The sequence below is a fragment of the Oncorhynchus keta genome, chromosome 14 (genome assembly GCF_023373465.1).
Source record: "Oncorhynchus keta strain PuntledgeMale-10-30-2019 chromosome 14, Oket_V2, whole genome shotgun sequence".
NCBI lineage: Eukaryota > Metazoa > Chordata > Actinopteri > Salmoniformes > Salmonidae > Oncorhynchus > Oncorhynchus keta.
The window spans coordinates 39,865,021-39,937,109 of record NC_068434.1 but is presented as its reverse complement, the minus strand read 5'-3'; the positions used below and the strand labels follow the sequence as shown (position 1 = coordinate 39,937,109).

Genomic DNA, 72,089 nt, shown 5'->3' with positions numbered 1-72,089 from the left:
GATTTTGCCTGTGCTTAGCTCCATTCCATTTATTTTTTATCCTGAAAAACTCCCCAGTCCTTAACGTTACAAGCATACCGATAACATGATGCAGCCACCACTATGATTGAAGATATGGAGAGTGGTACTCAGTAATGTGTTGTATTCAACTTCTGCTTTTATTTTATTTTACCCATCTACCAATGGGTGCCCTTTGCAAGGCATTGAAAAACTCCCTGGTCTTTGTGGTTGAATCTGTATTTGAAATGTACTGCTCGACTGAGGGACCTTACAGAGAATTGTATGTGTGGGGTACAAAGATGAGGCAGTCATTAAAAAAATCATTTTAACACTATTATTGCACACAGTAAGTCCATGCAACTTATGTGACTTGTTAAGCAATTTTTTTTAATACTTATTGACTCAAGACATTTCAGCTTTTCATATTTTATTTTGACATTATTGGGTATTGTGTGTAGGCCAGTGACAAAACATCTCAATTCAATCTATTTTAAATTCATGCTGTAACACAACAAAATGTGGAAAAGGTCAAGGGGTGCGAATAGTTTCTGAAGGCACTATTTTATTCTATTAGTTTGCACTCTGATTTTTTATTTAGATACCCATTTGGGTGGCATGCACTGGGCGAGTGAGCCTCTTTTTACATAGTTCTATCAGCTGTCACATTCTGTGAAAGCATCTTTTAACGTAATTTTATCCCTGAATAGTGTCGGACAAATTATCCTCTCATCTGCATTAGAATGCAATGTGACATTGCGTGTCTGATCATAAGCCAAAACCTGCTGTCATTGTGCCTTCAAGCATGTCAGCTGGCTTCATTAGCCAAACAACATGCATTTTCAGCGTACCTGTGGAGCCAGTTTAACATGGACAGTGAAAAGTGTATGTAGACGTTTTAATCACTCTGCAAGGACTTCTGCAATGTGGTATTGTCTGCCCTGTGCCGCAGCCGATTCAGTGTTAAAAGGAACTTTTTCCTTTTGCTCCAGGCTGGGCAGTCCCTCAGTGCAAAGGTTTACGACAGAGAATCCTGAAGTAGACGCTAAGCCTCCGGCTGACATGTACACATATAAGATGAACTACCCCTGCCTTGGACAGTGTGTCATCATCAACAACAAGAACTTTGACAAGCACACAGGTAGGCCTAAGTTTGTACTATGTATTTTTGTCCATTTCACTTGTTCAGGTTATGATGGTATGTCCGATTTTTGTTATATACACTTCATTGGTTATTTCCCTTTAAAGGAATGAGCTTTCGCAATGGAACAGACATGGATGCAGGACATGCGATCAAAGTGTTCTCGAGTTTGGGGTACAAAGTGAAGGTTGCTAATGACCAGACTGTGCAACAGATACAACAGCTGCTTTGCAAAGGTAAGCTCAGCTTTTGTGATGTGAGTGTCTGAGTTAGATTGGCTTTGTTTGTGGAGTCATTTAAGAAGTTTCTCTCTGAGTGTCTACAAATAAGTTGCACTAGTGTTGGTAGTAGTGATGTGACATCTGGCAAAATTTGATCAACTGAAGGAAATCTCTTTTTAATGTTAAGTTCGATTGACTTCAAGAGCCACTGTGTGTGTGCGTGTGTGTGACATTTTCAGTGTCTCAAGACGACCACAGCCAGTCGGCCTCCTTTGTGTGTGTGATGCTGAGCCATGGAGACGAGGGTGTGTTCTATGGCACAGATGGCAACGTAGAACTCAAGAAGCTCACTGGCCTCTTTAGGGGCGACCGCTGCAAAACGCTGGTGGGCAAGCCTAAACTCTTCTTCATCCAGGTACCGTAAGGTTTTAGCTGCCTGTTCAAACTTTCTGTACTGAAGTGATGAACATGTATTTGCATGACTGATATTCAGTGGTACATTGCTAAGAGTAGCTTATCTTCCCCTGGCCCTTAACCCCTGATCCTTTCTGTGGATCTGGTGAGTAGGCGTGCCGTGGCAATGACCTGGATGGTGGCATAGAGACAGACTCCGTTGCTGATGACTCTCCAGAGAGGATTCCTGTTGAGGCAGACTTTCTCTACGCTTATTCTACAGCTCCAGGTAATAAACCCCGTTTTATTAATGCCCCACTTTGACATACTTTAAAGGCCTATGGCAGTCAAAAATGTGATTTTTAAAAAATATTTATTTCCACACTGAGGTTGTAATAACTGAAATTGTGGAAATTATAATGCCTTTTTAGTGTAAGAGCTGTTTGAAAAGTTTTGGTGGATAGAGTTGCCAGCCTAGTGACATCACCATTTTAATTGAAAACAATCGCAGTAAGTTACTTAATTGTTACCAAGAAATGATTTGGTATTGAGATAAAAACGTCTGCAGTCGTGCATACTACATATGTTACATTTACATGGTACATAGTACTGATATGTTATAACTTTTACACACAAACTGCAAACGGGTATGACAGTAGACTATAAGCCTACTACTATAGCCATGTATACTTGTATGGTAATTGCACTGTACCATGTACAAAAACGACCATGTATGTGCTTTAGAGAGATTAATGATTGGTTTGTGACGTCCATGCCTCTCCATAGGCTACTACTCCTGGAGGAACACCCAGAAGGGCTCCTGGTTCGTGCAGGCCCTCTGTGAGATGTTACAAAGGTACGGCAAACAGCTGGAGATCATGCAGATCATGACACGTGTCAACCACATGGTGGCACTTGACTTCGAGTCTATGTCCAACATGCCTGGCTTTACTGCCAAAAAGCAGATCCCTTGCATTGTGTCTATGTTGACCAAAGATCTCTACTTTCCACATTGATTTGATATTGTTGTCTAGACATTACTATGACTTGATTGTGTATCCTGTGGGACCTTTTTAGCTATGTGCACAATGTTTACTGGACTTCTAAGTAGTGCTGCGCAATTACACAACATTTCTAAACTACCTATGTCGTTTCAATATTTTGAATTCCCTTTATGCACATTTTCTCTAGAGATAAACCAGATCATGCCGAACTGCAAATTAGAAGGGAGTTGTAGTTTCCAACAGGACAAAATTATACGTGGTTTAATGCAGAAAACGTGGTAATTAACTACCATGACCAGAATCCTACTTGAGACAGAAAAACACTTGATTGAGAAGGGTAGAGAGCAGTTGCTCTCTATGCCTTATTTACTTTGAAGAACTACTAAAATTGTGATTTTGTCAGACAGCATAGGCAGAAACTCTATAGAGAGGATGACTAATATTTTTTTTAAATTGTCATCAAATAAAAAAACTTAAAAGTAATCAAAATAAAACAAATGTAATATACACAACTCAAATATTTGTTTAAAGTAATGTGAATAAAGTATGGTTAATAAGTGATAAGCAGTTATGGGCAGTCACTACCATTATGGGACTTTTAATGATTGTTTTATTTTGTGTTACCGCATTCAACCCACATAATGCATTTAATGTATTATCGAAATCGAAAACTGGGATTATTGTTTAAGAATTTAAATGAAACCGAACCGACTTCAAAAAGCACTAATCGCTCAGCACTACTTCTAAGTGGATACAAATTTAAATACTTGTATTCTGTTTGGGTTAAGTCTTAAAGAGAAAGCGAAAGGTTTGATTCGATATATCTTGGACTCGGAGGCCTAAAAGGCATGATGTTGGACCAAAGAGAATGGATTTTTAATGGCAGGCATTAAGCAACGATTATGCAATATGAATACTTGCTATTGATTTGTTGTATATGTTCTGAATTATCGCGTATAAAGGGAAACACGCTTTCAGATAGCAATAATGTAGTAAATCAATCACTCAGGCTTTAAAAGTATTGAAAAATGTGCCATGTCCTTTTAGAAATGATAACTGTCTTACCTGTGGGATGGTTTGTTTTTTTCATTTGCACATTGTACATTCAAATAGCTTGCTACATGAAATATAAACTTGAATAAACTAGCTTTTATCCTTGATTCAATTGTTATCCTATTATTTTCCAAGAAACCAAACATTTCTGTGAATGGGATTTTAATTAATATATACAGTACCAGTCAAAAGTTTGGACACACCTACTCATTCCAGGGTTTTTCTTTATTTGTACTATTTTCAACAATGTAGAATAATAGTGAGAACATCAACACTATGAAATAACACATATGATAGTCACCTGGAATGCATTTCAATTAACAGGTGTGTTGTTAAAAGTTAATTTGTGGACTTTCTTTCCTTAATGCATTTGAGCCAATCAGTTGTGTTGTGACAAGGTAGGGGTGGTATACAGAAGATAGCCCTATTTGGTAAAATACCAAGTCCAAAGAGAAACGACAGTCCATCATTACTTTAAAGACATGAAGGTCAGTCATGGTCAAATTGAAGCAAAGAAACCACTACTTATTTAACCAGAAGTTGACTGAGAACACATTTACAGCAACAACCTGGAGAATAGTTACAGGGGAGAGGAATGAGCCAATTGTAAGCTGGGGATGATTAGGTGACCATGATGGTATGAGGGACAGATTAGGAATTTAGCCAGGACACCAGGGTTAACACCCCTACTCTTACAATAAGTTCAATGGGCTCGTTAGTAACCAGAGAGTCAGGACACACGTTTAACATCCCATCTGAAAGACGGCACCCTACACAGGGGAATGTCCCCAATAACTGACCTGGGGCATTGGGAAAGGGTGCCCAATGCCCCAAGTCTCCCATCCAGGGACCGAACATACTTAGCTTCATAAGCAAGCCAGCAATGGGATGCGGGATGATATGCTGCTGGCTGTAAAGGACACCCATAAGAAGAAGATTCTTGCTTGGGTCAAGAAACATGAGCAATGGACATTAGACCGGTGGAAATCTGTCCTTTGGTCTGATGAGTCCGAATTTGAGATTTTTAGTTCCTTTTCGAGACGCAGAGTAGGTGAGCGGAAGGCCTTTCAAAGCTTTGCACACTCTTGGCATTCTCTCAACCAGCTTCATGAAGAATGCTTATCCAACAGCCAACACGCGCTCAGCATAGGTGGGAACTCCTTCAAGACTGTTGGATAAGCATTCCTCATGAAGCTGGTTGAGAGAATGCCAAGAGTGTGCAAAGCTGTCATCAAGGCAAAGGGTGGCTAATTTGAAAAAATCCTAAATATATTTTGATTTGTTCAACACTTTTTTGGTTACTACATGATTCCATGTGTGTTATTTCATAGTTTTGATGTCTTCACTATTATTCTACAATGTAGAAAAGAGTAAAAATATAGAAAAAGCCTTGAATGAGTAGGTGTCCAAACTTTTAACAGGTACTGTAAGTTTTTTTTTTTTTTTTGTGTTAGTCTGGTGGTGCAAGATAATGTCTCCCACAACATTGTGAAATAACTAACGAGAAAATTCTTACAAGACTAATGTGATGTATGGCGGCAGATAGCCTAGCGGTTAGAGTTTTGGGACAGTAACTCAGGGCACATCGACAAGGCTCTGTCGATGTGCCCTTGAACAATGTACTTACCCCTAATTGTGTAATGCTTGTCAGAAGAAGTGGACCAAGGTGCAGCGTGGTAAGTGTTCATGATTCTTTATTACATCCGAACACCAAACAAAAGACCAACGTACGTCACGTTCCGTACACTACGCAGAGCTAACAAAAAAAAAAAAACATCCCACAACCTAAGGTGGCAAAACATTCTGCCTAAGTATGATTCCCAATCAGAGACAACGATAGACAGCTGTCCCTGATTGAGAACCATACCCGGCCAAAATATAGAAACACAAAACATAGAAATAAAGAACATAGGATGCCCATCATAGTCACACCCTGGCCTAACCAAAATAGAGAATAAAAACCTCTCTATGGCCAGGGTGTGACAAATTGCTCCTGTAAGTCACTCTGGACTGTCTTCTAAATGCCTAAAATGTCAAATGAATAAATGTCATGAATGCCTGATTCAGTATTCTGTATGAAAATCTAACATACTATGGGTTATTCAAAACTATGTCATTATCCAATATATGATGGGCAGCATAATGGCCTGCTCGTCTCTGCAGTCTCACATCTTATCTGAGGCATGCAGTGTGTGGCCTCAGATAAGACGTGTGACTGCAGAGAGGAGCAGACTCATGGCTCTTGGATTTCCAGATTATTTCCTGTGGTAGAGGCCAGGGAAACCTCTCTGCTTTGGCTTTCTGACAAGAAACTACAATAGGATTTTACTTTCATTCAGTTGAAATAAAGAGAGGTTACAGTGCATTTAATCATGACACGGGCAACAATTATATTCTTGTCTAATAGATATTGTGAAAGGGGAGCAGGCAAATAGGATTTAACAGAAGATCAGAGTGGGTCTTCTGCCTCCCAGAAATAAATATTCTGCACCTCCAGAAAAGGCACCTGTCCCGCAGAAAAAATATTCTGCCACCCAGACAAAGGCACCTGTCAGAAAGGAACTGGAGCAGATGACTCGGTATGACATTTATCCCCACATTCAGTCGCATATTGCTAAGAGCAGTGTTACGTCATGTTGCCTGTGCTGAGCCAAAACATGTCCTCCAATTATTGCTTGATAATACGAGGAGGAGGATATTTATGCGTGTGCTCCAGGCTCCGGCCTGTTCAAATAAGACATAGAGCATCCCTGTCTTCAGAGGATCTGACTGATGGGGACGTTAGTTAAAGGGGAAGTTTACCGAAATTTACCAAGCGATTCCATTCATTGAAACTATGTAGTTGGAGTTTGCCATTTGATGCCCCTTGTACACTAGCACACGGTGAAACACTGCTTCCCATTAATTTTCAATGGAGGAAAGTGGTGAGGAGCGGAGAGTGCGGGTGACGTGGCACGTTCACTAGCAAGCGGTAAATTGCCGCGTGCCACTTAGGCCGCCCATTGTGACTCGCTTGTGGGTGTGCTGGCAGCATATAGCAGCATGTTCGATTGTGCGTCAAGAATTCAGCATAGCAAGTTTGTATGAAGGTCTGGTTATTTAATGGGTAAATAGTTCAATAGTAATATGCTCTAAAACGCTCTGGTGACAAACTTTGCTAGGGCAGGTACTTTTGTGTAGTTCCAGTCCCTAGAAGTGAGGAAGATAATAGTAACATAATATTCAGTGCAGTGTAATTTGAGTATAATGAAGTCTGTTTCTTTTGAGGTTTTCTGTCCTCTGATTAAGAGAGCTATGAAAGCCTGTCTACAGATGAAGAGATCTCAATGAAGAGCAGTGGTTCTCAGTCCTGGTCCTGGGGACTCAAAGAGGTGCACATTTTTGTTTTTGCCTTAATACTACACTGCTGATTCAAATGATCAACTAAGTGTTATTTATGTATTCATTTGTGATGCTATCCTTGATATGATTCTGTTATTGTCACATGCTACACATTCACATATGTGTGCCAATGCATCTTTCAATCCAATGTTATCATGATTTGTTATAAGGGATATTATACTTTAGTAATCCACAATGACCTGGTGATGTAAAAGTCTAATAATAACATTATTTTCCATATTCCTAGATACCTTGTAACTGGAGATTCCTTCAAAATGATTGCCTACAGTTACCGTGTAGGGCACTGCAAGGTTGGGTGACCAGGGCCATCTGGGACTGCCTCCTGGAGAAATTCAGGCATGTGAAGGCTACCTGTGTCCTGCATAACTTCATGAGGATGGACACGAGGGCCAGGAGGGGAAATGCAGCTTGCCGGCGTGTGCCAGAGGAGAAGTCTGATGCTCTGCAGGATGTTTCAAGGTTGGGGTCCAGCAACGCAGCATGAGAGGCAATCCGTGTGCGGGGGATCTTCACCTCCTACTTCTTCAAAAAGAGTGCTGTTCCCAGGCAACACCATAGACTACACTATGCACAACCAAAGGCTATTTTAAGAGCCATCCACATTGCAATAAGAATATTCTTCCATTTACTTAGCTATGTCAACTGCAGTTATTCAATTCCCAGTTTCCCTCCCTTTGAGTTCTACTTCTCAGGTGAGGGTGCTGTTTAGATAAGGGTGTGATGTCTGTAGAAAAACAAAATAGGCTATTTTAAGTCACCCATATTGAAAAAATGTAGAACAATTAGACACCCTATAACCCACACCTACACATATCAATCTGATTGCTGGATTGTGTTGTGCAGTAAACAGGCTCAGGTGTATAACTGTGACTCCTTCCACCTTCAAAGAACAGGCAAGAGGGCCAACCATGGAGAATAGTAAGACACTTCATTATTTCTATAACTACGCTATATTGTTTGTCCTCGTGTGTCCTTTCATGTTTTTCAGCATAAAGTACTCTGCAGCTACTTAGTGTGGACACCATGTGAGGCCACACACACAGATTCCTGTTGAACACTCATTAACCTCTACAGGATCGGTGTCCCCCCGCAGTACTGTTGAGCTAATGTAGGCTAATGTGATTAGCATGAGGTTGTAAGAAACAAGAAAAATTCCCAGGACATAGTGTTAGGGATTTCCTCCTCTTCTTCCGAAGAGGAGAGGCGAGAAGGATCGGCAGACCAATACGCAGCGTGGCTGAAGTTCATGGTTTTTTAATAAGAAAACTATACATGAACAAACTACAAAAACAATAAATGTGAAAACCCGAAACCAGTCCCGTGTGGTACAAACACTGACACAGGAGACAATCACCCACAAAACCCAACACCAAACAGGCTACCTAAATATGGTTCCCAATCAGAGACAATGACTAACACCTGCCTCTGATTGAGAACCATATCAGGCCAAACACAGAAACATACAAACTAGACACAACATAGAATGCCCACTCAGATCACACCCTGACCAAACAAAACATAGAAACATACAAAGCAAACTATGGTCAGGGTGTGACACATAGATATATCTGATATGGGCAGAAATCTTCAATTCTTGTTAATCTAACTGCACTCTCCAATTTACAGTAGCTATTACAGTGAAATAATACCATGCTATTGTTTGAGGAGAGTGCACAGTTATAAACTTAAATGTATGAATAAACCAATTAGGCACATTTGGGCAGTCTTGATACAAAATTTGTGTTATATTATCCTACATTAATTTCACATTTCCACAAACTTCAAAGTGTTTCCTTTCAAATGGTATCAGAAATATGCATATCCTTACTTCAGGTCCTGAGCTACAGGCGGTTAGATTTGGGTATGTAATTTTAAGTACCTTATTAAGTACATTATTTACTCAATATCAGTCTCTCTCCTTCACATCATCCCTCTCTCCCCTTATCCCTAAATCCTCTAGGTTATTCAGCTGTGTCGGTGAACCCCTCCCGCATCTGAACTGGCTACATAAAGGGCACAGCATGATCTGAGGTGAGAGGTCACTTGGTTAGGTCAACAGGAAGTATTATTAAAGAGATGCTTTACATTGAAATACAGATAGAGATGCAGTAGTCCCAGAGTTTATAATCCAAGGTCAGTGTTGTATTTCACCTCCTGATAATTATGATGACTGACAGTGTTAGCATGTTTAAACCTTGTTTAAAGAAAAAAAACCTATCTCTCTCTCCATCTGTCTCTCATCTGCGGGTATGTTTTGTTGTGAGAGAGGATGCCAACCCCCAGTCCCGTCATCGCCACCTCACCCACTCTTAAGATGACCTTCGGTAGGGATTACGATATAGGAACCAAGTCTAGATTTAACCTTAGCCTGCAGCTTTGGTATGTGCTGAGAGAAGGACAGTGTACCGTCTAGCCATACTCACAAGTTCTTGTATGAGGTGACAACCTCAAGCCTTAACCCTCAGAGGTAGTAATCACACTGGTGGGAAGAGGGGTGTCCTCCTTACCAAACCACATTACCTTAATTTTGGAGGTGTTCAGAACAGGGCTAAGGGCAGAGAAAGCTTGTTGGACACGAAGAAAGCTTTGTTGTAGAGCGTTTAACACAAAATCCAGGGAGGGGCCAGCTGAGTATCATCTGCATATAAATGGACGAGAGAGCTTTCTACTACCTGAGCTATGTTGTTGATGTAAATTGAGAAGAGCGTGAGAACTAGGATCAAGCCTTGGGATACTCCCTTGGTGACAGGAAGTGACTGACAGATGTTCTGACTTTATACAATGCACTTTTTGAGAGAGGTAGTTAACAAACCAGGCCAAAGACCACTCAGAGAGATACCAATACTCCTGAGCCGGCCCACAAGAATGGAATGGTCTACCGTATCAAAAGTTTTGGCCAAGTCAATAAAAATAGCAGCTCAACATTTCACAATAGAATCAAGAGAAATGGTGACATATTTTAGGACCTTTAAAGTTGCAGGGATACAGCCATAAACTGAGCGGAAACCAGATTTCATAGCAGAGAGAATACTATAGACATCAAGAAAGCCAGTCAGTTGATTATTGACAAGTTTTTCCAACACTTTTGATAAACAGGACAAAATAGAAATTGGCCTATAATGGTTAGGATCAGCTTGATCTCCCCCTTTAAATAAAGGACACACCGTGGCTGCCTTCCAAGCAATAGGAACATATCCAGAGAGGAGAGACAGGTTAAAAAGGTCAGAGATAGGCTTGGTGCTGATAGGGGCAGCAACCTTAAAGAAGAAAGGGTCTAAACCATCTGACCCAGATGTTTTTTGGGGGTTAAGTTTCAGGAGCTCCTTTAGCACCTCGGACTCAGTGACCAACTAGAGGGAGAAACTTTGTAGCAGGGCAAGGGAAAAAGAGGGAGGAGCATTGGGGCTAGTCGCATTAGAATGGGTGGGAGATGAGGAAATATTGGACAGGCAAGGAGGCATGGCTGAGTCAAATAGGAATTCTGACTTAATGAAGTGGTAATTAAAGAGCTCAGCCATGTGCTCCTTGTCAGTAACAACCACATCCTCTACATTAAGGGACATGGGCAGCTATGAGGAAGAGGGTTTATTCTCCAGGTCTTTAACACTTTTCCAGAACTTCTAGCAGTTAGACCCATAGAGAGAACTGCTCCTTAAAGTTACTAACTTTGGCCTTCCGGATAGATAGCCTGAGTGCATTTATCTCATTTGCCTGAACGAGAGCCAGTCAGCCTGAGTATGCGTGTGCCGAGCATTTCGCCAAATGCAATTCCTGAGGTGGAGTAACTCTGCAAGATCACGGTCGAACCAGGGGCTGACCCTGTTATTAATTCTCATTTCTTTATGGGGGTGTGTTTGTTAACAATTTTATTTATTTTTATTTAACTAGGCAAGTCAGTTAAGAACAAATTCCTATTTACAATGACGGCCTACTGGGGAACAGTGGGTTAACTGCCTTGTTCAGGGGCAGAACGACAGATTTTTACCTTACCTCAAGGATTCGATACCACTGAAAATATAGAAAAAGAAGGTCCAAGGACCTTCGACAAAGGGGATCAAGCTGATTCTATACCAATTTACAGAGGCCCGGTCATGAAGGAAGGCTTGCTCATGAAAGTTTTTTAGCAAACATCTATGACAAATCAGGACAGGTCATTTCATTGAGCAGCCATTACGAACACAGGCTGTAAAACAGTGATCACTAAGGTCATTACAGAAAGCACCAGACTGATACCTATCAGGATTATTTATGAGCATAACATCGAGGAGAGTAGCCCTTTCTGGGTGTTTGGAGTCATACCTTGTGGGATTGGTAATAATCTGAGAAAGATTTATGGAGTCCCATTGCTTTAGGATTTGGTCAGATGGTCTAAGCATGTCCCAGTTTAGGTCACCTAGCAGGACAAATTCAGACTTAGTGTAAGGGGCCAGGAGAGAGCTTAATGCATTTAGGGTACAGGCCAGTGCTGATGGTGGCCGATAACACCCTGCAACAGTCAACACAGAGCTATTTGAAAGTTTAATGCTTAAAACCATCAAATCGTTTGGGGACCGACTTGGTGGAGACAACCAAGCACTGAAGGGGTTCCTTGGTAAAGATTGCCAATCCACCACCTTTGGAAGATCTGTCTTGCCGAAAAGGTTTATAACCAGAAAGGTTAACATCAGTGTTCAAAACACTCTTTCTTAATAACCTCATCTCAGTAATGACCACCACATCTGGATTGGATTTGTGACCCCACACTTTCAATTGATCAAATTTAGGTGATAAGTTTCTAGTGTTAAGGTGCAGAAACCCAGGCTTTTACGAGAGCAGAAATCAGTGAAGCCGATATCCGAGCACAAGTCAGAATTGGGGATAGCAACAGTAGATGGGCCATGGTCTACATGCACATTTCCAGATATCATCAACAGTAATACAATCAGGGCACGGCAGAGGACAGGTAGAGCTCTGCAGTGTTGATTTATGACATTGGAATGTGCATTAGATGGCAACAAGACCATATTGTACAGCAATTTCATCAGGTAACATGAATACAAAGCCGGCCAGAGGTGGTTAGAATAGGATGAGAGGCCAAGTGTCCATGAAACCAATAGAGAGTCAGAGTCCCGAGTGTGGGAGCAAACATAGTCTGTCCCACGGTCGGGTAAACAAGCAAGTTCATAGTCAACAAAGCCTGCAGGAGTCATGAGGTAAATAGCATAAAGCACATGAAAAAAATATATTTATATTATGTGTTAAGCACATTTTTGCTCTTGAATTTATTTAGGCTTGCCATAATAAAAGGGTTGAATACTTGTATGTTACAACATAAACTAACTGTAATTTGTGAAACATAAAATTTGAGAATAAGAATATGTGTCTGCCATGTAAAGATGTCTAACTGCACTCTGAATTAATTATTTTTGCAGTCACATTACCTAAACCGACACATCACAGGCTGGAAGCAGCATAAATCTGTAACTTTGACTGTTCACAAGTGCTGGGAGTCTTCCACTTCCTGAAAACAAGTGTAGGTGATGGATATTTGGCTCAGATGGCATTTACCACGCAGGATGGGAAAATAATCCTGACTCCTAGACCCAGTGTCTCACTGCGGAGGACCCACTCCAAAATTATGAAGAACTGTCTGGAATGACAATTATACACTGAACATAAAAATAAATGCAACCATTTCAAAGATTTCACCAAGTTACAGTTAATATATAACTGACTAGGTATCTCCCTTTCATTTCCCTTCGTAAGGAAATCAGTCAATTGAAATGAATTAATTTGGCCCTAATCTATGGATTTCACATGACTGGGAACACAGATATGCATCTGTTTGTCACAGATACCTTAAAAGAAAAGGTAGGGGTGTGTATCAGAAAACCAGTCAGTATCTGGTGTGACCGCCATTTGCCATATGCAGCACAAGCTGCAAGCTGTTGATTGCTGATCTGTGGAATGTTGTTCCACTCTTCAATGACTGTGCGAAGTTGCTGGAAATTGGCAGGAACTGGAACATGCTATCTTACACATTGATCCAGAGCATCCTAAACATATCTGGTGAGTATGCAGGCCATGGAACATTTTCAGCTTCCAGGAATTGTGTACAGATCTTTGCGACATGGGGCCGTGCATTATCATGCTGAAACATAAGGTGATGGTGGATGAAGGCCCGAAAATGGGCCTGAGGATCTCATCACAGTATCTCTATGCATTCAAATTGCCATAGATAAAATGCATTTGTTGTTCGTTGTCCATAGCTTATCCCTGCCCATACCATAACCCCACCATGGGGCACTCTGTTCACAACGTTGACATCAGCAAACCACTTGCTCACATAACACCATACACGCTGCCATCTGCCCGGTATAGTTGAAACTAGGATTCATCCGTGAAGAGCACACTTCTCTAGCATGCCAGTGGCCATCGAAGGTGAATTCGAATTTGCCCACTGATGTCGGTTACGACGCCGTACTGCAGTCAGGTGAAAACCCTGGTGAGGACATTGAGCATGCAGATAAGCTTCCCTGAGACTGTTTCTGACAGTTTGTGCAGAAATTCTTTAGTTGTGCAAACTCACAGTTTCATCAGCTGTCGGTGGCTGGTCGCTCTGCTTTGCTTTATCTTGGCCACGTCGCAGTTGTAAATGAGAACTTGTTCTCAACTGGCCTACCTGGTTAAATAAAGGTGAAATAAAATAACATTGAAAAATAATTAATTTAAGCAATTCTATTTTGCTCTTTACTCGTCAGAGGCTCTTCCTGACACATCTGGACATCCCCTGTCTCAATTCAGATGAACAAACCAACATGGATGCCTCAATAAGTGATGATGAAGCTACTCTGGCAATTCAGTTCATGCAGAGCGGTAAAGCCCCTGGGCCTGATGGCTTCCCTATTACATTTTTTTAGCATTCTCCTCTAAATTATCCCCTATCCTCAGCTCAATGTACAATGAAATCCTTTCTAGTCAGAAACTGTCACAGACACTTACCCAGGCGACTAATTCGGTTTTGCTTAAAAAAGACAAGAATCCCCTAGACTGTGGCTCATACCGCCCTATAAGCCTTTTGTGCTGCAATTATAACTTTCTCACTAAGGTCCTCTCATGCCGTTTAGAGTTGGCTTAACCTGGTCCCCATTAATACAATACGTGGAGAGTCTGTCTTTTACTAAGTGTAACTTGCATAGTTTGGTAAGCAGTAATGTCTGTTCTAGTGGCCATTTGTGCAGATAAGCATTTTTATTTAACTTTTATCCCCATTGTTTTTGTTTCTATTACTGTTTGTTTCTGTTTTTAATTCCTATTTAACTTACGTTTATAGATGCCTTGGTGGGAGGGAGGGGATGGATGGATGGGAGGATGAGGGGTTGTACTGTATTTGTTGTTATATCTGAAAATCTATAAACAAAGTACAAAAAAAATAAATTGTTGTTGACATGCTTAGCAATCCTAAGGGTGGAGTGTTTCAGCATGATATAGATAACGTTTAATTGCGTTGGGGGAGGGTATGGTAGAAGTTAGGGATTTATTTGGTTTTGAATTTATTTTCATGGTAGTACAGAATGGTAGTATAGGGGCAGTTCATGATTGATCGTACATGCCAGCACAGTAGGTCGCGGCATGCACAAGAAACCTCTGCCCAAAATGTGGGTATGGGCGGAGTTGAGTGTTTACGTTCTTGAATCCACGTGGTGACGCATACTGTCGTTACGTAAACCGTTCGGCGCAAAAATTCAAATGTTCTCAGGAAGAAAAGTGCATCAGTACAAAGTAAAACACGCTTCATGTTAATTTAGGCAGTTTAACCTTTATATAAAGAAAGATACGTTCACTGTTGCAGAAGCGTTGGATATAATCGAGGTAATGTATGAAATCGAGCTACAGCTTTTTTGTTTTCACCCAGCATTCGTAGCTAGCCAGCGTAAGCTAAAACATGTTCTGTAGGATAGCAAGTTAGCTAACGTTAGCTAGTTCACTCACTGATGTCAGATACTTATAGCAATTTAGCAAACTAATCCAGCGTGTCATGTCCTTAAGCTACATCGTTGGTTAGTTAACGATGGTATCACTGCTAACCGTAACAACAATAACAAACGATACCTTGCTCTATCTAGCTAACATTAGCTAGCTAGGCTGGATTTTGTTTGCAGCCCTGCTAACTAGCTACGGTTACTTGCCAACAACAAAATGTTATTACAGCTTTGATGGTCAAATCAAGCCGCCTTTGCATTGGTAGAGTTAGCTAGGTTCCTACATCGAACTGTGGAATTTAACAGATAATGGCAACGGTAGCTAGTTACAGTATAACTCGTCTGTCTACATGCAACTTTTGGAAGCAAGAGAGGAATAGAGAACTGAAAGTACATCACTGTGTCCGTTTCTCCCCCGGACAGTCACGATGAGCGCATCCTCCACACCCATCTCCCGGGTGCGTCAGTGGGCCTCACCGTCCCTGAAGCACAAGGGCGCCTCTCCTGCCGCCATCAGCACACCGCTCCTCGCATCTTTCCCGGGCAACGATGACGAGCTGGAGCGGCGTCAGAGGCGCAGATCCCGTGTCATTGATCTGCAAGCCGCCGCTGACTCTTCATTTAACGAATCTAGCTCTCATAGGTAGGGCACCCCAAACCCTCTTTTTGCTAGTAATCAAGTTAACTCGATCTTGACAGGTGTCACATTGATTTGTTAGACCTTTGTATAAGATACAATCCGTGTTTGTATTCAGCACCACCGGGACCCCTGCTGCTGTGCCTAAGCTGTCAAATGCACAGATCTCAGAGCATTACTCCACCTGCATCAAACTTTCCACTGAAAATGTAAGTAGAATGTCCATTCACATATTTACTATCTTTAACAGCCACTTCTAAGAGGGGCAGAATCCATCCCAAGGAAATGTTGTTGCTCTCCCTCATGTCTTATTACATCATATCTCCAACCATGCAAGTTATTAGAAACTGGCATCTCAGATGTACAAAGCCTTCTTCTATTTTTGTAGAAAATTACCACCAAGAATGCCTTTGGTCTCCACCTGATTGACTACATGGCTGACATCCTCAAACAGAAAGATTCTGAGCTCACAAATTTCAAGGTATGGCTTTAGACACAAATTATTCCATTGTTGTAGTTTCTGTTTATTTGTCTCTTTGAATTTCCTCTTTACACATTACTTTCTTCAGATTTGTGCTACTGTTGAGGAGATGAAAGTATAATCTGGTAATGGAGAGAGAATAAATGCACTTAAAGCTAAACCACTTAACATAGTCAATGTTTTTATAGGCCTACTCCAAAATAATTAAGCTTATGATAGACTATTCATTTAACTTTACTGGCCTAGTGTCTGTTGGCTATATGAGAGAGTAACCATCTCATACTATTCCTCTCTGTCCTTGCCAAGGTGGCAGCGGGTACCTTGGACGCCAGCACTAAGATTTACGCAGTCAGAGTGGATGCTGTCCATGCTGATGCCTACAGAGTGCTGGGAGGACTGGGTGCTGAGACCAAGCCTGGGGAAGGTGATCGCCTCTTAACTATAACATCTATAAACTGTCCCGTTTTTTTCCAAATGACAAACTATTCCCCCTATAGTGCACTACATTTATCCAGGGTCCATAGGATAGTGCACTATATAGGGAATAGGGTGCAACACTGACTTTCTGTAATTTAATACAAGATCAACAGCTTCTGTTTGAACTTTGTCTGTCTGTGTGTAGAGCATGGAACAGGGGCAGGAGGAGAGATGGAGGAGGGGGCTGAAGGTGAGCTGGCTGCTAAGCAGGTGGTGAAGAAGAAGAGGCCTCCCAAGAAGACTGTGGAGCAGAACCTGAGCAACATCAACAGCTCTGAGTCTGAGATGAAGTGTGAGGTAAGGGATGGTTTCCTGCTCCAGGAGTGGCCTGGGTTAAAGGATCAGGCTATGCCTGTGTGTATTGTGTTCATTATGTATTCAGTTGGAAATCTTCGAGACTGGTAGCCAAACGGTGCTTGAGTCCCAAATGGCACCCTCTTCCCTATATCACATTTGATTGTTCACATACACATACTGTATATTGCTGGTCTAGCGAAATGCTACACCTGCAATATAGGGAAGGATCTGGTCAACAGTGGTGCACTATTTAAGGAATAGGGTGCCCTTTGGGATGCAACCCAGGCTACGCTTGTGTTCATTGTGGATTCACCTGGAAATCTTTGAGACTGATAGCCAGACACTGAATAGAGGTGGAATTGATTAGGAATGCCTTGATTTAATGTGAGGCCTTATTATCATATTTACTGAGCGTATGGATCCAGCCTGGGTTGTGTGAGTTTCTACAAAGCTCATTCATGGTAAACTCACAAATATTATCCCCCTCCTCGTTATCGTCCCTCCAACTCCAGGTGGACCCCATGTTCCAGCGCATGGCGTCGTCCTTCGATGAGAGCAGCACGGCAGGTGTCTTCCTGTCAGTGTTGTTCAGTGAGGACAGTCGCTGTGAGCTCCTCTTTCCCTCCCACATGACCCTGTTGCACTCCAGGCCCGCTTACTCCCAGCCTCCACCGCAGCACGTCCCTGCAACGCCCTTCACAGGTAACACTGACCGTGTCATCACACTTTGAGCCATATGTAGCAAGGGCCTCAGAGTAGAAGTGCTGATTTAGGATCAGGTTTTCCTTTTAAATAATATGATATGAATAAGGGGAGCCTGATATCATCAGCACTTCTAATCTTATATGCATGATAAATTCAGCCCCTGGGCTGTTTTTGTTGTGTACTACCCCCTAATGGACTCGCATAGTATCTCTTGATTTTAGCAGACACATCTGGTTCTACTGATCATTGAGTGATGCTGTTAGCTAAGGTATTGGCAGTTGGTCTACATGTTCCGATAATAGTATCAAGCATGTAAAGATGTTGATTGTGTGATTGACAGGTGGTCTCCAGCGGATCCAGGAGAAGAGCTCTATCTGCCCTTCCCTGGCAGACTTCTCTTTCACCAGCTGGAACCCTGACCAGGTCAGAGCAACATATACACAGCCTGTGTCTCAAATGGCATCCATGTCCCTATATGGTGCACCACTTTTGACCAAGGCCTATAGAGCACTGGTCAAAAGTAGTGCACTATATAGGGAATAGGGTGCCATTTAGGACACACTCGTCTTTATTTTTGTTTGTGAATGATACAGATGGTCAGATTGGATGTATAGTTTGAAACGGTAGCTATACAGCCTCAGAGTATCTGAACCACGGTCTCTATATAAACTCTTGTCCTATACAGACCGTGAACCAGATGCTGGAGAAGATAAAGCAGGGGGATCACGTGTTTGACGTGAACGCAGAGGCAGACGAGGAGGAGTGTCAGGACTTTGGGGATGATTTTGATGGCGACTATGAGGAGGGTCAGGGGGACCATGGTGGCGACGGCTCCAAGGAACACGGTGGCGACGGCTCCAAGGAACACAAGGATCGCTGTGAGGCTGGAGGGCCCGGGAGAGGACGGTGAGGATATTGATTTTTTAAAATGTTTTAATTTTATTTTTTTACAGGGTGTTAACAACCTAGGGGTAATGTACTGAGTGCTTTTATTTTTTTGGTGCTCTGCTTGTATCTCCCTGTAGAGGATCCCACGGATGTTTCATGAGGCACCAAGGGTTATTCCATTTCTAAATGGGTCAGGTAGCTTGAAGTGACTTTGATCTGTCTTGAGTTTTTACCATGATCTCCTGAGTGTTAAAACATTTTTTTTATGACAGTAACACACTCAGACCCAGTAAAGCGTCTGTCAGCAGTTGAAACGATAACAAACAGCTGAGAGATGAGGCTGGAGAAATGTAACCACTCAAATTCATAGAGAGCTATGGATGCAGGGATGACCAGAAACATTTGTTTTAACCATGTTTTGAGGCTATTTTGTTTACAGACATTGGAGTAAAACAAGCGTATATTTAATGTTCTGATGGGCTATGACCGTTGAACTTAGCTCATGAGGCATTTATAAGATACGTTCTTCAAGAGTCAATGGGTATACACTGGGTGTACAAAGCATTATTGAGTTGCAGCCCCCCTCCCTCAGAACAGCCTCAATTCATCGGGGCATGGACTCTATGAGGTGTTGAAAGCGTTCCACAGGGATGCTGGCCCATGTTGACTCCAATGCTTCCCACAGCTGTGTTAAGTTGGCTGGGTGTCCTTGGGGTGGTGGGACCATTCTTGATACACACTGAAAACTGTTGAGCATAAACTGTTTTCAAAGCAGTTTTGCCGTTCTTGACACAAACCAGTGCGCCTGGAACCTACTACTGACCCCGTTCAAAGGCACTGAAATATTTTGTCTTGCCCATTCACCCTCTGAATGGCACACAATCCATGTCTCAAGGCTGAACTTTTTTGTTGTTGACCTGTCTCCTCCCCTTCAGCTACACTGATTTGAAGTGGATTTAACAAGTGACATCAAAAATGGATCATAGCTTTCACCTGGTCAGTCTGTCACTAAAAGGGCAAGTGTTGCTAATGTTTTGTGCACTCAGTGTATATCATTAATTTATAAGAAGGGAAAAAAGTTGCCCCTTTTATATCCAGTTTAGATGTCAGGATGACTCTGGATAGAAACAGATCTACAACTGGCTATGAGCTACTTAACTTAACTTTGATTTGAACTTCAGTCCAGGCATAAAGCTTTAGAATTGAGTTACTTATCAGAGCAGAAGTAAATTTGTCTTACAGAACTGATGATGTGTTAGTAAGTTAATTCGTTATTTTACACAAAAATGGGGGCATTCTTATTAAGTCTAGGCTGAACAAAAATAACTGATGTTTTGTCTTTTTATAATTAATCTCAAATAAATTTGAACATGGTTCTGTGATGTTATGACTGTTCACAGGGATGTGATTCCCATCGGAGAGGGGGACATAGCCACCATGTGTCTGCAGCTGTCCGATCAGCCCAGAGAGTACTCCTACTTCAGCCCCAGGACCATGGCTACCTGGGCAGGCCCTGGCTACTGGCGCTTCAAACCTCTGCACAAAAGTTAGTGGTGGTTGTACACAGAGAGCCATGTTGTTTACCTATGTTTAGGATATTCCCTTAACAGCATTGCCCTCCAAATATATCTTAATTCTTCCCTTCTTGCTCTCTTGTCTCGCTCTGTGTGTTTAGAGGACAACGTGCCTGAGAAGGAGGGTCGCAAGAGAAAGCCAAAGAAGGCCTTTGAAATCGACTTTAATGACGATGTCAACTTTGACACCTACTTCCGCACCACTAGAGTAAGCCCTTGGTTGCCCCTCTAGTTCGCTGATGCAATCTTTCTCAATTTATCCTCATTTTTTGATCCGTACCCAAGAATATCACTCACTAAATGCCAGTTTTCTGAGGCATTGCCATTGTGTAAATTTGTTTTGATGCTAATACGTGGGTCAAGTGTCTTAACAATCCCAGGCTATGTGTGAGGCAGTTTCATGTTAGTCACTGCAACAGAGGAAGTGTGATTGTAGTTGCTGATGGAGTTTTCCCACCATTCATATATGAAATCAAACAGTTCTCTCACTTCTGTCTTATGTTCCTTTCTGTTCTCCCAGGCCGCTACCACTAACACCAAGTCAGCCCTCAGCACAAGAAACAAGAAGAACACTCTGGCTGCAGACTTCCAGTTCCCCCTGAGACCCTGTCCCAACTCAGCCTTAAGCCCGCCAGCACAGTACGGTCTCCCTTCTACTCTCTTTATCCCAACAACCAGCATGGGGAAAAAATGCATAGAAATAAATGTAACCCCACACCAGTTGACCCTGTCCCGCGTGTCTATGGCGATAGAGGGGGACAGTGGTGTGCTTAAAACAATGTGCAGCCGCCACCAGATACAATCAGACCCTCATCACCGTAGCTGACTGGACGTGGTCCTTCTGTAGCACAGTTGGTAGAGCATGGCGCTTGTAACGCCAGGGTAGTGGGTTCGATTCCCGGGACCACCCATACGTAGAATGTATGCACACATGACTGTAAGTCGCTTTGGATAAAAGCGTCTGCTAAATGGCATATATTATTATTATATTAACTGATATGCTGCTACAATGTTGTGCATTGTACTATTAACATTTTTGATTCGCACAACTTCTCTCACTTTCTCTCTGCCCTATTTATTACCCCTTTTACCTATCCCCCTCAATCCTTTTCTCTTTCTCTCACTGTTCTTACACACACACACACACACACACACAAAAAGAGGGGGAAATGACACATTTAGTGTAGAACCTTGGTGGTGAACATTGACTAATTAGAAGTGAGAATTGTGATGCCACTCAGAGCACATCACGTGTGTATGTCAGTTAACTTGTGTGTTCTACGTCAGTTATGTAAAGAGGGTCAGAAGAGGTTGTCTGGAGAGCTGGGGGAAGGCATCGGAGACTACGACTACAACAATGCCAATGACACAGCCAACTTCTGCCCCGGACTGCAGGTCTGAAACCACCCGACTGTCAATCTCACACGGTCTTTTTCAACGTTTCATTTCCCTCGGATACCTTTATTTCACATTTGTAATAAGTAGCCATTATAACAACATTATTTATCCCTCATCAATGCCACATTTTGGACCCTCAATTGTTTAGTAGCTGCTTCAAATAATGGGGTAATCTCTCTCTACATCTCTATCAATCTATATATATCTATATATAAGGGTGGTGAAAGTGATGATGATGGTGAAGGGTTCAGTGGGGGTACAGATGACGCCCAGCCTTCTGTGGATGGTAACCCCGCCTCCTCACAAGACCATGACGACGTGTCCACCTATGGGGAGGATGACCTGGTGCCCGAGCCATACAGGGTAAGACTGGAGGGAAGGGGAAGCCAATGTTTAGCAAGTGTGTTTTTGAAAAGTTTGCATTTGAAGACCGTGGCCAGATAAACAAGACCAAAGCATGTTTTGATGTCTTACCTTGTCCATAGACTGCTTACATGGCATGGGAACCAACATCTCGTTTTCTAAATTGGCTGAATTATCCCTTTAAATGTTAAGCCTAGCTTTACTTTTCATTTCAGGTGAACAAGATTGAGATAAACTACGCCAAGACAGCCAAGAAGATGGACATGAAGAAGCTCAAGAACACCATGTGGAATCTTCTGACTGACAGTCTGGAAAAACCAGCCAAGGTTAATTTGAAGTCTTTCCATGTTTCTTTCCCCCCCAGGTCTCATTGATTGTATTATGTGGTCTGCAAATGTTTATTTTATTTTTTCTCAATGCCTCTTCCCTACAGACCTGGGTTCAAATACTATTTAAAATCGTTCAAATACGTGTTTGCTTAAGTCTGCCTGGAGTGCCAGGTGGGCAGTGTTTGCATTTTACTATTGGTACCATTGTAACAGGCAAGCGCAATCAAGCTCAAATTAAGTATTTGAAATTATTTTGAAAAGTATTTGAACCCAGGACTGCTTCCTTGTGATTAACAGTGTTGTGTTCTCAGCAGGAGGTTGAAAATGTGGAGACTTCAGAAGTGTCTGGGGAGAAGGTCTTCAGCCAGACCACACAGACCCTGCGTCAAAGGTACCCAGACTTAATATCAGCACTGGGCCCATTCTCAAATGGCTCTAGTGTTCTTTCTCAGCTGCCATTGGGGAACAATTTGGAAATTGTGGTGGATTTGCTTATTATTTTTTTCTTAAACTAGTAGCTAGATGGACATGAATAATTGATTTAGACTGCTGCCAACTGAGGGCCTTTGGATGGTCCAAACATTCATTTGCTCAAATGGATGTAGATAGGACATGCGTGCTGATAAATAATGTAATAAACCCCATGTCTTCTCCTTCCTCTCCTGTCACTTAAGCTTGCCCCCCAACATGGCTCAGAACCTGTCTGTGCCCCTGGCGTTTGTCGCCCTGCTGCACTTGGCCAATGAGAAGGTGAGTAGCTACTCCTCTGACTGCCAGCATCATAGCATTCCTAAAATAATTTGGTTCTAGACATGGTTATTATGTTGACATATAACATGTAGTTGTACAAAGCTACAAACAAAATATTTAGAGGTTTTATTAGTTGAGAGGGTTTGTGGAAGGAATCATGGTGTACTTTAATTGATCTTGGCTGTGCTAAATAGGCTGCATTTACACAGGCAGCCCAATTCTGATATTCACTAATTGGTCTTCACGTGACCAATCACATGAGATTTTCATATCAGATCTTTTTCAGAGCTGATCTGATTGGTCAAAAAAATACAATTATTGGGCTGCCTGTGTAAACGCAGCCAAATAAACTTTAAATTAGTCTTTCATTTCAGATAGTCATCGGTATCAACTGTTATCACTTTGTTGTTGAGTGTGACGGAAGAGTTCATCACAGCACTCACTCATTCATTGTTTCATTCAACAGAATTTGGAGCTCATCAAGGTGGACGACATGTCAGATATCATCATCAAGCAAGGTCAATGAAAAGGGATAGACAATGGGACAGAGTTATTGCCTTTTCTCTTCAATCTGCTTAATTTCACTTTTTCTATGTATATGATGAATTATGGGCCATTCATGTCAAGCAAAGGCACCCTCACATTTAGATTTTGAGCCTGTGAAAGATGTTATTTCTCAAATGTATAATAAGTGGCCCTTTTTTTAAATGACTCATCCATTTTATTACCTGAAGTGTTTTAAAAATTTACCTGTACTTTGTTTAATCTGTCCTTTCCCCCCCCCTCTACGTCTATTGTGTGTAGATAATATAAATCCTTCACTCCTGCCTTCCTCACAACGGTGGAATGTACATACATACCAAAACAAATAAAACATTTGTTTTCTAAATTACCTTTTTCCTGTGTACAAACAAAAGCAAACTGCAGGGTAGCCCTTTTTTAGCGAATGGTTATTTATGCTGCACCTTATTCTACAGTAAACAGACGTCATTGGATTGTAGCGAACTCCCGTAAACGGACGTCATTGGATTGTAGCGAACTCCCTGCAGCCTTGTCACAGAGAGGGTGTGTCCCAAATGGCACCCTTTTCCCTACATAGTGCACTACCTTTTACCAGAGCCTTAAGGCAATAAAATGCCATTTGTTACGCAGCCACATGGTTAAAACCGGTTGGTCAGGGTTAGCAGTGCAGATGGGCTGGGTGATACTGCATCAGCATGACTGGTACAGCAGGTGTGACTGGGCTGGGTCCAATCATGCACACATGGCTGGCTGTAGAGGGAGGTTTGCAAGGTTATAGTCTGAGAATATTTTGTATACATGTTACACTGCCTCAAACTCTATTCAACATGATTCTATATGGAATGATGAATGCAGGGCATCGCACACCCCATTCCATACCTTGACTGACACACTACATTTGGAATTTAAAAGCAGATAATGACGAAGTGCACTGCAAAAATGTATGCATGCGACTACTATAAATCACTCTAGATAAGAGCCTCTGCTAAATGACAAATGTAAATGCAATAATTGCTTTCCATAGACCCACTCAGCATTAACGGGGTATCACATAACGTGCTGTATGAGGAGATTTAGCTTGACACTTGTCTGTAATCATCAAAAGCTTACAGCAAACAGCCTACCAGTAGCAGCACAAGACTGTCGACCTAAAAGCTTGTCTGAACCGCCGTCAGTTATAGTAGCCCATCTCAGCATGTGAGATCCATCCTGTTAGACAACATCCATCTTTATCACTGGGATGTTGAGGGGAGTCATGCACCCCAGAAAATCAGAGGGGGCACATATGTGAGTATAACTGGGGGGTGGTCTAGAAGGCTAGGCCCTCCGTCTGTAAATTGTAGAGTTTAGCTTTTTTCAAACACCTGAAACTGTTTTTAACTGCAATCTAAAGCCATAACCATTATGCTTAATTGTATGTAAAAAAAAAGATATATATATATATTTATGTAAATGTGCCTGCATGTCTAAGCATACCTCTTGAGCGGTCTGTATCCTCTTGACTGGTGTTTTATTTTTACTAAATATGCTTATCTGCATCTGCTAAAAATCTGGGTAAAAGATTGAAAGGAATGTGAGTCTTATTTAGTAATTGCTTACTTTTCTGAAATATACCAACCTTGCCATCTAATATAGTTAGACAAGCTAGCTACTCTAACTTGATTGATAACCTGAAATAGCTCCTTGGTAGCTAGGTTCCCAATATCCCAACTATCTAGGCTAGCTAAAGCTAATATACAATTTCAAGGTGGCTCGTAGTATTACAGAGAAACCAGGGTTTGAAGCCGGTTCAGGGAACAGAACTGAAATCTGAAAAATAAAGAAACGTTTAATTCAAGGAACAGAAATGGAACCTTGAAAGAAAGTGATCCATACTGTTCTGGAAAATAGCCTTTATTTTAAAAGCATGGGAAACAGTTAATAATTGTATTTTACATTCCAGGCAAACAAACCGCCTTTGCAAAGCCCTCACTCAAAAATGTATTCCAGTCTCTGCCTGCAAGCTGAAAATCTATGCCTGTATGTGTTTAGGCTACCTGCCCCTCCCTCTGAAGCATAGGCCACTGACATTACATTTACGCTTGATTCAGAAGATAGGGAGAGATTTTTCATTAGCTAGAGAAGAATGGAATAACTTTTTCAATGCTAGTTAGGCACTTAAAGGACTCACAGACTATGAGAAACAAGATTCTCTGGTCTGATGAAGCCAAGATTGAACTATTTGGCCTGAATGCTAAGCGGCACGTCTGGAGGAAACCTGGCACCATCCCTACGGTGAAGCATGGTGCTTGCAGCATCATGCTGTGCGGATGTTTTTCAGCGGCAGGGACTGGGAGACTAGTCAGGATCGAGGGAAAAAATTACGGAGCAAAGGAGGAGTGGCTTCAGGACAAGTCTCTGAGTGAGCCCTTGAGTGGCTGAGCCAGAGCCCGGACTTGAACCCAATCGAAAATCTCTGGAGAGATCTGAAAATAGCGGTGCAGCGTCGCTCCCCATCCAACCTGACAGAGCTTGAGAGGATCTGCAGAGAAGAATGGGAGAAACTCCCCAAATACAGGTGTCCCAAGCTTGTAATGTCATACCCAAGAAGAATCGAGGCCGTAATAGCTTCCAAAGGTGCTTCAACAAAGTACTGAGTAAAATGTTTGAATACTTATGTAAATGTGATGTTTCAGTTTAGTATTTTTATACATTTGCTAAAAAAAATGTAAATCATTTTTTTTCTCTGTCATTATGGGGTATTGTGTGTCGTTTGATTAGGAGGGGAATTATTTAATCCATAAGGCTGTAACGTAACAAAATCTGGAAAAAGTGAAGGCGTCTGAATACTTATCCGAATGCACTGTAATCAGTGGTGTAAAGTACTTAAGCAAAAGTACTTTAAAGTACTACTTAAGTAGTTTTTGGGGGGGTATTTGTATTTTACCTTACTATTCATATTTTTGCCAACTTTTACTTCACTACATTCCAGAAGAAAATAATGTACTTATTACTCCATACATTTTTCCTGACACCCAAAAGTACTAATTTCATTTTGACTGGAAAATGGTCCAATTTACACATTTATCAAGAGAACATCCCCGATCGTCCCTACTGCCTCTGATCTGGCGGACTCACTAAACACAAATGCTTTGTTTGTAAATGATGTCTGAATGTTGGAGTGTGCCCCTGGCTATCCGGCAATAAAAAAATGATGTCATCTGATTTGATTAATATAAGGAATTTGAAATAGTTTATACTTTTACTTTTGATACATAAGTACATTTTAGCAATTATATTTACTTTTGATCCTTACGTATATTTAAAACCAAATACTTTTAGACTTTTACTCAAGTAGTATTTTACTGGGTAACTCACTTTTACTTAAGTCATTTTCTATTAAGGTATCTTTACTTTTACTCAAGTATGGCAATTTAGTACTTTTTCCTCCACTGACTAATTCATTTAATGCATGTCATAACAAGATGCCCAGAGCTTCAAGCTTTCTTCTCAACACTCACTCTCTCCACACCTACAACATTTTTGTTTACGCATGTAAACAACTAGCTTGCCTGCTCTATCCTCACTGACTGGTGAAGTAATTTAATGAACTAAATGTAAAAACTGTTGATTTCACAAGTAAAAAAAATGAACAGAAAGGAAGGATATATATATAAACCAGTACTTTTGGGGGGTTTGGAAACCAGTTCATAACTTTATTTTGCTAGTTGAAACAGTGGAACAAAACCCAAAAATATTTTGGTTCCAAACCCTGAGAGAAACGAGCAAAAATGTATATATATTTTTATTTTTTGAAACAGGACAAATCTGATGGGGCACGTACCCCTGACAGCTGATAGGGGTGAGATGTCAATCCACCTGCTGCTGTATGTTCTACAGTGCATGCACACAGATAAATTGCAGGTAAAAATGAAAATGTTCTTTACTGTAATCTCCAGGCCCCAGCATATGAACACATAACTATTATCAAGAATGCTGATGTGAAAGTGTGTGGGTCAACCAGCATCAACGACATTATCCTGAGTTGGGTCTACTTTTTCTTACTTGCGGCAGGTGTACATTAGAAGGCCGCGTTTTACGCCCTCACGAGGATGCAATTGGAAGCGAAACATTCGAGCAGGGTCAAAGCGAAGCGATTCACTTTGAGGGAGCAAACAACAACCCAGGAAGTAGGTAACGTAATCGGCTGTTGAACGGGGACCACAAACTCAATACAAAAGTTCGACACATTTCATGCATCAGGATCAAATAAGTTATCGGTCGGGTGGCAAAGGACTCCATTTTCCAACAACATGTCTAATGATATGGTAGGTGCTGGAAAAATCGTTATTTTCTGATGTGCTTGAAATATTTGGCGTTGTATAGAAAACAAAACATTACAGCGTTATAACCCGTCTCAGTCGAGTCCACACAGTCTATCCTTCTCACTTGAGAATCTAAATGTATCAGGTTGATAATTTCGTCTCCTGTTTGGGCTTCATATTATGTAATGAAAAGGTTCTGTTTTGCCCTCACTGCAAATTCTTTCTGACCAAGATGTCGTGGCAATGTCGTTTTTGAGGAAATGGACCAAAGTGTTGAAATTGTACATTTCTCTACTGGCGCCTGCGCAACAGTTGTTACTTTTGGGTAGTATAGTTTGATTTGATAAACACACTTCAATGTAGCCAAATCTATTTATTAGACAACAATAAAAATAACAAAGCTTGAAACAATATCTTGGACAATATTACAAGAAAATTAATTAGTTAACACCTCAAAGACAACCTCAGCATGAAGCTTCAACTGTGTAAATTTGAAGGATATGATAGTCAAATATACAAGGCTAACTCAAATACTACACCTTACTCTTTATGGGCTCTACGGGAGAATACTGGAAAACCCCGTATGAACTTACTGTGGAATACTGTACTGTGCTTCCTCCTCAGGAGAGGATGTAATAAAGTCTTGAAGTTTACTGAACAAAAATATAAACACAACATGTAAAGTGTCGGTTTCATGAGATAAAATAAAAGACCTCAGAAATGTTCCATGTGCACAAAAGCTTATTTCTCTTATAATGTGCAGACATTTGTTTACATTGTTGTTAGTGAGCATTTCTCCTTTGCCAAGATAATCCATCCACCTGACAGGTGTGGCATATCAAGAAGTTGATTAAACATAATGATCATTACACAGGTGCAGTTGGTGCTGGGAATAATAGGCCACTATAAAATGTGCCGTGTTAAAACACAATGCCACAGATGTCTCATGTTTTGAGAGAGCGTGCAATTGACATGTTGACTGCAGGAATGTCCACCAGAGCTGTTGCCAGAGAATTGAATGTTCATTTTTCTACCATAAGTCACTTCCAGTGTTGTTTTAGAAAATTTGGCAGTACATCCAACTGGCCTCAAAACCGCAGACCACATGTAACCACGCCAGCCCAGGACCTGCACATCCGGCTTCTTCACCTGTGCCTGTGGGATCGTCTGAGACTAGCCACCTGGACAGCTAATGAAACTGTGGGTTTGCACAACCAAAGAATTTATGCACGAACTGTCAGAAACTGTTTCATCGTCCTCACCAGGGTCTTGACTGCAGTTGGGCATCCTAACCGACTTCAGTGGGCAAATTCTCACCTTTGATGGCCACTGGCACACTGGAGAAGTGTACTCTTCACAGCTGAATGCTGGTTTCATCTGTACCAGGCAGATGGCAGACAGCATGTATGGCGTTGTGTGGGCGAGCGGTTTGTTGATGTCAACGTTGTGAGCAGAGTGTCCCATGTTGGAAGTGGGGTTATGGTATGGGCAGGCATAAGCTATGGACAACGAACACAATTGCATTTTATCAATGGCAATTTGAATGCGCAGAGACACAGTGACCAGATCCTGAGGCCCATTGTCGTGCCATTCAACTGCTGCCATCACCTCATGTTTCAGCATGTTTCATGCACTGGAAGCTGAAAATGTTCCAGTTTTTCCATGGCCTGCATACTCACCAGATATGTCACCCATTGAGCATGTTTGGGGTGCTCTGGATCAACGTGTACAACAGCGTGTTCCGTTTCCCGTCAATATCCAGCATCTTCGCACAGCCATTGAAGAAGAGTGGGACAACATTCCACAGGCCATAATCAACAACCCGATCAACTCTATGCGAAGGAGATGTGTCGGGCAGCATGAGGCAAATGGTGGTCACACCAGATACTGACTGGCTTCCTGCTCCATTACCCTTCTTTAAAGGTATGTGTGACCAACAGATGCATATCTGTATTCCCAGTAATGTGAAATTGACTGAGTTTCTTTATATGAGCTGTAACTCAAGTAAAATATTTGACATTTTTGCATGTTGCATTTATATTTTTGTTCAGTGAACAATTGACTAAAGGGATGATTCCTAAAAGGGAAATTCTTTTGGGTTGTATTTCCATTAAATATAATCCATAGAAGGGTCCTTTGGAGGAAAGATTGTTGACATATTTGACATTTTGTATCTTAAAGCATAATTGAAAAAATAATAAATTGAAGAGGTATATTTGTGACATTTTGGCTTTACCCTTTAAGACTACATAATCTTTCGTCTGTAGGTGCTACAAAGTGAAAATGTGTGTCATGAAGCTTTGCTGCTGACTCTGTAATATTAGTAGTATATTGAAAATATATTCATGGACAAAATATGATTTTGCAAATGTTCTACATATTGTTTAACATACAGGCATATCAAAGTTCCTGAGTGGTATTTCTGCTACTTTTAGGGTTATGGTCCAATTTGTAAGCGTTACCAACATAGTGAATGTATAAATGGATTCAAAATGCTAGCTCTCTGCTGGTTATTTGCAGGGTGTGCAATGGTACAAGTAAAAGAAGAGCTGTGATTGGTTGCATTGCTTACCATGCCAATTTCTCTGTATAAAATGGGCCATAACCTTAAAACTAGCAGAGATCCCACTGGAACTTTGAATATGCCCATAGATCAATTTATTATGTTCAACAATATTTGCATGTATATTTTCCAGTATTCATAAATGAATGTAAGACAATTGTTATTGAAATGAAATACTACTCCTATTACAGAGCAAGCAATAAAGATTCAAATGCCGACCATTTTTGCTATGTAGCACCTATTCATAGCGTTGAAACTGCCACGTCTGTTTGCGATATGACAACAATAAAGATGCTACTTCAAACAACAAACACTGTTTTTTTTCCCCCCGTCGGACATCATTGCACCTATAACAGAACATCAGAGTACACATTTCATATTTTACCATGATGCTGAATGCTCATTCGCTCAAAACAATAACAAATGCGCTTGGGGTGGCGCTGTTGCGCCTATCGCGGATCTCGGCTTTAGAGAATGTCTGGGTAAGTCCAAAATGTCACAAATGTTCCAAATTCAATTGATTATTCCTCAATTAAGCTTCAAGATACAAATGTCAAATATGCAGTACCAGTCAAAAGTTTAGACACACCTACTCATTCAAGGGTATTTCTTTATTTGAACTATTTTCAACATTGTAGAATTATATTGAAGACCTCTATGAAATAACACATGGAATTATGTAGTAACCAAAAAAGGGTTAAAGAAATCAAAATATATTTTAGATTCTTCAAAGTAGCCACTCTTTGCCTTGATGACAGCTTTGCACACTCTTGGCATTCACTCAACCAGCTTCACCTGGAATGCTTTTCCACAAGTCTTGAAGGAGTTCCCACATATGCTGAGCATTTATTGGATGCTTCTCCTTCACTCTGCGGTCCGACTCATCCCAAACCATCTCAATTGGGTTGAGGTCGGGGGATTGTGGAGGCCAGGTCATCTGATGTAGCACTCCATCACTCTCCTTCTTGGTAAAATAGCCTTACACAGCCTGGAGGTGTGTTGGGTCATTGTCCTGTTGAAAAACAAATGATAGTCCCACTAAGTGCAAACCAGATGGGATGGCGTATCGCTGCAGAATGCTGTGGTAGCCATGCTGGTTAATGTGCCTTGAATTCTAAATAAATCAGTGTCACCAGCAAAGCACAATCACACCTCCAGGCTTCACGGTGGGAACCACACATTTGGAGATAATCTGTTCACCTACTCTGTGTCTCACAAAGACACAGCAGTTGGAACCAAAAATCTCATATTTGGACTCATCAGACCAAAGACAGATTATCACCAGTCTAATGTCCATTGCTCGTGTTTCTTGGCCCAAGCAAGTCTCTTATTATTGGTGTCCTTTAGTAGTGGTTTCTTTGCAGCAATTCAACCATGAAGGCCTGATTCACACAGTCTCCTCTGAACAGTTAATTTTGAGTTGTCTCTTACTTGAACTCTTTGAAGCATTTATTTGGGCTGCAATCTGAGATGTAGTTAAATCTAATGACCTTATCCTCTGCAGCAGCGGTAACTTTGGGTCTTCCTTTCCTGTGACGGTCCTCATGAGAGCCAGTTTCATCATAGCTCTTGATTGTTGTTCCATTATAGCCTTATTCTAAAATCTACACACAGTACCCCATAATGACAAAGTGAAAAGTTTTTTTTAAATGTTTGCAAATCGATTTAAAATAAAAAACATATCTTCAGACCCTTTGCTATGAGACTAGAAATTGAGCTAAGGTGCACCTTCTTTCCATTGATCCTCCTTGAGATGTTTCTACAACTTGATTGGATTCCACCTGTGGTCAATTTAATTGAAAAGACACACACACCTGTCTATATAAGTTTCCACAGTTGACAGTGCATGTCAGAGCAAAAACCAAGCCACGAGGATGAAGGAATTGCCCGTAGAGCTCAAGAGTCTGGATTGTGTCGAGGCACAGATCTGGGGAAGGGTACCAAAACATTTCTGCAGCATTGAAGGTCCCCAAGAACACAGTGGCCTCTAGCATTCAGAAATGGAACACGTTTGGAACTACCAAGACTCTTCGGACAGCTGGCCGCCCGGCCAAACTGAGCAATCAGGGAAGAAGGGCCTTGGTCAGGGAGAAGGCCAAGAACCCGAGGGTCACTCTGACAGTGCTCCAGTGTTCCTCTGTGGAGATGGGAGAACTTCCAGAAAGACCACTATCTCTGCAGCACTCCATCAATCAGGCCTTTATGGTAGAGTGGCCAGACGGAAGCCACTCCTCAGTAAAAGGCAAATGACAGCCCACTTGGAGTTTGCCCAAAAGCACCTAAAGGACTCAGACCATGAGAAATACGATTCTCTGGTCTGATGAAACCAAGATTGAACTCTTTGGCCTGAATGTCAAGCGGCATGTCTGGAGGAAACATGGCACCATCCCTACTGTGAAGCATACTGGTGGCAGCATCATGCTGTGGGGATGTTTTTCAGTAGCAGGGACTGGGAGATACCCAAGATGACTCAATGCTGTAATCGCTGCCAAAGCTGCTTCAACAAAGTACTGAGTAAAAGGTCTGAATACGTATGTAAATGTGATATTTCAGTTTTTTTATTTTACAGTGCCTTGCGAAAGTATTCGGCCCCCTTGAACTTTGCGACCTTTTGCCACATTTCAGGCTTCAAACATAAAGATATAAAACTGTATTTTTTTGTGATTAATCAACAACAAGTGGGACACAATCATGAAGTGGAACGACATTTATTGGATATTTTAAACTTTTTTAACAAATCAAAAACGGAAAAATTGGGCGTGCAAAATTATTCAGCCCCCTTAAGTTAATACTTTGTAGCGCCACTTTTTGCTGCGATTACAGCTGTAAGTCGCTTGGGGTATGTCTCTATCAGTTTTGCACATCGAGAGACTGAAATGTTTTCCCATTCCTCCTTGCAAAACAGCTCGAGCTCAGTGAGGTTGGATGGAGAGCATTTGTGAACAGCAGTTTTCAGTTCTTTCCACAGATTCTCGATTGGATTCAGGTCTGGACTTTGACTTGGCCATTCTAACACCTGGATATGTTTATTTTTTAACCATTCCATTGTAGATTTTGCTTTGTTTTGGATCATTGTCTTGTTGGAAGATAAATCTCCGTCCCAGTCTCAGGTCTTTTGCAGACACCATCAGGTTTTCTTCCAGAATTGTCCTGTATTTGGCTCCATCCATCTTCCCATCAATTTTAACCATCTTCCCTGTCCCTGCTGAAGAAAAGCAGGCCCAAACCATGATGCTGCCACCACCATGTTTGACAGTGGGGATGGTGTGTTCAGGGTGATGAGCTGTGTTGCTTTTACGCCAAACATAACGTTTTGCATTGTTGCCAAAAAGTTAAATTTTGGTTACATCTGACCAGAGCACCTTCTTCCACATGTTTGGTGTGTCTCCCAGGTGGCTTGTGGCAAACTTTAAACAACAATTTTTATTGATATCTTTAAGAAATGGCTTTCTTCTTGCCACTCTTCCATAAAGGCCAGATTTGTGCAATATACGACTGATTGTTGTCCTATGGACAGAGTCTCCCACCTCAGCTGTAGATCTCTGCAGTTCATCCTGAGTGATCATGGGTCTTCTCCTTGTATGAGCTGAAAGTTTAGAGGGACGGCCAGGTCTTGGTAGATTTGCAGTGGTCTGATACTCCTTCCATTTCAATATTATCGCTTGCACAGTGCTCCTTGGGATGTTTAAAGCTTGGGAAATCTTTTTGTATCCAAATCCGGCTTTAAACTTCTTCACAACAGTATCTCGGACCTGCCTGGTGTGTTCCTTGTTCTTCATGATGCTCTCTGCGCTTTTAACGGACCTCTGAGACTATCACAGTGCAGGTCCATTTATACGGAGACTTGATTACACACAGGTGGATTGTATTTATCATCATTAGTCATATAGGTCAACATTGGATCATTCAGAGATCCTCACTGAACTTCTGGAGAGTTTGCTTCACTGAAAGTAAAGGGGCTGAATAATTTTGCATGCCCAATTTTTCAGTTTTTGATTTGTTAAAAAAGTTTGAAATATCCAATAAATGTTGTTCCACTTGTTGTTGATTCTTCACAAAAAAAATACAGTTTTATATCATTATGTTTGAAGCCTGAAATGTGGCAAAAGGTCGCAAAGTTCAAGGGGGCCGAATACTTTCGCAAGGCACTGTATATATATATTTGCTAAAATGTCTAAACCTGTTTTTGCTTTTGGGGTATTGTGTGTGTGTGTGTGTGTGCGTGTGTGTGTAGATTCATTTGGGGAGGAACTATTTAATCCATTTTAGAATAAGGCTGTAACCTAACAAAATGTGGGAACAGTCAAACGGTCTAATCTTGGCCGAAGTTTAGGAAGTTGGTAGGTACTTTTACTGTGTTAGTTGCCAGGGCTGTATGGTCGTGAAGGGTACATTGTAGACGGACCACTCGATAGGCTCAACATAAATGTTTTACAGTAGCTCCATAAATCCACAACGTCCCTGAGATGTATTTTAAAACAGAATTTTTGGTGATGGTTGGGAAATTAAAACCTGATAGGCTACAATGTTATTGACCAACATGTTAGGGAAATGACTTGGCATTTAGAAGTACATTTTAGAGCAATCTATGATAGAGGTTCAATGGAACAGAACATTCTTCAGCCCTGTTCAAGCCTATACTCTCACACAAAAATGTATTTATTCTTAGTTCACAGTAGTTATCCCAGATTAACAACTGTTCGTTCAGGTTCATGTACACATGAGCTACTCTCTGAAACAGATTTAATATGATTTGATGGCAACCTCTGACCAGACTGTGATTACTTTAGTGAAGGTTATCTGAGAACGGAAACTGGACCTAGTTTGCTGTCAAACATCATTATTATCTATAGCTTGCCCTGGTCCCAGATCTGTTTGTTGCTGTAATTGTCAAACATGTTTGGCATGATAGCACAGACTGGCACTTATTTACTGACCGAAGATCCATAATTCATCGGAATAATTTCCTCATTTATGTTAGCGAAGGGATTATCTGTTGGATGTACTTTCTCTATCATAGCAGACAGACATACTTTTGAATATATAGTGTATGTGGACACCACTCCAAATCAGTGGATTCGGCTATTTCAGCCACACCGGTTGCTGGCAGGTGTATAAAATTGAGCACACAGCCATGCAATCTCCACATACAAACTGCGAACCAGGCCTAATTGCCCAACATCAGTGTGCAACCTTTATAATGCTCTTGTGATTGAATGGAAGCAAGTCCCCACACCAATGCTCCAACATCTAGTGGAAAGCCTTCCCAGAAGAGTGGAGGCTGTTATAGCAGCAAAGGGGGGACCAACTCCATATTAATGCCCATGATTTTATAATGAGATGTTCAACGAGCTTCAAAGGGGCTTGCTTCTCACGTATATTTGAGTAAGATTCTGTGTAATACTGTACGTAGCCTACTAGTGTCTCTATCATCAGTGAACTTCCTTTGTTCGTCAGTATGTAATGTTTCGCTCTCAATGGGACTTGTCATTTGATAGCAGTCTGCCATTCAGTATGCCTCATGCAGGCAGAGCCCTGTGCCGGGAGAGAGCAGGTTGTGAAGGAGAGAGCGAGGAGACTCACCGAGTGGAAAGAAAGAAAGAAAGAAAGAAAGAAAGAAGAGATTCTTGTGTTTGAGCCAGAGGCCTCCTGGGGCTTGGAAGAAATGTGCAACAACCCCCCTCTCTCACATATAGTGTGTCAAAAAAAGTATTTAGTCAGCCACCAGTTGTGCAAGTTCTCCCACTTAAAAAGATGAGAGGCCTGTAATTTTCATCATAGGTACACAGACAAAATTAGAAGAATATAATCCAGAAAATCACATTGTAGGATTTTTAATGAATTTATTTGCAAATTATGGTGGAAAATACGTATCTGGTCACCTACAAACAAGTGAATGACCTGCAGAGAGCTGGGACCAAAGTAACAAAGCCTACCATCAGTAACACACTATGCCACCATGGACTCAAATCCTGCAGTGCCAGATGTGTCCCCCTGCTTAAGCCAGTACATGTCCAGGCCCGTCTGAAATTTGCTAGAGAGCATTTGGATGATCCAGAAGAAGATTGGGAGAATGTCAGATGAAACCAAAATATAACTTTTTGGTAAATTCAACTCGTCGTGTTTGGAGAACAAAGAATGCTGAGTTGCACCCAAAGAACACCGTACCTACTGTGAAGCATGGGGGTGGAAACATCATGCTTTGGGGCTGTTTTTCTGCAAAGGGACCATGACGACTGATCCGTGTAAAGGAAAGAATGAATGGGGCCATGTATCGTGAGATTTTGAGTGAAAACCTCCTTCCATCAGCAAGGGCATTGGAGAGGAAACGTGGCTGGGTCTTTCAGCATGACAATGATCCCAAACACACCGCCCGGGCAACGAAGGAGTGGCTTCGTAAGAAGCATTTCAAGGTCCTGGAGTGGCCTAGCCAGTCTCCAGATCTCAACCCCATAGAAGATCTTTGGAGGGAGTTGAAAGTCCGTGTTGCCCAGCAACAGCCCCAAAACATCACTGCTCTAGAGGAGATCTGCATGGAGGAATGGGTCAAAATTGTCTTCACATCAGCAACAGTGTGTGTGAACCTTGTGAAGACATACAGAAAACATTTGACCTCTGTCATTGCCAACAAAGGGTATATAACAAAGTATTGAGAAACGTTTGTTATTGAACATACTTATTTTCCACCATAATTTGCAAATAAATTCATTAAAAATCCTACAATGTGATTTTCTGGATTTTTTTTTTCTTCCCCCCCCTCATTTTGTCTGTCATAGTTGAAGTGTACCAATGATGAAAATTACAGGGCTCATCTTTTTAAGTGGGAGAACTTGCACAATTGCTGGCTGACTAAATACTTTATTGCCCCACTGTACGTGTAGTACTGGCATAACACTTCAACGCCTTACAGCATCTTTTACACTTCAAGGTGTCAAAGTTCACACAGCAAGCTGTCTGAAATATGAACGGAAATTACTACTATGCAAATAAAAAAACATGGAGTGATGAACAGTTACAGGGGGCTTTCTTTCATGTACACCTCCTGGCAATAAAATAGGCCTAGTTGAAAGATGCATATGTTCCTGATTCTGACTTGGATCGTTGGGTGTATTCCAAACGGAAGCAAATGGATTTGAATTTGTCCAATAGAAACTCTCATTTTCGTTGCAAAACATTCTCCATTTGGAGTAAACGGTTGCCGTTGCAAAACATTTTGGACCAATGATTACACCTGTTTTTTTTGTGTGCAGGTCTTACGTCATCATTAAAAGGCAGTTATGACCTAAAGTTACAGCACATACAGGTGTAAAACTGCTCCACAGGGTCCCCTGCCTCCTGTTGTAAATTGATTTTTTTATAAAGCTTTTGTAAGAGAATACACATGAACTCACGCAGATATTACCAGTTTCCAAAAACATGTGCAGAAGCGTATTATCCTCATTGACCTCTCTCACTCTCTCTCATGCTCTTTCTCTCGTGTTCTATTACTTTCTTTCTCTAATGTTCTATCACTGTCTGTCTCTGTTTTTCTCCAGGAGAAGGGTGAGGTGGTGGAGCAGGACAAGGTGAAGACCCTGCAATCTCAGGTGGATGGGGTGAAGGACATAATGACCCAGAACGTGGACCGGATCCTGGCCCGGGGTGAGAGGCTGGACGACCTGATGGGCAAGTCAGAGGACCTGCAGGCTGGGGTCAGTCCTACAACACTGTTCTTCCCCTCTTGTGTGCTCCTCTACTGTTTATTTAAATGTTATTTCATAGTTAATCCAAATTAGGTATCCATAATTGGATTTAAAGTTGTCTATGGACTTAGAGTTTTGTGACCCGCAGTTTGGGTTTGTGTAGTGTACTTCAGTTTAAATCCAATTAAATCAAATCAAACTTGCATTTAAAATTCGCAATACACTTTACAGTAAAACAAAATGCATTATACACACACAGTTTGCAAAGCATTGGTTACTGCAAAACAATGCAAATGGTATGATTTTTGTTAGCATATCCCATCCCATCTCTCCCTCAGGCTCAGAACTTCAAGCACACGTCTCAGAAGGTGGCTCGTTCCTACTGGTGGAAGAACATGAAGCTGTGGGTGGTGATAGTGGTCATCGTCCTCGTCATAATCCTCATCATCGTACTGCTCGCCACTGGAGTCATCCCTACGAGCTCGCCTGCTCCCCCTCTTCCCACACCCACAAAAGCGCAATAACCACCCATGGCGGAGACACACATTTACAGTACATCACACACACGCACATACACACTCACATACTTGTTAGCTTACTTACCACCTGAGCAATTTCTTTCAAGAGAAGCCCAACTTCGAAACCAACTTGGCTCATGATCAATAGGTACTGTTGACTCTACAGTTCAACAATGCGTCATCACTTTGAAATGATGCATGTTGGCTTTTATGAATAACCCTCACTTATTTGCACATTTTCTCCCTTTTTCTTAAATACATCACCGTCTCAACTCTTGTACTGCTTCACACCCTCCTTCTAACCAGTCTTTGGCCATTCAAACACCATATGGTTCATTTGAAGAAAAAAAAACTAACTTCCCTGCTGTCTCTGTTAATGCTGGGCCGCAAATATTTTTCAGGGAAGACCAAAGTACTAATTAAGGGGTAGATATTGTCATTGTAGCCTATATAATGTTATTTGTGACACATTTCTAAATTCATGCTGGTATTTATTTGGCATTTATGGTTTCTATTCCTTTGGTGTTTTGAGGGTATGTAATGTGATCCACACACAGTCAGGGGTAAGGAGTTAAGCCTCCAAGAGGTCAAAGGTCAGGACAGATTTGAATGGGTGAACATGGGAGATATGAAAAGATTTGTGCTGTAGAGATGTTTGTCATGGTCATTGTTCCTGATATTTATTTTAAATTGTTTGTATAGTTAGTCTTTTCTCACTTTTTCACCATGTTTGAATGGGTTTTAGCTGAGCTGGTTACTAGATCGGTTGTCACAGTGTTTTTGTTTTAAAAGATGGGAGAACAGATTTTCTTACTTGCAATGTTACAGTTAAAGAAGGCATCGGAGGCCACAGACGAGACACAGGCTGGTGGGAACTGAGAGAGGGAAAGAGAATGGTGGGAGACTCTGGAGAAGGGAAAGGTCTTTACACCTCTATCCATGACCTTCTGATACTCCATCATACATAACCTGCTGGAACTCTTGTCACGACCTATGCTTGTTATCATGTTCCATGCACCCAGGTCTTGGAAACCCTGGCTAACTCCAGTCAAGCTGCTGTGAGAGAGGGATGATTGAACAGCTAACAAGTCCCCTGCTGGTCTAAACTAATGTCTGCAGCTCCTATGACTGCTGTCACGACATGGCTTAGTTACTGCCTTGTTTTAGGAAGACACTATCTTTCAATTGTAATGTAATTCAGTCATTGCTTACCTATTTCTTCCCCTTTTATTTCTATGCCCACTTTAATCTTAATTCCCCCAAAATGTATTAATTCTGGTAATGTAATCTTGACTCCATTAAAATGATAAATTGCAGAGTAGCTTTTGGTACATGTATTCTTGAGCTACTTTTGCCTTTTAACTTATCCCACTGCCCACTCCAATGGTGCAATACCATCTGAGCTTTGGAGAGGTCAAGGGGTTAACTCCCATGCGTGTATATAGTTCATGTTTAGTTTTTTCACCTGTTAGTACATTTGTAAACCATCCAAGTAGTGTAACATTGAGGTTCATTTAAGGCTATATGTCATCTCTTCTGAACATCTTTTGTTTTTCATATTACTGTATTAATGTTATTCTTAATCAACAATACCAATGAAGGAGTATGATATGATATGCTTGGATTAAAAAGTGTCTACATACTTAGAAAATGCCTGACACCTTTTATAATGGGAAATTATTGAAGTACAATTTTGCCTTAATCCCTTAATTAAAAGTATGAGCACATTTAAAAAAAAAAGTTTTTATAATGCTGCCACCATAATGTGCCTTGCTATAGTCCGATCATAAAGGTCAGATATGTGTAGCCGTGGGGCGCCGGGCCAGAGATATAATGATATTTTAGACCAGTAGGATGTATTGGGAATTTGGGCCAGTTACAATTGTTGGAGAATAATTTGTTTTTCATTCATTGATAGAGTTCAATTATGTTGTTTCTGATGAGTTATATAATAAATAGTATTACCTTACGCAGTGATTTAGTTTTGTTCTTTCCTATTGTCTCAAATTATATTTGCTTGATCATAAAGTCACAAGAGGGAGACACATCACACTAACACAAAGAGGTTGGTGTAGTTGCTCAAAGGATCATGGGGTCTTGGTTGTTGGTTGTTTTACTGTGTTCTAACTGCTGGGATCTCTCAATACGCTAATGGGGGTCTTGATTAAGTGTTTACTTTGTGAAGGCGTTCTCTTGAATCAACAGACGGGAACAGTTGAGCCATTACCAGAACAGTCAAGGTTCCCAGAGTTTTAATCTAATATTTGATATCTTTGGAAGCATTAACAGTATTTACTTGGACTGTATATTAGGTTTTACAGTGGGCATAAACAGTGTTAACATCTTGCAATTTGTACTCGCTATGCAAAGACCTCAAGGACATCTCAATCTCCATCCATGTGAGATCTGTGCTGTGAGATAAGCGAAGGGGGTCCAGGTTGTTTGGATCTGATCTCCTTAGGCTGCGTTAATACAGGCAATCCAATTCTGATATTTTTTCCACTAATTGGAAGGGATACTGGATCGGTAGAGGTAGATATGTATAGGCCAGTGGAGGCTGCTGAGGGCAGGATGGCTCATAATAATGGCTGGAACAGCGCAAATGGAATGGCATCAAATATATGGAAACCGTGTGTTTGATGTATTTGATACTATTCCACTGTTTCTGCTCCAGCCATTACCACCAGCCCGCCCTTCCCAATGAAGGTACCACCAACCTCCTGTGGTATAGGGGTTAAGGTATATGTATATGGGTAAGGTGACTAGGAATCAGGATATATGGTAAACAATAAACAGAGTAGAGTAGTTCTGGTTTATCCCAAATAATGAATGTGATTGTGTTTAACAAAGCATGAAAAATGCTAATCTTATATTACCAAGGTACTTCTCACAATTTACATTTACAATCCTTATGACCAACCATGTGTTCCTGAAACAACCGATTCCAATGTAAGAAACTAAAAGAGCCCATTTATACTGGACAGGAAATGGTATCTAGGCATTCTGTCTGGATTCTGATTGGAAGTCATGTGGATGTGAGTCCTCATTCCTCCATATTACATAATGATAAGGAGGGAGGGCCGAGTGGACTGAATATGTTCTTTGTGTTGGTGTGGAACGGACCCAGACGTAACCCATTGTTAACTAGGCCTGAGAGAGTCTGGTTAGTACCACACGACCTGACACAGCCTCACATGGTGGCTGTCATCTGCCCCCATACAGAAATGGATTGGAAATGGGGCAGTTTGGGTAAATGCCGGATGGGCCTGTCCATATTTAACCCAGTGGACCGTTCTAAATTGGGGGTTTTGTGCAGAATGATCATTATTTGCCAAATGTAGGAGCCTCAAGGGAAAAAAATGGGCAATGTGTGAGCCGAATTGTGGTCCCAGTCCATACCTGCCCCCATACACAATTAAGCGCCCCAACACTGGGCACAGCTCTCGTATGCTCTGATAAAGCCAAGGCAGGCAACCAGGGTTATAGCTTACTTCTTATTCATGTTTATCATTAAGTCAATGTTGACAGATGAAGGCGATAAAGAGAAAATCCTGCCTTCCCAGGTAACCCATTTATGATTTCTTTATTACAGTTAAAGGACAGTTAATGAAAATGTATGAAAACATGACGTTAGTGTTGGTTGGTTTAATGTCATATTGGTAAAATGGAGGTCAACAGATATTCCTGCATGACCTTAATTACAAATATACTAAGCTTACAGGTACACAGTGCACTCAGACAAAAAGTGTGGTTTCCGTTCACATGCATGTTTCTGTACTGGTTTCATGTCACAAAACCTTGATGGAAATAGTTGTAATGATGAAATAATGTAAGAATGTGCATTCAGGTCAGTGATCAAATTACTCAGACTGCATTTTCCTACTGAAAACTTGTGAATTCCCTACCAAATGGAATATACATTTTTAAGTTTATTTAACTGCGAGAAAAGTTTTACTTCCTCTCGCATGTATTACTTCACTTTCAATTTCCTGATTGTTATTTTTTTGTGGGGTTTGTGCTCTCTCACCCCACTCCTCCCTTCCTTTCCAAGATGTCCTGCATGAAAGTTTCATATTATGACTGCTATGTCAGTTGTCATAAGTGGAATGTAGGTTTACATCAACTGTAACTCTTATGGTGAACGTTATTTATTATGTATTATAACTGAATAAATACAGACTAAGGCTGTGAGTTAAACTATAATTGAAATGCAGTATTAACAGAACAGGGTGTACAGTAGAAGCACGAGGAATTTGGGATGGAAGTTGGTAGTCCATAACTGGGGCGTCAGGGTAGCCTAGTGGTTAGAGCCGAAAGTAACCGAAAGGTTGCAAGTTCAAATCCCTGAGCTGACAAGGTAAAACATCTGTTGTTCTGCTCTGAACAGGCAGTTATAACCCACTGTTCCTAGGCCGTCATTGAAAATAAGAATTTGTTCTTAACTGGTCAGGTCTGGCCTAGTAAAATAAATAAATAATAAATAACTAATTTTTTTCAGAGCCTGACCGTTGCTGACAGTGAACACAGACAACCCATTGTTTAAGTTTTGGAGCCTGTTAATGTGGGCCAATTTGTCATAATTTGTCATAAAATGCAGTTTTTGTTTTCAATCCCCTCTACTAAAAAGGCAAATCATGGTCATGTAGCCCACTCATTAGACTGTCATAGTAGCAGTGGTGGAAAAAGTACTCAAAAGTCATACTTGAGTAAAAATAAAGATATCTTAATAGAAAATGACTCAAGTAAAAGTGAAAGTCATCCAGTAAAATACTACTTGTGTAAAAGTCTAAAAGTATTTGGTTTTAAGTATAATTATGTATCAAAAGTAAATGGAATTGCTCAAATGTACTTAAGTATCAAAAGTAAAAGTAAAAGTATTAAGAATTTCCAATTCAATATTTTATGCAAACCAGACAGCACAATTTTTTTTATTTTTTTATTTTTTTTATTTAACGGAGAGCCAGGGGCACACTACAACACTCTGACATGAATTCACAAACAAAGCATTTGTGTTTAGTGATTCCGCCCGATCAGAGGCAGTAGGGATGACCAAAAAATGACTTAAGTAATACTTTAAAGTATTTTTACTTAAGTACTTTACACCACTGCATAGTAAGCCTAGGTGAAAGTGAAAGGCAATGGCTGAATATGAATATATAATGAAGGCTCTATAACACTCGTCAAAAGCCTGTACAATCTGTAGATTTTCAAATGATAGGGAAGGTGTACGGTTTTTCCCTTTCACTTATGTGGTATGATCACGCATCTAATATTACCGATCAACATTTAAATTCAGTGACATTACTGCCGCGACGTCACCGGGTCTGTTCTGCTGACTTCCAGAAAAGGGGTGGATGTCACCCGACCCGACCAGTAGACTTCAGTGAAAGTGGAAGAGAGTAGATCAGGAAAAATAAAGAATATCGACGAAAAGAAAGATTGCAACGAACTGTAGCCAACTGCAAATGATATAAGGTTAAAATAAAAGTTTGACATATCGGAAAATCATCTTGGATAAAGACAACATTTGTTTGAACACAAAGTTTATGCCAAGACGCAATGCATTGTGTTCAGTGACAGTTTTACGACGGGAATAGAGATAGTAACGTGAAAGCAATGGTAAGTTTCTATGATTTTTTTGACAAATAAAGGATTAAGAAATACTATATTTATATATGTGTATGTGTTCATAATTATTGCACAGACATGTAAGAAGCGTTCCTTTATCACTGTATGTGTATAGCCTATATTAGGCTACAGCCTGGCTTTGAATTGCGTTAGACCGTTTTCCTACATTGAACTTGACTGTTATGTAGCCTACATCGTGTGATGCAGTTAATTAGATATTAAATATTCCCTTTTATAGTTTTTATTTGATTTGGATTTGACTTATGAGAGATCAAACATAATTCAAACAAATTCATGCAAATAGATTATCTCATACAGACAGGGTTGGGTAGGTTACTTTATAAATGTAATCCGTTACAGTTACTAGTTACCTGTCCAAAATTGTAATCAGTAACTTAACTTGTTGAAGTTTACATAGCTGGCCATATATGAATGTTACATTTTACTTTATGGGTTGGTTATTTAGGCTTTTTCTAACCCATCGCCTTCTACTTCACACAATAAAACGATTAAGTTACAAGTTATATCTTTACATTAATAAAAACCAAAGTCTATCAGAATTCCAGTAATTCCAATAAATGTTATACCCCTTGATCTTCAAGAATAGGACTTGGAAATATAGATTAGCCAAATTGTTTCACCTGAGCATAACCCCAAAATCAAGGACTTATTAGCCACCAGCCCTACTCTGTTGTTTATGATTTTGTTGTCATGGCGGACTGATTGGGCTCATTGATTTGAGTTGAAAAATAATGCTGCGCTCATGGAATGACGTGCTCTGAGCCATATTGAAAAGTGCTGTTTATATGTGAAAAATGTATGCCATATTCCGCATTTGCTATAGGCCTATTGTTTACCTTTTTGTTGGTGACACTTTAATATCTTGATAATATGCAGATGAAACAGATGAAACAATAACAAAACTGACACCCCGCCTTTGTTTTGGTAAAAACAGAAGATAGTCCTATTTGATAAAAGAACAAGTCCATATTATGGCAAGAACAGCTCAAATAAGCAAAGCGAAACGGCAGTCCATCATTACTTTAAGACAGGAAGGTCAGTCAATACAGAACAAAATTGCAGTCACAAAAACCATCAAGTGCTATGATGAAACTGGCTCTCATGAGGACCGCCACAGGAATGAAAGACCCAGAGTTACCTCTGTTGCAGAGGATAAATTCATTCGAGTTACCAGCCCAAATAATGCTTCACAGAGTTCAAGTAACAGACATCTCAACATCAACTGTTCAGAGGAGACTGTGTATCAGGCCTTCATTGTCAAATTGCTGCAAAGAAACCACTACTAAAGGACACCAATAAGAAGAAGAGACTTGCTTGGGCCAAGAAAACATGAGCAATGGACATTAGACCGGTGGAAATCTGTCCTTTGGTGTGGATTCCAAATTTGAGATTTTTGGTTCCAACCGCTTTGTCTTTGTGAGAAGCAGTCTGGGTGAACGGACGATCTTCGCATGTGTAGTTCCTGCCATAAAGCATGGAGGAGGAGATGTTATGGTGTGGGGGTGCTTTGCTGATGACACTGTCTGTGATTTATTTAGAATTCAAGGCACATTTAACCAGCATGGCTACCACAGATTTCTGCAGCGATACGCCATCCCATCTGGTTTGGGCTTAGTGGGACTATCATTTGTTTTTCAACAGGACAATGACCCAACACACCTCCAGGCTGTTTAAGGGCTATTTTACCAAGATGGAGAGTGACAGAGTGCTGCATCAGATGAGCTGGCCTCCACAATCCCCCGACCTCAACCAAATTGAGATGGTTTGGGATGAGTCGGGCCGCAGAGTGAAGGAAAAGCATCCAACAACTGCTCAGCATATGAGGGAAGTCCTTCAAGACGGTTGGAAAATCATTCCAAGTGAAGCTGGTTGAGAGAATGCCAAGAGTGTGCAAATCTGTCATCAAGGCAAAGGGTGACTATTTGAAGATTCTCAAATATGAAATATATTTTGATTTGTTTAACACTTTTTTGGTTACTACATGATTCCATATGTGTTATTTCATAACTCTATTGTCTTCACTATTATTCTAAAATTGATGTAGCAATTACAGATTGCCCCTTAAATCTATCAAAAGTGTGCGAGTTTGAGCACGTGTCCAATAGGCATGGATATTTTTTCTTCTCAGAATGAATTAGATTGAGCAATCATAGCCCCACTTTCATTCCATAGGCTGGGATCCACACTATTCAGCTGTTGCAAGAGTGCATTTTCCACTGGCTGTCCACTGGTTTCAAAAACAATGATTGATAGGCAGCTTAAACTTCTTTAATTAAACCATTATTGGGTTCAAATACAAATTTATATTTGTGAACAGCCATCCACAACAACCACCAGCTAAATGAGAGCAGCAGTGTGATTCACATCAATGCGCTATGTGGATATCAATAAAAAGTGATATCCGTATCGCCATAGACTACATCACTGCTGTCGTCCTTACCTCCAAGCGTTTATTCAAATTGGATTATCTTAGGATGCCAACAGCAGTTGCACCATTGGAAGTCATAGCTTGGACTGTAGCCTACAAAAACGTATGCCTGATTTTCCCGCGATCCATCAAACACATTTAGCGTGTCATCATAGTAGTCTCTGACTTGTGGTCAGACACGCTCAGGCTGAACATATTTAGATTTTCAATTTTGATTTGAATGTCGTTGACATGCTTTCTGAATTTAAAAGTAATCCTCAAAGTAATCTAGTTTTTCAAAAGTATCTGTAATCTGATTACAACATTTTTGCTAGTAACGTAACTGATTACAGTTACCGTTTTTTGTAATCGGTTACTCCCCAAACCTGCATACAAACCTGAAAATGGTTTGTGAACGTCATCAGAGGGCCAGGGTAATAATTTAGTGTAGGATATTAACCTATCAATCAACCACATTTAAATGGTTAGATATTTTTATGTTTGTTTATGACATTACTATATTTACTGTTATTTAATAACAGATATAGACCCAGCTCTGTTAAATATCTCTGAAGTCCATAAGCAGACTATCCCTCAAATCACATTTTATTGGTCTCATACACATGGTTAGCAGATGTTAATGTGAGTGTATGTGCTTCTAGTTCCGACAGTGCAGTAATATCTAACAAGTAATCTAACAATTCCCCAACAACTACCTAATACACACAAATCTAAAGGGGTGAATGAGAATATGTACATATATTTATATGGATGAGCGATGGCCGAGTGGCATAGGCAAGGTGCAATAGATTGTATAAAATACAGTATATACATGTGATATGAGTAATGTAAGATATCTAAACATTATTCAAGTGCCATTATTTAAAGTGGCATTGTTTAAAGTGACTAGTGATCCATTTATTAAAGTATTTATTAAAGTGATTGGGCCTCAATGTAGGCAGCAGCCTCTCTGAGTTAATGATTGCTATTTAGCAGTCTGATGGCCTTGAGATAGAGGCTGTTTTTCAATCTCTCGGTCCCAGCTTTGATGCACCTGTACTGACCTCGCCTTCTGGATGATAGCGGTGTGAACAGGCAGTGGCTCGGGTGGTTGTTGTCCTTGATGATCTTGCTGTGACATCTGGTGCTGTAGGTGTTATGGAGGGGAGGTAGTTTTCCCCCGGTGATGCGTTGTGCAGATCGCACCACCCTCTGGAGAGCCTTGCTGTTGAGGGCGGTGCTGTTGCTGTACCAGGCGGTGATACAAGCCCGACAGGATGCTCTCGATTGTGTCTGTAAAAGTTTGTCAGGGTTTTGGGTGAGAAGCCAAAGTTCTTCAGCCTCCTGAGATTGAAGAGGCGCTGTTGCACCTTCTTCACCACACTGCCTGTGTGGGTGGACCATTTCAGTTTGTCTGTTATGTGTACGCCCAGGAACTTTCTACCTTCTCCATTGCTGTCCCTTCGATGTGGATAGGGGGATGCTCCCTCTGCTGTTTCCTGAAGTCCACAATCATCTCCTTTGTTTTGTTGACGTTGAGTGAGAGGGTGTTTTCCTGACACCACACTCCAAGTGCCCTCACTTCCTCCCTGTAGGCTGTCTCGTCGTTGTTGGTGATCAAGCCCACTACCGTTGTGTCGTCTGCAAACTTGATGATTGAGGTAGAGGAGTGCATGGCCATGCAGTCATGGATAAACAGGGAGTACAGAAGGGGCCCCAGTGTTGAGGGTCAGCAAAGCGGAGATGTTGTTTCCTACCTTCACCACCTGGTGGCGGACCATCAGAAAGTCCAGGACCCAGTTGCACAGGGTGGGGTTGAGATCCAAGGCCTCCAGCTTGATGATGAGCTTGGAGGGTACTATGGTGTTGAATGCTGAGCTCTAGTCAATGAACAGCATTCTTACATAGCTATTATTTTTGACCAGATGGGATAGGGCAGTATGCAGCGTGATGGCGATTGCGTCATCTGTGGACCTTTTGGGGCGGTATGCAAACTGAAGTGGGTCTAGGGTGGCCGGTAAGGTGGCGGTGATATGATCCTTGACTAGCCTCTCAAAGCACTTCATGATGACAGAAGTGAGTGCTATGGGGCGGTAGTCATATAGTTAGTTATCTTTGCCTTCTTGGGTATAGGAACAATGGTAGCCATCTTGAAGCATGTGGGGACAACAGACTGGGATAGGGAGCGATTGAATATGTCCGTAAACACACCAGCCAGCTGGTCTGTGCATGCTCTGAGGACGCGGCTGTGGATGCCGTCTGGGCCAGCAACCTTGCGAGGGTTAACAAGTTTAAAAACGTAAATGTTTTACTCACGTCAGCCACGGAGAAGGGAGGGGGGGCGCAGGATTTGTTAGCGAGCCGCGACAGTGGCACTGTATTATCCTCAAAGTGGGCAAAGAAGGTGTTTAGTTTGTCTGGAAGTGTGAAATCGGTGTTCGTGACGTGGCTGTTTTTGTAGTCCGGGATTTCCTGTAGACCCTGCCACATACGTCTCATCTCAGAGCCATTGAATTGCGACTCCACCTTGTCCCTGTACTGGAATTTCGCTTGTTTGATTGTGTTGCGGAGGGAATAACTACACTGTTCATATTCAGCCATATTTCCAGACCTGTTTCCATGGTTAAATGTGGTGGATCGCGCTTTCAGTTTTGCGCGAATGCCGCCATCCATCCACGGTTTCGGGTTAGGGTAGTTTTTAATTGTCACAGTGGGTACAACATCTCCAATGCACTTCTTTATAAACGCACTCATCGAGTCAGCGTATAGGTCAATGTTGTTCTCTGAGGCTGATCGGAACATATTCCAGTCCGCGTGATCAAAACAATCTTGAAGCGTGGCTTTCAGTTGGTCAGACCAGCGTTGAATGGTTCTCGTCACTGGTACATCCTGGTTGAGTTTCTACCTATAAGACGGAACGAGCAAGATGGTGTCGTGGTCGGATTTGCCGAAGGGAGGGTGGGGAAGTTAGAGTAGTAGTGGTCGAGAGTATTAGCCCTGTGTGTCGTGCAATCAATATGCTGATAGAATTTAGGTAGCCTTGTTCTCAAATGTTCTTTGTTAAAATCCCCAGCTACAACAAATGCAGCCTCTGGATATATAGTTTCCAGTTTACATAGAGTCCAGTGAAGTTCCCTGAGGGCCGTCTTGGTGTCTGCTTGAGGGGGATTGTACACAGCTGTGACAATAACTGATGAGAATTCTCTTGGTAGGTAAAATGGCTGGCATTTGATTGTAAGGATTTCTAGGTCAAGTGAGCAGAAGGACTTGAGTTTCTGTATGTTGTTATGATTACACCATGAGCCGTTAATCATAAAGCATACACCCGCGCCCTTCTTCTTCCCAGAGAGGTGTTTATCTCTGTTGGCATGATGCATGGAGAAGCCGGGTGGCTGAACTGATTCTGACAACATATCCCGAGAGAGCCATGTTTCTGTGAAACAGAGAATGATACAGTCTCTGATTTCTCTCTGGAAGGCAACCCTTGCTCGGATTTCGTCTATCTTGTTGTCAAGAGACTGGACATTGGCGAGTAGTATAGTCTGGTGCGGTGAGCGATGTACTCGTCTATGGAGCCTGACCAGGAGGCCGCTCCGTCTGCCCCTTCTGCGGCGCCGTTGTTTTGGGTCGGCATCTGGGATTAGATCCATTGTCCTGGGTGGTGGTCCGAACAGAGGATCCGCTTCGGGAAATTCGCATTCCTAGTCCTAATGTTGGTAAATTGACGTTGGTCTTATATCCATTAGTTCTTCCCGGCTGTATGTAATAAGACTTAAGATTTCCTATTTCCTGGAAGGGGCAAGAGTTCCTGTGTGAAGACTTTGTCGCCAGTTGTTTTTTAAACCGACTATTGTTCAGCTATTAAAACTTAACTGGTGGTGCGAACTAAATCAGTGCCATGCATATCCTCAAACTTTATGTCTCAATCCAATTTAACTACAACAATCCAGATGTAGTATTATTCACCATATGACAGCTGTAATAGTGAATATAAATGGGAAAGAAATGCAGCTTTTACTAAAGCTTCTATAACTCACGGTGCATTGACCAGTAACTTATAACAGCTAGTCCTAACTTGTCACAGGGGGCACTGAACTAGTGTTCTAACCTCGTCATATCCCACTATGTTTGTGTGTATGAAAGGGTGTCGAAGAAGTAATGACAGTGAAATATGAAATCATCAGATTCGCTGAGATTGCACTTGTTTTGTTCAGTCTCTTGGTTTCCTGCATGAAACAGAGAATCTCACTGCAGAGAAGTACTCACAGTGCGAGGCCATTCCTTCTCTTGCTAGTACAAAAGTGGTACCAAAGACAGTACAGTGTGAAGATAGGCAGTAACTGCTTCTCCAATATATATAAAAAATATAATATAAATATAAATCCGCAATGCACACAAACCTAAATACTTCCTCAAAGCCAGCTAACCACTCTAGCTAGTATTGACATTATATTTAAATCACAATGGATATGCTAATGTTAGCTAGATAAACATTTGGCTATTGGCTGGCACTGACAATTTGGGATTATGGAGAGGGAATTGAATTGTTTCTTTGTTATCTTGGTAGGTCGTTATCTAGCTATAGCCACCTGGAAAGTTTCAACAATGGCTTTTTACAAAATAACCATATTAGCTAGCTAGCTAACGTTGGAATCTAGACAGTAAACTAAGCAACACACACGGACATGCAAGGCCAAACAATGCTACTGACACCATCTGGTTTGAGTGGCTAACGATGAACACAAAAGAGATTGACTGCCTACATTCTGTTCAGAAGTGCTAAGTACTGTCGGCGGGAAAACGTTTGACAGTCCTACCGGTGTGTCTGAGCTTTAGTGTTAGAGCACTCAGCATCCTTGACTCCTGAATCACTCACTTCCCTGTCCGGCTCAGAGGGCAAAAGGTCACGGACAGTCCCATCAGGATATAAATCAAGCTCTGCACAACCTATTATTAAATATCCTGTTTACGTTTTTAGTGACTTGAGATTTGCGTCTTCCGTTGATATCAATACATGATTTAAGTGTGCACATCACAGTTAGGATTCGGCCCTTACAGTTTATAATAGATTTTGGTGGCCTCCAAGAGTGTCATTGTCACAGTGGGTTGTTCAACCTTCGTTGCCCCAGGGTAAAGTGCTTCATTTGTTTGGAGAGCTGTAGGGTGCCGCCATGTTCCTCCAGACAGACTCAGAGGCTACAGAAAACAGGGTAATCCAGATTTCCAGGAAAACCTGCCCCACTTCAGTTGTTGGGTGACATATTCCTGTTCTGTCTTGTTTGCTCTATGGAAACGTAATCTCTCAGCCAAAATGACTAGTGATTAATGTTACTGTATTAACAATGCACTACTGTTAAGCATTGCATAGGTTACACAACATAAGAAATACAAAATATTACCTTGAACATGGTGACACAAAGATAGGGACAAATCTATAAAGAAAAATGCGTGAGCTACAGTTTCAATTATCTTAATTTTATCACCCTTTTGCAGGATAACCTTCCTGCAACGCAGGAAATGTAAAACATTTAGTGTATTTGGGGTTTAAAAAGGCTTCTAAAGTTTATAATTTCCACTTTGAAATTCCTTTTACGAGAAATACATCAATCTCTACAAAAATGTCCATGAATTATAATCCACATAATTATTCACATTTACTGTTGCTGCAGGATTATTTTCCCTGCTGTAGGAAACTAGCTCAAGTTAAGATCCTACATCTGTACACACACTATGGTGCTTATGATTATTGTTCAATCATTGTGTCAATACATTTGTTCAAACCAACCCCTATTCAAATAAACCATTAATAAAATATACACCAAATTGGTAGTGGTTCCATGATTTATCTTCCATTAACCCCAAACGTTTTTTTTGTGTGTTCAGGAGAATGGGAAGAACCGCCTGCAGCAGGCCCAGGAGGAGGTGGAAGAGGTGAAGGTGATCATGCTAGATAATCTCAACAAGGCTGACGAGAGGTCAGGCAAGCTGGGAGAACTGGAGAACAGGGCCGATGAACTTCTGGAGAAGGTGATTGAAGTTTATGGATATGTTCCAAATGGAACCCTATTCTCAGAGAGCTCTGGTCAAAAATGGTGCACTATATCGGGAATAAGGTGCCATTTGGGGTGTACCCTAGATGTAATAATATATGTCTTTAATGGAACCAAATCATCACTTAAAACAAAGCATTCGTAATATGAAGACACAGACTTTGAAGGTCTTACTTTGATGATTCCAATGCTATCATACACAAATAGAACAATAGGGTTCTCCTTTGGATTCTCCAGCTTTGGTGTCTCATGAAAGGGATTTCCAATGTTCCATGGTCCAAAACAAGTCCAGGGAATAGGCAGGAAATGTCATATTGGTGTTTACAAATACACTTTAGGTGGAATTGGAGAGGGGAAATAATGTACAATTTACATCCTGGTTGTGGTTTAAGGTGATATTTTTAGAAAGGTATTTCCTATTGTTGTAAGATGAATTAAACCCACTAGTCTCCCTCGGTATAGAGAGAGGGGTGTCCAGGATGTGCCACAGGGTGCATGTCCGTAATGGTCCATCCTGGGGTCAACCAACCAGGTCACAGCTTTCCCACATTTCTCCCCAGCCAGGCTGTTACATCACAACAACCACATAGTTCTCTGAGGACTCGCTAGGTGGCTGACTGGGGTTGCATCCCAAATGGCACCTTATTCCCTATCCCACTACTTTTGACTAGAGCCCACATGGGACACAGCCATAGTTATCTGAGGACTGGCTGGCTGACTCGGTTACTGGGAAAAATAAAACAGAAGCGTCAAGAAAAGCGTCTCGATTCATTGGAAGATCATTGGGAAAATAGTGTGCACTGTAACTAAAGGCTTCTGTCTAGCAATTTGTCAGAAAATGTCATGTTTCATGACAGAATAGTTCTTTCTGGATTTTAAAATATGTACAATGCACCTCAATGACCTCAATTGCACGGATAAAGCAGACCCCCCCTCCTCCATATTCTGACAGATATAGATGCATAGAGTCTTGGTATTAACATCCTACTATCTTAATATTAACATCTTATAATTATGTGTTTTCAGAGTAAGGCTTTCTCAAAGTCTGCTGGAAGAGTTAAACAACAGAAGTGGTGGGAACACATGAAAATGAAAGTGTTGCTGTCCGGTATAGGGGTTGTCGTGGCAGCCATCATCATTGGGATTGTTGTATGGACAGCGTTTGGACCTGACGACCGCAGCTCAAACAGCTCCACTGCTGTAGAGCAGCCCACCTCAGGGCCTTAGGATCATAGACTGTCTGTCAGAGCAAAGGACATGGAGGAAATGAAGATGGAAGATGGAGATGGAGACAGGGGCAATCGAGGCCTCCCCGGAAATAAGGAGTCAATCAGACAAGAATAGTGCATGTAGATGAATATATAGATTTATTAACCTGGTCCCAGATTTGGGACCAAACATTTGGCATGACATTGAGCGACAAGCAGTTGGTATGATGATAGCACAAACATGCTTTCCACCTGAGCTCAATATAAGTTTTGTGGGTTGACTTTTCGTAACTTTTTAATTTGTGATATTGTTTATTTTTAGAAGCATTTTAGGCTCCGTGCTCAGTGTGTAGATCGTTGAATGAAATGGTACCATCACTAGCTCAGCTGCTTCCCAATTCAGTATCGTCTTCAACTGTCCGTAGTTGGTCAGGCTCACTAGTTTAACATTCATACTCAGAAAGGCTTCAGCCTTACCATAGGATTTGGTATATGTGCATGTTTGGTCAGTTCAAATAAAAAATATTGTGCCTTTGGTATGTTAAAAAGCAAAAATCACCATTGGATGAATTGTGTATCCTTTCTTTCAGTATTCCATGTAAGCTGAAAAATTATAATTGTCATGACATTTTATGAGTAAGTCATTTCATGTCATTCTTCCTTTTTTTCTGGTCAAAAGAAACATAAGAAAAGGAAAAAAAAAATAAACTTAATTGTATTTGTATACAAAACACTTATGTTTGAGGAAAGTTTGTTTCTGTGGGCAATGCAGTGTGAGTGCCTCTGTTACATGTGTCATTCATTAGCCTACAGGTAAGCAATGTGTACAGTATCAAAAACCGCTGCAGAGAAATTGCATCATCTCTTCACTTATCTTCTTAACATATGAGTTTGTCATTTTGGTGTCCTCTCTATTTGTAACCTCATCCTCATGCTCAATTGTTAGCCGGCGGGTGGATGAGATTACCCTATTTGTTACTGATTTTCCTTTCCCAATTGTTTTTTTACCCATGAGCTATTACCATCTCAAATACATGTAAAACTGTAGTGCACAATTTGTAAAATAAAAAATAAGTTGATAAGTTATTTCTGTGGAGCATTTTGATTGAGTGTGTACAATGCATTCGGAAAGTATTCAGACCCTTTGACTTTTTCCACATTTTGTTATGTTACAGCCTTATTATATAATGGATTTGATTGTATTTTTCCCTCTTCAATCTGCACACAATACCCCATAATGACAAAGCAAAAACATGTTTAGACATTTTTGCAAATGTATTAAAAATAAAAAACTGAAATATTACATTTACAAGTATTCAGACCCTTTACTCAGTACTTTGTTGAAGCACCTTTGGCAGCGATTACAGCCTCGACTCTTCTTGGGTATGACACTACAAGCTTGGCACACCTCTATTTGGGGAGTTTCTCCTATTCTTCTCTGCATATCCTCTCAAGCTCTGTCAGGTTGGATGGGGAGCTTCGCTGCACAGCTATTTTCAGTTCTCTCCAGAAATGTTTGATCGGGTTCAAGTCTGGGCTCTCGTTGGGCCACTCAAGGACATTCATACTTGTCCCGAAGCCAGGCCTGCGTTGTCTTGGCTGTGTGCTTAGGGACGCTTTCCTGTTGGAAGTTGAATCTTTGCCCCCAGTCTGAGGTCCTGGGCACTCTGGAGCAGGTTTTCATCAAGGATCTCTCTGTACTTTGGTCCGTTCATCTCCCAGTCCCTGCCGCTGAAAAACATCCTCACAGCATGATGCTGCCACCACCATGCTTCACCGTAGGGATAGTGCCAGGTTTCCTCCAGGCGTGACGCTTCGCATTCAGGCCAAAGAGTTCAATCTTTGTTTCATCAGAAAATAAAATCTTGTTTCTCATGGTCTGAGAGTCCTCTAGTTGCCTTTTGGCAAACTCCAAGCGGGCTGTTATGTGCCTTTTACTGAGGAGTGGCTTCCGAATGGCCACTCTACCATAAAGGCCTGATTGGTGGAGTGCTGCAGAGATGATTGTCCTTCTCCCATCTCCACAGAGGAACTCTGGAGCTCTGTCAGAGTGGCAATCGGGATCTTGGTCAACTCCCTGACCAAGGCCCTTCTCCCCCAATTGCTCAGTTTGGCAGGGCGGACAGCTCTAGGAAGAGGAGGTGGTTCAAAACGTCTCCCATTTAAGAATGATGAAGGCCACTGTTTTCTTGGGGACCTTCAATGCTGCAGAAATGTTTTGGTACCCTTCCCCAGATGTGTGCCTCGACACAATCCTGTCTCGGAACACAATTCCTTCAACCTCATGGCTTGGTTTTTGCTCCGACATGCACTGTCAACAGTGGGACCTTATATAGACAGGTGCGTGCCTTTACAAATCATGTCCAATCAATTGAATTTACCACAGGTGGACTCCAATCAAGATGTAGAAACATCTCAAGGATGATCAATGGAAACAGGATACACCTGAGCTCAATTTCGAGTCTCATAGCGAAGGGTCTGAAGACTTATGTAAATAAGGTATTTCTGTTTTTTACTTGTAATACATTTCCAAAAAATTCTAAAAGCCTGTTTTCACTTTGTCATTATAGGGTATTGTGTGTAGATTGATGAGGAAAATGTTTTATTTGATCCATTTTAAAATAAGGCGTTTACAAAACAAATTGACGAAGTCAAGGTGTCCAATGTACTGTACATAAAAAGCATTTGACAGGGTTACGAAAGTTGTCATGTAGTAGCCCCATATTGAGTGAATTTACATATACATTTAGACATCATAAAGGGACTTTGTATTTGATAGAGAGAGAGCTGCTGACAAGTTAAATAGACAGAGAGTGAGAGACAGAGAGAAAAAGAGCTGACAGGATAACAGTTGCAAACAGGGTCAGTCCTCGATAACCAAGTCCCTATTTCAACTACTATCAATAAAAATACCAAACCAACCCTGTACCAGCTCTTGTTATCCTAAACCCCTCCCATACATCATTTGTGATCAGATGGACAGACTTTACATGACGGTACCCGGTAGAATGACAGTGGTGTAGCACAGATAGAACAAGGAGAAAATATCTACCAAGGTGAAGTTGGTCAGTGTCACACCCTGACCTTAGTTATCTTTGTTTTCTTTATTATTTGGTTAGGTCAGGGTGTGACAAGGGTGGTTTGTTTAGTTTTCGTATGTCTAGGGGTTTATATGTCTATGGTTGCCTGGATTGGTTCTCAATCAGAGGCAGATGTTTATCGTTGTCTCTGACTGGGAACCATATTTAGGTAGCCATATTCCTTGGTTATTTTGTGGGTTGTTATTCTATGTCTAGTTGCCTGTTCTGCACTAGCCATATTGCTTCACGTTTTGTTGTTTTGTTTAGATTTGTTCAGTGTTCTCTCTTTATTAAATAGTTATGTTCGCTCACCACGCTGCGCCTTGGTCTCCTCCATACAACGACCGTGACAATCAGACATTCAACAGACATTCAACAGACGATCGCCAAAAGCCTCTTAGAATTGTAAAAATAAATAACTAATTAATTGAATGTCACAGAAACATAAAAATAGAGATGGTTTATTCTATAAATGTCTAGCATACTTTTAAAACCTTTGTTTTGAATACAAATTCCAGTTTTGATTTAATAGAAATACATCAAATCTATAAGATGCCATTAAAAGCGGTATAAATCAATAACAAATTCACAGTTTCTCACAGAAACATCAAACTAGGTGTGATTTATTCTATACATGTCTAGTATACTTTTACAACCTTTGCTTTGAATAGAAATGCCAGTTTTGATTTGATAGAAATACGTTAAATCTATTAAAAGCCATTTAAAGCTATATAAATCAATTGCGTTTGGGTCGGAAAACCGATATGGGTCGGAAAACGTACCTCTATGCAGTGATGGGATATGCCACTGTACCCCAAATTTGACATTTAACCACACTGCTCCAACGAGAAGATTGAAATACTGCTAGTTTTCCTGGAAAATTGCCCTTTTCGTGCTAGCTAGCAGGAGCCACTGCAGCCATTATCGAATGACACATCACATAGAACAACTGATTGTCTGACACTGCCATTCCAAAATGGCTTCAGTGGTTACTGTTATTGGCTTGAATGAGGATGAAAAGGGCAGTTTTCCAGGAAAACTAGCAGTATTTCAATCTTCCTGGTGGAACAGTGTGGATAAAGGTAACATTTAGAGCACAGTGGCACAGTGGGATTATAGACTACTGTCTCTTCAAAACGGAGGCAACAATAATGTGCTGTCTCATGTGTTAATGCATTTTAGTTGGCTACTTCTCAGAAAGTATTAAACTGTCAAAAGGAGTAAAACAAGGTTGTCCACTATCGGCATATCTATTTACTATGGCCATCGAAATGTTAGCTATTCAAATCAGATCCAACAATAATATCAAGGGGCTGGAAATCTAGGTCTTAAAAGCAAAGGTGTCATTGTACGCAGATGATTCATGTTTTATTTTAAATAAACAATTTGGACCCCTCCATAGCCTCATAGAGGATCTAGATAATTTTCCTAACCTCTCTGGATTACAACCAAGTTATGAGTAAGTGTACTATATGAGGTATTGGATCACAAACAAATTCAACTTTTACATTACTGTGTACATTACCAATAAAATGGTGGTCATACTCAGTATTTATATTCCGAAAGAAAGAAATTATCTCACAACAATACATGTTATAGAAAGTTAGCAAAAAATAGATCATATCTGGCTACCATGGAATGGAAAATAGTTGTCTATTGTGAAAGAAAATCACCCTGATTAACTCTTTATTTATATCCCAGTTTACTTATTTGCCTACACCTAATGACTTGTTTTTTAAATGATAGTCATACAAAAGCTATACTTACATCCAAATTAGTTCTCTAGCAGATTAGTAAGAATGGCTCAACCCATGTTCAAGAATGGCCTTTTTCCCTTTATTCAGATTACAACCTCTCACTTTCGGTTATTTGAAATGATATCCTCTCCAAAATATTGCTGTTTTTAAAACAAGCCATAGAAAGTCGGTTGCAATTTTGGATCAATCCACCAGAAAAGTGTTGGATGAATTTAGTTCTTATGTGTTCATTAACAAATTCAATTTAAATCACTCTGTTTCTAAGAATTTGTAAGATCCTTATTTGCATAAAATAGACAGAGACCAGTCTACCAAAGTTAGCCAATAGCATTTATTCCCGAGAGTGCTGGTTAAAATACCATGTACATCAGTTTATATATCACATATGACGTCATAGCGTTTTAAATGTCCCTCCTCCTCTCCGACAAGGACAAAGCAGATTCAAAAGTCCATTCCAACCCACTAACGCACACTATATCTGGATTATGTCCTGAAGTCTCACCACAGTTTAATACCACTTAGCAGACAGTTCCAGTCCCCCCCAGATACGGAAAACCTGGAGGGGCTCTCGATGTCTTATTTTATCGCCACAGAGTTATAGCTGAGTCGGTTTAAACATAGGTTAAGGATTATCTTTGCTTACTTTAGGCACACACATGCATTCCTCTCTTCCCCCCTCCAACGTAGTTGGAGCTGTGTTTATTAATTTGAATTACTCCTTGTTCATGCTACATAACCTCTAATCCTAATGGTTAAGTTTCTGGGTAGAATTATTTAATAATTTATCTTAAACCTTGATAAAATATCTTAACAATCCACCCTTAATGACTAAATAATTCATACTGACATATCAAACACTATATGGAAACATTCATTCATTCATTCAAAATGTCATGATCACTGTGTTTTGCAAAACCTTCACCTGTGTGACTGTTAGTTTTGTGCCGATGTTGTGAGAAAGGTTCTCATTTCTAGGACTCTGGAGAAATCGATGACAAAATAGATGGTGAGATACGGACCGATTCCAAGCTCTGACTAGTGGGATGAAGAATACAGACTTCCAGGCCTAAGAGAAGGCTCGGTGTCTTTTAATTATGAGGAGCCAATGTTGGATGAGACTGTTTTCAATTGTTTATTAAAGGCTGTTCATTTCATGAAGATTATGATGAAGATCCTAAACCGGAAGTGTTATAATTGGATATACAGTGCCTTGCGAAAGTATTCGGCCCGCTTGAACTTTGCGACCTTTTGCCACATTTCAGGCTTCAAACATAAAGATATAAAGCTGTATTTTTTTGTGAAGAATCAACAACAAGTGGGACACAATCATGAAGTGGAACGACATTTATTGGATATTTCAAACTTTTTTAACAAATCAAAAACTGAAAAATTGGGCGTGTAAAATTATTCAGCCCCCTTAAGTTAATACTTTGTAGCGCCACCTTTTGCTGCGATTACAGCTGTAAGTCGCTTGGGGTATGTCTATCAGTTTTGCACATCGAGAGACTGACATTGTTTCCCATTCCTCCTTGCAAAACAGCTCGAGCTCAGTGAGGTTGGATGGAGAGCATTTGTGAACAGCAGTTTTCAGTTCTTTCCACAGCTATTAATGTAAACTCTATTGTCAAAAGATCTTGACTGAGCACTCCTTCTCTCTCTTCTACCTGGCTCTGGGTAAGGGTAAAGAGCATGCCTAGCTGCACTAGTGCACAACTACAGGTTCAAATGGTAGGCAGGTTAGGTCACAGTCTCACACCCCCACAAATCACCAGACATCCACTCCAGGCCTTTTCATCTGCCAGTCAAGTCCCTCATTGTCTTGTCGGTTGTAACATTCTCTGTCCTATTGCATGTACTTACTTCCCCTACGTCCCATCCGTGTGAGATGTAGCGAGCCATGCAATAATAATGTCCTCCTGTAACTGTGAAAGGGGGAAATCTGAATGTGATGGACACATAGGGATAAAGATAATGCAGATCAATGCATCTGTCATTGTCTGGTTTCCCTGCCTTCATGAACAGCTTTAACATACAAGCCATTCCCCCTGGGTGAATCAATTCCATCAAATGGAAAGGGAATGGTTATCAACTGAGGTTTTGCTGTGGCACAGGCCTAACATTCTTCTTTCGCAACTGATCTGGCTTTATACTGAATCCATTCTACCCATAGGTTAGAATCCCCATAACCCATTTCCACCTCAATCACTTCCTTCAGATCTTTAATCTGAACTATCCACACCAGCCCTTGGCTCTGGGTCAGTTTCTGCTTTGTCAGGGGCTCTGCTTTATTCTGGCTGACAATAGAGCTATCATCTGCTCTAACTTCTTCTACCCGGAATGGCACTAGGTTATCAACTGAAACCCTTACTTTCACTACACTACATCTTCTTTTATACAGGGTAAGTGGATTTATGTAGCCCTCTCTCTCGGTGTGAGCTATAACCTGTTTCCATGAACTACACAGGGACTTGCACAGATACAGTGCCTTGCGAAAGTATTCGGCCCCCTTGAACTTCGCGACCTTTTGCCACATTTCAGGCTTCAAACATAAAGACATAAAACTGTGTTTTTTTGTGAAGAATCAACAACAAGTGGGACACAAACATGAAGTGGAACGACATTTATTGGATATTTCAAACTTTTTTAACAAATCAAAAACTGAAAAATTGGGCGTGCAAAATTATTCAGCCCCCTTAAATTAATACTTTGTAGCGCCACCTTTTGCTGCGATTACAGCTGTAAGTCGCTTGGGGTATGTCTCTATCAGTTTTGCACATCGAGAGACTGACATTTTTTCCCATTCCTCCTTGCAAAACAGCTCGAGCTCAGTGAGGTTGGATGGAGAGCATTTGTGAACAGCAGTTTTCAGTTCTTTCCACAGATTCTCGATTGGATTCAGGTCTGGACTTTGACTTGGCCATTCTAACACCTGGATATGTTTATTTTCTGATTTTTTTATGCTCTCCATCCAACCTCACTGAGCTCCAGCTGTTTTGCAAGGAGGAATGGAGGAAGGAGGAAGGAGGAAGTACCATGTACTTCGCTAAGTTTAGAACGTATGTGAAAATAACATTTCGATGGGCACAACTCTATAGTAGTTATCTCTTCGTTATTATCTAGAATTCATTAGATTTAGGTAACTGTCTCATATGTGATTCAGCATTTTGAATACAACTCCATTCCCAATACGTTATTCCAGCTGGATATTTAGGCAAGACAGCGTATTCCAACGACATCGCCCCGCTATTATTTACAATGGATTGGTCTTTCAATTTAACTTAAACAATCTATTAAGAAAGTTCTAGTTATATCTTATACCAACACTAACAACCATATCTTTCCAGGCAAAACATACAAATGGTTTAATTACAATGAAAGACTCCGATTCCAGTCAGAGCATTTACCGTGAACCAAACTCAGGTCTCAAGCTTGGAAGGCAGCTATTTAACCAGTGAACTACCATCACTATTGGAATGATGGAGTCTCCCCGCCAACAACCCTATTATTATAATTGTCTGTAGTTGCAAATTCCGGCACCGAGACAATTCCCAAAAAATAGCCCTAACTTAAAGTTCAAGGCATCTCTCCGGCGATGATTCTCCTTACTCTCTCTCTCTCTCTCTCGTTTTCTATCTACAGCCCACTGTAAAACCACCGCTGCCCCCTGTCCTGGGGTTCCCCTTTTCCTTTTACAGCCGCCCAATCCTTTTTCTGTCTCATCTTCTATGTGTATGTGCTTTTTACCTTCTATGTGTGTGTTCTTTTCTACCACTATCCAATTACTATAGTTATATTCTACAGTATATTCTCACAATCTAGGTGTATATATTTCTATTATCTATGTATGTGTTGTTTACCGTTACCTAGTTACAATCTATGTGTATGAATTTCTATGTGTTTCTCCTTTCTGGAAACTTTATCTATAGCGTTGACTGTCGATCGGACATTATATCTCACTTGCACAACTATAAGCTATTACCCAGGGGCCATACATCCCTAGTTAACCTCGGGTGGTTTTAGAAAGTACCCCAATATCCTCGTATCTCACTCCGCTACATTAGGTTTCCCTCTCCTCCTCTTTTGGATATTATTTCTTTCAGTATTGAATAGGTGCAGTTATCCTGTTCGCATAGAATGACCTTTCTTTCTCACCAAGCCTAGTTTATATCCTCACCTGTTTTACTACTTAGGTTAGGACTTTATTTAGGCATGTCTTTTGAATTAATGGCTGTCCTATTTGTACAAAACGACCGTCCTATCTAACAACACCTACTATATCCCACCCTTAATAACCCTCATGGCTTGCAAGGCCCGGATCTATTAAGATATTTTATTTATGGTAGCGCACCTTACCTCAGGTCATTTCGGACCTGCCACACACAAACCCTTATATATTGGTCATACAGGTAACCCACAAGACCAGTTTGGAATAGCGAAGCTCCTATTATTGATACATTCTAAACATTTTTAGAACATCAAATCAAAGATAACTTAAATCATTCCCCCCAAATTCGAGAATAGAGGCTAACTGACCTGGTCTTGAAGACTGGGAAAAGCAATGTTTGTGAGATTCCGTCACCGTCTCTGTCGACCTTAGCTATATACGGGCCTGTTCTTTGAACCCCAATTCAGGGGCCAGGTCTTTAATTTACGGGTCAACGACCCGCTCGTGCACGGTTTTCGGCGTACTACCTTCGGCCGACAGGGACAGATTTGGAAATCCGCTCGAAGGACCAAATTGTTGGATGAATTTAGTTCTTATGTGTTCATTAACCAATTAAATTTAAATCAATCTAATAACCTATAATCCTAATGGTTAAGTTTATGGGTAGAATTATTTAATCATTTATCTTAAACCTTGATCAAATATCTTAACAAAAGACACAACATATATTATGGTTTAACTCAAATGGATTTTTTTTAAATATACGGTGTAATCTTGGTAAGTTATATCATATAAAGGACTGGTGGAGTTACAGTATGTGTCACGCCTTGGTCTTAGTATTTTGTGTTTTCTTTATTTATTTGGTCAGGCCAGGGTGTGACATGGGTTTATTTTGGTGTGTTTTTGTATTGGGGTTTAGTAGGTATTGGGATTGTGGTTGAGTAGGGTTGTCTAGCATAGTCTATGGCTGCCTGAGGCGGTTCTCAATCAGAGTCAGGTGATTCTCGTTGTCTCTGATCGGGAACCATATTTAGGTAGCCTGGGTTTCACTGTGTGTTTGTGGGTGACTGTTCCTGTCTCTGTGTTTGTTGTCACAAGATAGGCTGTATAGGTTTTCGCGGTTCGTTCGTTTGTTGTTTTGTTTATTAGTTATTTCATGTATTGTTCATTTTTTCATTAAAGAACATGAGTAACCACCACTCCGCATTTTGGTCCGACTCTCTTTCAACAGACGAACGCTGTTACAGTATGTCACACATGCAAGCTAACAAAATATATGGAAATGTCTGCTCTATCCAAAATTACAACCAACTAATTGCAGCATTACCGCAAAAAATGGAAAAAGCAAGTAGAAGGGGGAGAAAGTAAGAAACGTGTCTGTCGGCCCTGCATTAAATATCAACATTTTAAATATATATATTTAATATAATATATTTATTTAAAAAAATATGTGGGATTGGAAATGATTCAGAATATTACATTCATAGAAGAAGCAATCTATTTGCAATGTTGAAGCTGATCCACCCCGTTAAAAAATATGTATTATTATTAAAAAATATTCAGTTGAATTCATTATCATTGCTTGCACGACAACCAATGTAGTCTGTAAGTGTAGTCTATTGTCTGTGATTGAACTCCCTGTCTCCCATCATCCAGCAAAGGGTTGAAGTGCCCTGTGTGTCTGCTGGATTTTGAGGAGCAGGAGACAGTGCGGGAGATGCCCGGAAAACACCCCTTTCACTCTGGTTGTATCCTGCCCTGGTTAAGGAAGGTGAGGGCCACTGAATCGACACACACACACGGATCTATTCTGTCGGTTATGATGTGGTTATGATGTGTGGGGCGGCAGGGTAGCCTAGTGGTTCGAGCGCTAGACTAGTAACCGGAAGGTTGCAAGTTCAAACCCCCGAGCCGACAAGGTACAAATCTGTCGTTCTGCCCCTGAACAGGCAGTTAATGGCAGTTAACCCATTGAAAATAAGAATTTGTTCTTAACTGACTTGCCTGGTAAAATAAAATATATATTTTTTTACCTGAACAATATATAACCCTTGGAGAATCCTAACCTTTGCTGTGTATCTTTACAGGCTAATTCTTGTCTGCTATGCCGACTCTAGCTACCAACCGACAATCCAGAGTATGAGGAGTTTAAGAAGGACAAGGTGTGTGTGGAACTCTGGCAATGGAAATCATAATCAAAGTGCTTGTCTCATTTAGAGTTGAGACTTTGGATGTGTCCCAAATGACACCCTCTTTTTTATGGGCCCTGGTCACAACTGTACAGGGAATAGGGTGCCATTTGGCTGATTTGGGACACAGAAATGGTCAGCGTCAGCCTGTTACTAAACCGTGTATTTGTGTGTTAAAGGATAAGAGAAAACAGAGGGAACATAGAAAGGAGTATCTCCATGTTGCCATGTACACATAGCGGCTCAGAGCACACATATTGCTTATTTCACATGTATTGCATTGGGTCGCAATAGAATTGAGAATTGACAAAAGCTGCAAAAAATATTGTTTAGCTATTATGTTTTATCCTGTGTATTGTAAATATGTCCGTTTTTATATACAGTCAATTGTACAAAGACCTGTTTTTTGATACAGATATAAATGATGGATGATCATGATACAATATGAAAGGAATACTGAGGCAGTTCAGTCAGTTTGAACTCTCTCTACATTCCCTGCGTTAACATGTCATACCATGTCTCTTCCTTTTCTTTTCCCCCCAAGATGCAATACCAAAGCAGATTTTTAAATGGCATATGTTTTGATGGCCTCACATTTTTCATATTTTAAAAACAATCTGTTTATAGTGTTGATTGCTTTGGCGCCAGCAGTAACTCCCTACCCTGGTATAGGATATTGAAGAAAGTTCAATGAACACCACTCAGTGCACAGAAAAAAACCCAGTGAACATACAGTGTATTCATATCCCTTGACTTATTCCACATTTTGTTCTGTTACAGCTTGAATTCAAAACAGATTAAATATAAAAATACATATACACACAATACCCCAGAATTTCAAAGTGCAAACATGTTTTTAGAAAATGTAGCAAATGTATTAAAAATTAAATACAGAAATATCTCATTTACATAAGCAAACACCCCTGAGTCAATTCTTTGTAGAAGCACCTTTGGTTGTGATTACAGCTGTAAGTATTTTAGGGTCTCAAAGAGCCTCAAGAAGTCTCAAAGAGCTTTAAATACTTGGATTGTACAATATTTTCCCATTATTCTTTTAGAAATTCTTCAAGATCTGTCAAGTTGATTTGTTGATCATTGCTAGACAGCCATTTTCAAGTCTTGCCATAGATTTTCAAACTGAATTATGTCCAAACTGTAACCATGCCACTCAAGAACATTGAATGTCATATTGTTAAGCAACTCCAGTGTAGTTGTGGCCTTGTGTAATAGGTTATTTTCCTGCTTTAAAGATGAATTCATCTCCCAGTGTATGTTGGAAAGAAGAATGAAACAGGTTTTCCTCTAGAATTTGGCCTGTGCTTATAGCTGTATTCCGTTTCTTTTTATAAAAAAAAACTCCCTAGTCCTTCCCAATGACAAGCATACCCATAACATGATGCAGCCACCACTATACTTGAAAATATGAAGAGTGGCACTCAGTGATGTGTTGGATTTGCCCTAAACATAACGCTTTGTATTTAGGACAAAAAGGTTTCAAAAATCCCACATTTTTTGCAGTATTATTTAAGTGCCTTGTAGCAATCAGGATACATGTTTTGGCATTTTTTTATTCTGTACAGGCATCTTTTCACTTTATCCAATAGTGCGGCACACAATTGGCCCAGTGTCGTCCGGGTTAGGGGAGGGTTTGGCCGGAGTAGTTCGTCATTGTAAAATTAAGAATTTGTTTTTAATGTTCTTAACTGACTTGCCTAGTAAAATTAAAAAATATATATAATTTAGTATTCTGGGGTAACTACAATGTTGTTGATCCATCCTCAGTTTTCTCATATCACAACCATGAAACTCTGTAACTGTTTTAAAATCACCATTGACCTCATGGTAAAATCCCTGAGCATTTTCCTTCCTCCCCCCGGCAACTGTGTTAGGAAGGACGCCGGTATCTTTGTAGTGACTCTGTATTGATACACCATCCAAAGACTAATTAATACGTCATCATGCTCTAAGGGATATTTTTTTTACACCTATCAATCGGTGCCCTTCTTTGTGAGGCATTGAAAAACCTCCCTGGCCTTTGTGGTTTAATCTGTGTTTGAAATTCACTAGTTGATTGAGGGGCCTTATGTGTGAGGTACAGAGATGGTGTAATCATAAAAAATGTGTGTTAACCACTATTATTGAACACGAGTCCATGCAAAATATTATGTGATTTGTTTGGCACATTTTACTCCTGAACTTATAGAGGCTTGCCATAACAAAGGGGTCCAATACTTATTCACTCAAGACATTTCAGCTTTACATTTTGTATAAAACATTTTTTTAAATTCTACAAACAAATTCCACTTTGACATTATGGGGTATTGTGTGTAGATCAGTGACATAAAATCTTAATTTAAACTATTTTTAATTCAACAAAATTAGGAAAAAGTAAAGGGGTGTTAATAATTTCTAAAGGCATTGTAGATTAAGGACCAATCTTACAACTGTAGTTTTTCTCAGGTCCACTCAATCACATTTCCTCAAATACTAAATAGTTTGTTGAATGACCCAGCATTGTTAACACACAGACCAAGTCCAATGGGTGGTTATAAAGCATGTATAGCATTCAGTTGTTGGATTGGCTGGCATAACTGGTTTGTGCTTCATGTCAATGAGTGTATCTCAGTAGGCATATGACAAAATAACTAAGTCCTGTGAGTGAGTCCTTAAAATTAACAGTTGCTGTGAAATGCGGACAGTACTGAACAGACACTATTTCAAGGCAGTGATAATTGTTCTGCCATATTTCTCTCGGTCTACAACAAAGGGCTGTCTTGTATAGAGCACATGATACGTTTAATTATAGTAAAGGCCTCATGAAACCTGAATAATCTTGCAATATCTCACATTGCAGTTAGTGTGGTTTCACAAGGCTAGAGCAGAGGAGCGGAAGAGAGAAGTTGATGTTCTGGGCTCAAAGGTATGCCAAATGTTGATTTATGCAATATTGAGGAAATATCATTTTAGTGGGTAGGCTAATGTCTGCCAAGTCAATGTCTGCCAAGCCAGCCTACTCCCGTCTCTGAGGGGATACAGCTGAGACTCGTCCCAGATCAGTCATGTTGAAACAAACCTTCAGCTTGTGTAATCTAACATGATTTACCCATCTTCTGCCCACAAATAAACAATATGAAGAGCAAAGAATTTGCTTATAATTCATCAATTTTATTTCATATTTGAATATAAATCTCTGACAAAAGAAAAATAGCTAAATGATAGATACATCACACATTTACAGAAGGGGGTAATCGACTTCCCTCCCATACCACCCGTTTTACATAGTTTTCAAAAATTATAAAATGACTATTACATCTTTGATGTGCATTGCTGTTATTTAGAATTCAAGACATCATTTTACATACAGGCTGTCTTCTGCTACTGGAATTGTTATTCTCTCACGTCTTGAAAGAGTGCATGAATCCATTTATTTATTTATTAACAAAAACAATCATGTATAGAAATTCCATTTTGTCAGGTTTTGGCCATGTCCACTGTAAAAGAACACAAATGTTTACACAGAATAGTTCCAATCCCACGTAGTGACATTTTCATCAAAGCTGCCTGTTGAAGTCTAACCTTGATACTAAATTACAGTGTGCTGAAATACATCAGAAAATAAGGTCATTTGAAATCAAATATTTGAAAAAACTTTTTGGCTGGTACGGGATAAGGGGGAAAATGCCAAAAGATCGAACATAGTGAACATACATACACAGGAGCTACAGAATTTTTGCATCAGAAACCACCAGTGTGCTTTCATTTTCTTGTCTTTTCTGTGTGGCCTGTTTTATAGCAACAGAGCCAACCCATCACATTCCAGTGTAGATTCTCATATTTTCCAGCTATAGGAATAGGAAATACAATCTATGCATCTTCTCTGGAATAACATCAAGTCCACTCTCAATCACAGAGGTAGCTGACATGAAGAAAACTATAAAACACGGTTGAAAATAGTTTTGTTGGCTGAAAAACCATCCAGTGGCTGTACTGTACAGTTTAATATATACTCTACCAGGAACACAATGACCCAATAGAGAATACCGTGGAAGTGATATCATAGATCGCTAATGCTAAAAGTGCCAACCAGGGGCGGACTTAAATTGACATTTTTTTCCATGGAAAATGACCGTATATGATTATTATCCCACAATTGAAAATATTTATTTCACAGAATATATACGCCATATAAAGTTGTTAAATAACAGTCAGTGGGGCTCCCATGGGCAGCTGGGGACAGTTTCAATTAATTGAAACCCCTTCAACGTAGCAAAGTCCACCCCTGGGGCCTACTAAAGAAGTGCCAGAGAGAGAGAGAGAGGGAGAAAGCATAGCATACAAACTGCTGACTTGCATTTGATTTCTCCATGTGGAGACAATCATTGGCCTCAAGGTGGCGCTGGTTGGTTACAGAAACACATTTGTTTCCTGGTGACTCTCACCTGGGGTATATTTGGTTGGTTGTCAGTCACAACGTTGAGAGGTTTATTCTGTACCATTTCAGTTATAGATGTTTGGCAATGAGAAAGACAATTTAATAAGTCATTCATAAGTCACGGTCTACATATCATACACATCTATTTCAGTCTAACAATTTTGCACACCATCGCCCACACAGTACATGCATGCAGCCTCTCAACTCTAAAATGACAAATGTCCTCATGTATTTCCACATCAGAGGCATGACAGAGTGGATCTCAACAATACTCACAACCTGATGACACACATCAGACACTCGTCATTATCAGGTCAATGGCACAAGGTCAATATAGGCATCCTCCTCTTTATTCCCTAATGTCAACACAACTGGGCCTATATATATTATTTATAAAGCATCTCAGAGTAGCAGTGCTGATCGAAGATCACTTCTATCATTAATGAACAAGGTTACATGGACAGTGGGTGGACTAAAGGGGACTCCGACTCTGAGGCTTTATAAATACGAGCACTGTTCTCAACACAGTATCTGACTCAGAACATTAATGACAGGCTTTGACGAGACGTTTCTTACAGAGATTGTGTTGCCCACAGTCTCCAAATAAGGCTTCCAAGGAACCAGTCTGGAATCCAACCAGTAGATACCCCTGTATTTTTTTCTCCAGATAAGACAGCTGTTGTTCAATTAGTCATATTTACATGGATCGTAGCCTAGAGGGTTGACATATTTATAACCATATATTTAATTACATGTACTTTGACATATAACAAAGAGCAATGTGTTCAAAACTCTCCAAAGCAAGGCTTTCAAAACATACTCTGTAGTGTACTTCACTTTGGCAGATGAAATGGCTATTAATTCACCAACAAAGATGGAAAACAATAAAGGTGACCTCATAAAAGCAACACAATAAGCCATGTTACCAGTGGCTAACAGGTGAGGGAAATTCAGTGGCAACATGGGAAATATAAAACAAATCAAGCAAGAGTGATTGAGACGCAGAGTTTTCCCCAGTAACAGAGGGGCAGAACAGACCAGCAGGTATGTGCGAGCATTCGATGCTCAGATCATGTCATCTAGATGTATAGCATGTCGTACATCTATAAAATGTTATCTAGGGAATAACTAAACATACAGAGATATCATTTTAAACCATATTTAAAAAATAAAGTTGTTCATATCACTTGCCCATCTTGAGACAGCTATTTGAGATATTGGGAAGATATTGTGCACAGAATGTGTAAATTGTCTTGTCAAATTATGTTTCTGAGTTCACAAATAGTTTTACAGTTCATTCATACTTGATTTGATAAATAAAAAGACGTGTGCATACAACCTGCCATGCACATAACAGTATACTATCCATAGTTCCACTTCTCAAACATTCAATAGTTTTTACTATGACGCTTAAACATTGGCAGAGTATACACAAAATAAAAACTCAAACCAAGTCTGATCAATCCAACAACGTACTCTACTCTCTCATTCACCAGGTAGAGGAAGTCTGTAAAACGTGCCACAAAAAACATCATTGTGTTGGCATATAAAAGAAACCGTTTGTGTCTGCCATCCCGACATGACAGGGATGAACACTGGCAAAGGCCTCAGTGACCGGTCAAACAACACTGATCTTTAAGAAAGAAAAAAGGTATCATCGGGTCAGTGTGCTGGGAGGCCCATGTGCCAGCTGTCATCTTGGAAACACTCAGAACATCATCATCCCTCATCATCCCATATATTTGTCCTTCCTGTAAGTCTTCCTTCCTGCTGATGAAGCAAAGAAAATTAGACCGTAGTGGAGAAACGGACAGATTATTACAACACGAAAACCCAATTCAGCAATACCGACCCGGTGTGTCAATCATATCTTGTGATTTTCAATGTCTTGTCTTTCCTCCTTCCCCTGGCGGCCAGTACTATCATTGAGCCCTAACTTCCAATGCCTGTGTGGTGATTCCTCTCTGCAGCAGCATGGTGACCTCCGGTGATCCCCACTAAGCTACAACATGGCTATACTCTCAGGGGTGCAGTTGAGATGGGTGGATGTGCTACTTCCTCCAGGGGACTTGAGGCCCTTGGCTCCCATGCCCAGCGTCATGGCGCCGGCCGCGCCGCCCATCATGACCCCCGAGTGGTGGTGGGTCTGCTGCAGGCCGACCATCATGGTGTCATTGGTGACTGTGCCAAACTCATAGGTGAAGGTGCCATAAAAAACCAGGATGTCCACGGTGAAGACCCACTCACAGATGGCCGCCGCATGCTGGAGGACAAAGCTCTCGTGAATGAAGAAAATACCACCTGGGGAAAGACGGTTAAGGAGGAGCAACAGCCACATCGATGGAGGAGGAAGGGCAACATTAAGAAATCTAAGCTTACTTCCCAAATGACACTCTATTCCCTATTTAGTGCACTACTTTAAATGGAATAGGATGCCATTTGGGACGCACAGTATGCTATGGTCAATAATGAGTGCACGGTTCACAGAGTGC

General features: G+C 40.7%; 5 protein-coding genes across 8 annotated transcripts in view; 4 read left to right on the top strand and 1 right to left on the bottom strand.

The window, feature by feature from the left end:
- LOC118393409 (caspase-3-like) overlaps window positions 1-3,916 on the top strand; it is a 5,240-nt gene extending 1,324 nt beyond the window's left edge. Inside the window, exons 3-7 of the mRNA XM_035786053.2 lie at window positions 990-1,138; window positions 1,246-1,374; window positions 1,599-1,774; window positions 1,927-2,041; window positions 2,539-3,916. Of these exons, the coding sequence (XP_035641946.1) occupies window positions 990-1,138; window positions 1,246-1,374; window positions 1,599-1,774; window positions 1,927-2,041; window positions 2,539-2,768 (799 nt within the window). The 3' untranslated portion in view covers window positions 2,769-3,916. The remainder of the gene's footprint in view (window positions 1-989; window positions 1,139-1,245; window positions 1,375-1,598; window positions 1,775-1,926; window positions 2,042-2,538) is intronic.
- A 10,977-nt stretch (window positions 3,917-14,893) lies between these two features.
- ncaph (non-SMC condensin I complex, subunit H) lies at window positions 14,894-23,963 on the top strand. Its single transcript, XM_035786052.2, is given in 19 exon segments — window positions 14,894-15,062; window positions 15,596-15,815; window positions 15,928-16,018; window positions 16,198-16,290; window positions 16,597-16,714; window positions 16,913-17,064; window positions 17,577-17,766; window positions 18,110-18,192; window positions 18,455-18,675; window positions 20,058-20,203; window positions 20,333-20,439; window positions 20,752-20,821; window positions 20,824-20,870; window positions 21,519-21,626; window positions 21,846-21,992; window positions 22,208-22,318; window positions 22,636-22,712; window positions 22,996-23,071; window positions 23,538-23,963. Coding segments are annotated over 18 exon segments (2,112 nt in total). The 5' UTR covers window positions 14,894-15,062; window positions 15,596-15,600; the 3' UTR covers window positions 23,598-23,963.
- Window positions 23,964-27,690: 3,727 nt separating this feature from the next.
- vamp8 (vesicle-associated membrane protein 8 (endobrevin)) lies at window positions 27,691-40,629 on the top strand. Its single transcript, XM_035786050.2, has 3 exons — window positions 27,691-27,900; window positions 37,996-38,151; window positions 38,481-40,629. Exons 1-3 carry the CDS (start codon window positions 27,886-27,888, stop codon window positions 38,664-38,666), a joined length of 357 nt encoding a protein of 118 aa, XP_035641943.1. The 5' UTR covers window positions 27,691-27,885; the 3' UTR covers window positions 38,667-40,629.
- A 3,372-nt stretch (window positions 40,630-44,001) lies between these two features.
- On the top strand, window positions 44,002-55,060 carry vamp5 (vesicle-associated membrane protein 5). The gene is made up of 3 exons (XM_035786049.2): window positions 44,002-44,279; window positions 52,600-52,743; window positions 53,793-55,060. Exons 1-3 carry the CDS (start codon window positions 44,277-44,279, stop codon window positions 53,991-53,993), a joined length of 348 nt encoding a protein of 115 aa, XP_035641942.1. The 5' UTR covers window positions 44,002-44,276; the 3' UTR covers window positions 53,994-55,060.
- Window positions 55,061-68,309: 13,249 nt separating this feature from the next.
- The window catches only part of LOC118393403 (transmembrane protein 150A-like), an 18,184-nt gene continuing 14,404 nt past the window's right edge, over window positions 68,310-72,089 (bottom strand). For 2 of the 4 annotated variants that reach the window (XM_035786046.2, XM_035786047.2), the window contains exon 8: window positions 68,310-71,898. In XM_035786046.2, the coding sequence (XP_035641939.1) occupies window positions 71,600-71,898 (299 nt within the window). In that variant the 3' untranslated portion in view covers window positions 68,310-71,599. The remainder of the gene's footprint in view (window positions 71,899-72,089) is intronic. The other 2 variants (XR_004827552.2, XR_004827553.2) reach the window with 2 other exon arrangements.

What these genes read in the sequence shown, in the direction of transcription:
- vamp8 (XM_035786050.2), top strand. An exon ending in CAGAGGACCTGCAGGCTGGG is followed by an intron (nt 38,152 to 38,480) that starts GTCAGTCCTACA and finishes TCTCTCCCTCAG; the next exon opens with GCTCAGAACTTCAAGCACAC.
- vamp5 (XM_035786049.2), top strand. An exon ending in CCGATGAACTTCTGGAGAAG is followed by an intron (nt 52,744 to 53,792) that starts GTGATTGAAGTT and finishes ATGTGTTTTCAG; the next exon opens with AGTAAGGCTTTCTCAAAGTC.